General features: G+C 25.9%; 3 protein-coding genes and 1 long non-coding RNA gene across 7 annotated transcripts in view; 1 reads left to right on the forward strand and 3 right to left on the reverse strand.

Annotated features, from left to right (window-relative positions):
* The window catches only part of LOC126897952 (testis-specific serine/threonine-protein kinase 1-like), a 17287-nt gene extending 15262 nt beyond the window's left edge, over nucleotides 1-2025 (forward strand). Inside the window, exon 5 of the mRNA XM_050671901.1 lies at nucleotides 1799-2025. Coding sequence (XP_050527858.1) covers nucleotides 1799-1942 — 144 coding nt within the window. The 3' untranslated portion in view covers nucleotides 1943-2025. The remainder of the gene's footprint in view (nucleotides 1-1798) is intronic.
* A 7506-nt stretch (nucleotides 2026-9531) lies between these two features.
* LOC126899103 (uncharacterized) lies at nucleotides 9532-12689 on the reverse strand. Its single transcript, XM_050673655.1, has 2 exons — nucleotides 11727-12689; nucleotides 9532-10689 (listed from the first exon to the last, which is right to left on the reverse strand). Exons 1-2 carry the CDS (start codon nucleotides 12617-12619, stop codon nucleotides 9822-9824), a joined length of 1761 nt encoding a protein of 586 aa, XP_050529612.1. The 5' UTR covers nucleotides 12620-12689; the 3' UTR covers nucleotides 9532-9821.
* Nucleotides 12690-19524: 6835 nt separating this feature from the next.
* LOC126899101 (uncharacterized) lies at nucleotides 19525-33542 on the reverse strand. 4 transcript variants are annotated; one of them, XM_050673648.1, is made up of 16 exons: nucleotides 33279-33542; nucleotides 33030-33219; nucleotides 32751-32964; nucleotides 32378-32477; nucleotides 29564-29714; nucleotides 29332-29480; nucleotides 28847-29252; nucleotides 27029-27184; nucleotides 26516-26722; nucleotides 23131-23283; nucleotides 22897-23061; nucleotides 21263-21383; nucleotides 21096-21208; nucleotides 20878-21036; nucleotides 19926-20122; nucleotides 19525-19696 (listed from the first exon to the last, which is right to left on the reverse strand). In XM_050673648.1, the coding sequence occupies exons 2-16, from the start codon at nucleotides 33141-33143 to the stop codon at nucleotides 19564-19566; spliced, it is 2538 nt and encodes an 845-aa protein (XP_050529605.1). In that variant the 5' UTR covers nucleotides 33144-33219; nucleotides 33279-33542; the 3' UTR covers nucleotides 19525-19563. The 4 variants fall into 4 exon arrangements, with proteins under 4 accessions (XP_050529605.1, XP_050529604.1, XP_050529607.1 ...); XM_050673647.1 differs by having other exon boundaries at nucleotides 19528-19696; nucleotides 33030-33194; nucleotides 33279-33541; XM_050673649.1 differs by lacking the exon at nucleotides 19525-19696 and adding an exon at nucleotides 20482-20564 and having other exon boundaries at nucleotides 19990-20122; nucleotides 33030-33194.
* A 6555-nt stretch (nucleotides 33543-40097) lies between these two features.
* Nucleotides 40098-42590, reverse strand: LOC126899116 (uncharacterized). The gene is made up of 4 exons (XR_007702484.1): nucleotides 42396-42590; nucleotides 42220-42327; nucleotides 41298-41483; nucleotides 40098-40526 (listed from the first exon to the last, which is right to left on the reverse strand). It is a non-coding gene; the product is annotated as an uncharacterized LOC126899116 (long non-coding RNA).
* Between the last annotated feature and the right edge of the window lie 21402 nt (nucleotides 42591-63992).

The following is a 63992-nucleotide window of genomic DNA, read 5'->3' on the forward strand; positions in this document are numbered from 1 at the left end:
CTCTTCCTCAAAAAGTGCTTGTTGAGCTGAAGAAGCTCTTCTTCGAGATGATCGACCCTCTTTTGAACAAGCCCGTTGGCGATGATCAGCGATTCGTAGTCTCGTCTCATCCTTAAGAGCCGTATAATCTCTTGCTGCAGGTCCAACTTTAACTCCCATTGCATTAAATATCTTTAAAATTGAGGAGTAACCGTCATTGAATATTGAAGTTGCAAAAAAATTTGCTAATTCAATAGTTTTCAATCCATTATGAAGGTGCTTTGGTGAAAAGTGCCAAAGTAAACCGTTGTAACTTTCATTATTGTTTTGAGTATTACTACCTTTGCATCTATCAAGCAATTTATGCCGAGATAAATCTTCATAAATAGGCTTTAGACCTTTTTCAACTTCTGGATCCAGTGGGAGGTAATCGTGCTTAAACTTACTTCAGGTATATCCCGTAGCCAATGCAACTATCTAACTGCCGAGCGGCTACTCTTTTAAATGGCTGTAACTCAAAAACTACTTAAGATATCGATTTAAAATTTTAGTATGTTATTTTTAAAGGTATAACCTATCAAAATATGGAAAAAAAAAAATCGATTTTTTGAAAATTTCACACTAGGTGTGCCCCTTAAGAATGTATTGATCAAAGCAATTTTTTTTATATACATACATTAGGTATTTACCTATCATTTGGTAAATATTTTTTAAAAATCAGACCCTTTACGTTCCCCCAGGNAATGTATTGATCAAAGCATTTTTTTTTATATACATACATTAGGTATTTACCTATCATTTGGTAAATATTTTTTAAAAATCAGACCCTTTACGTTCCCCCAGGAGGGAATTCAAAATGGCAACTTTTGAAAATGATCCGAAAATAATGACACATTTATACATATCTTAAATTAAAGCTTATGTAATATACTTAAATATGAAAAAAAAAAATTTCGAACATTAGACTGTCTTCCAAAATTGCCACCCAAAAATAGCAATTGGTAGCCATTTTCACCGTGAAGACAAATAAAGTCCGAATTTTTTTTTTCCCATAATAAAGTATNATCGTGAAAATGGCTACCGTATTCAAAAATATGATATTTTTATGTTAAAATTCTCCATTTCATATTTTTGATTTTATATTTCTATCTTCTTTTTTCTCGCCTTAATCACAATTACTTGGGGTCGGCCACCCAAAAATAGCAATTGGTAGCCATTTTCACCGTGAAGACAAATAAAGTCCGAATTTTTTTTTTCCCATAATAAAGTATACTACATTAGTTTTAATTTAAGATATATATAAAAGTGTCAGACTTTCTGGAACATTTTCAAAAGTCAAGTTGAAAGAAATCGGTTCGATGAGAGCTGAGAAAAAGTGGTAAAAAACACAAAAAAAACATATCATAGTAAAACCAATACCTTCTCAGCTTCGCATCGAAACTAAGAAAACTACTTTGAATTTCCAAAATAGTTTAAATTGTTCTTTTATCGAAATATACTTGTGATGTACGGTTGCCGAGTCGGCCACAACTTACGTGTTTCACACTCGTAGTACAACGTTCAAATTTTGAAATTTTAAAATTAATCACTATCTACAGATTTGCATTGAAGTGTTTTTTATGATAGTGATTTTAATCATTATTAGATATTCTAGTTTATTCTCTATGTATGTGGCCCTTTGATCTAGTAAATTACGTGCTTACATTATAATAAAATAAACAACTACTACATACAGTATTTTCCAAAAAAATTTCCCAAAGTTTAAAAGGTACATAATTTTTTAATGTTTTCTTTACCGTATTTTTTCTTTTAAACATAGCAAGTACAGAACAAAGTAACATTTCCCAAAGACGCCATTGCATCCAAAGAAGTGAAGCAATTAATCTCAAAAATATTGGCACCACTGAAAGTGAGATTAAAAATACCGCAAATCAAAAAGGATCAATGGTTCCAAATATCTTAAACTGAAGTTTCAAAGAAAAAAAGAGATTACTGCATCCAAAAAACAATAATAAATAATTCATCAGAATATCGATGAAAACTCATTAAAAATCTTCAATTACTTCATATTTTCTACTTGGGTAATAATTTAAAAAACATTTTTACCATTCAATACAAGCAACATTACATAACACAATTTTACGTCAATAATTTACTTATTATTGAGCTTAGGTTATTAATATTAATCAAGTACAAATTTGACATATATGTTAAAAAAATGTCCATGAGTTCTTATAAAATTTAAGTAAAAAAAAGTTAAAAACAAACAATTAGGTGCAACTATACATTGCAGGAGAGTATTGGAAAAATTATGCTATTACAAATATTACATAAAATACACAATACTAATAATTTCATTATGTTAGAGAAGGCGCATTTTATAGTGCCAGCTTTAAATGACATAAATAAGTGTTATTAAGAAGGTTGCAACACCTGGGAAAACACAATTAACTATATTTTTATATCTGTATATCTTATCTAATAGTAATAAATATATTACTATAAAATGAGTACAGAAAAAATTGTAATACGATTGCGTACACGTAGTTAACTTTTACCATACAATTTTTATCCATGCATAGTATTTTTTTATCAGGGTATGTCAATATTTAGATAAAATACTATAAATAAACCATCGAGTATTGCAAAGGTCTAATCTACTGTTGTATTTATGTGATTGCAAAACTCAACTAAAACCACTAAGAATTTTTTTAGGCTAAATTTAAAAATAAATATATTTTAAAAAAACTGAAAAACACGCTTTTAAAGCATATCGAACTAAAAAGTTAAAAATAATTTTTAAAATAACCTTGAAACAATAATGAACGAAAAATACTAGTATTATTGTGAAAAAAAGCGTCGGGCACTCAATATACGAAAAATATGGCACAAAGCCCCCACTCTTTTTTTCACAATAAAACTAATATTTTTTGTTCATTATTGTTTTAAGGTTATTTTAAAAATTATTTTTAACTTTTTAGTTCGATATGCTTTAAAAGCGTGTTTTTCAGTTTTTTTAAACTATATTTATTTTTTACTTTTTAGTTTTTTATGACATCGCTGTCACAGTCACGAAGTGTTTATTGTCAATTATCACTAGCAATGGATATAATTTCTGTATTGCCAGTCGTGTGTTTATAAACCCAAAAACAATGTGTCTTGTTACCATTGATAATAAAGACTATATGCTTGCTAATATCGTCCTAAAAAACCAATTAGCTACCTGTATTTGTAATCCCTTATGTATTATACATGTATATTAACTCAAAAAAATTTGAATTTTTAAATGTTTATATCTAATAATAAAAATTTGTTTATATATATATATATATATATATATATATATATATATAATATTGATAATACGCCCGCATATGTACGGGTATGAAAACCAAATATAAAATTATACAGAATTAGTTTTGCCGCCGTGTGGTGAATGCGTTACGACAGCTAGTCTCAAGGTCATAGACGACGGGACACGTGGCGCATGGAAAGTTACACACAACCCACAACCCACATGCATATGAAACTAATATAAGCGTGTTAAAAACAGAACAATTTTTCTAATTCTGTTTAATTATCATAAAAAAATTAAGATCTATATCAACATTCTGTAATTTATTTAATAAAAATTATTGATTAGGTGTGATTGAAAAGTAACAAAACCAGAATAACTATGAAAAAAATTATAACAAAAGAAAATTCAATCCCGTAAAAAGACACATTTTGACATAAAAAAAACATTGTAAATATCAAAGTAATAATGATTTTATCCTACTTGAATTTATATAATTCCTTTGACAACTGTAAATACTATTTAAGTTATGTCAAATGACAAAATAATGTTATATATGTTTTTTCAAAGTAATTAGGATAATTACTTTATTTAACTAATTAAATTAAAGTTAGGAACACGTGACTTTTAATTCCAATGTATGAAACATGATAGATTTGATATTAGTTAATATGAATCATGTATTTTTATAATAAATTAAATAGAACTACAGAGTTTTGACACCTAGAGGAAATCTAATAGTTATAACAAAAATTATACAGAGTGTTCAGTAAGTCAGGAAACGGGTTTCTATTGTTCTCATTGTTACAAACAATGAGAACAATAGAAACCCGTTTCCTGACTTACTGAACACCCTGTATAATTATCTAATTAGTTAAACAATATTTTATTCTATAAAAAATTTAAATAAACTGTTTTTTAATATAAAATAAATGATAATAATTTAAATAAAAAAATTTTTTATAATAAATAGAAGAATGAATTTTTAATAAAAAATTTGCCTAAACATCAAAATAAATTATAATTTGTTAACCAAACAAATTTCATATAAGAGATGTAAAAAAACTCACATTTGCTTATAAAAATCAAAAAAATTGAAAAGTTCAAAGAATCATATAAAACATTATTTAAATTCCTAAAATTAATAAAAATACATTATTTTCCAAAAAAAAAAAAAGGTAAACAGTTGAGATACACATTACACAACAAAAAATCAAACATTTTCTGTGCCAAATAATATAATAGTATATTTTTAATGCAATTTTGTCACTGATTTCAAATCTGGTTTTAAAGTATCAGATTAATTCTAATTTTGAATATAATTGTTTAATAATCAAATTCAGATAGTTACGTAATTAATTTCTCAGTAAAAAAAAAATCAGCCTCAGTACTCAGTTGTTACTGTCTGGCCTCCAACCAAACATCAAGAGTTTGTTTATTCTTAACTCCTTTGCTTATCTCTCCTATCTAACTATTGTAATTATGTTTCGCACTTCGTCCGCACATTATACCTTGTTTCTCTCTAATCATTTCAAACGGATCTTCAACACCCTCAATAATACCGGAATTTCAGCTAAGTATATTGTGTCTACTAGCAATCATATGCATATAACACCTGGTGCCGTTCTCCTTATTATGTTACGATAGTACTTAATTCAATACCAATTAACAATATCAAAAACTAACTATGCATATCTAAAAATCTATACATGTGAAAATCACTAAAACGAAACTAAGTATATTAAGTATAATTTTTATGCACTATTAAATTAAAACGATAGTACAGTGTATAAATATAGTGTACATTAAAGTATATACAGTGTATATATAAAGAGAAAAAAATTCTACTTTTTGTACGTATGTTTCAAGTTTTGAACGCCCCCTATATATGGGAAAATTGTCAGATTTACAAAATAGTATATCAGATGAAAAGGGTATATATAATATATTTAGAAACAAAAATTTGTGTTGATCCATACATTTTTCAAAAAGTTATAGTAATTTAAAGTTGAAAACATAAAATCAGAAATTTTAATACAAATTAGAATGATTTAAAACTACGATAGTCAAAAGAAAATGTTTGGTACTTGATATCGAGGATAGCGAAATAATTTTTTCTAGGCTTAAACCCCCCAAATCTCGAACACTTTTACGCCTATGATTAATAAGCGGCACCATTGATGGCCCCGATCCGCCATTTCTATACTAATACATTACACGATTGTATGTTGTATTATATTATATTCTATCGTATTACATTAATAATTAAAATATTAAAAAATATTGCCTTACACATAACTTGAATTTGAATTCATTTTTAACGCTTTAGACATGTTAATGTATAATTTTTTAATTTAAAATAAAATACAAAATAATACATGTATCAATTTTTTATTATAATATTATTAAATATGACAACCAATAATGATTATTATTAATAACATTATTAAATATACAACGTTATATAATTATATTGTTAACAGTATGTTGTTGCAAGTGTATTAGATAGTGATCAATAATGTTAAAAATTACAAAATAATATTTTTATCAATTTTTAGCTTCGATGCGAAGCTGAGAAGGTATTAATTTTACTATGATGTGTTTTTTTTTTTCTTATGAATGTTGCCACTTTTTCTCAGCTCTCACTGGACCGATTTCTTTCAACAATACGTCAAAAGATCACAAATCGTATCTAGTTGAATACATTATCCTCAAACATTGAAATAATTTCCCTCGTTCCCCGCAAATGGGGGAAATATCCAAAAAAATTACAAATTTAAAAATCGGTAAATTTTGTCATTTTTTTCACTTTTTTTTCTTAAAACTTCCATAACTTTTTCAAAAATCAACATATTAACAAAATTTTTTTTTATACTAAAACCTTAGATATTTTCCTTTCATTGGATATCATTTTGTTGAAAATCTAACTCTTACCCTGCTCAATAGGAGGGATTTATAATAGCAATTTTTTTACAAAAACTAAATTTTTCAACTTAATTTTTGAAAATGTTCCGGAAATACTGCGTCCTTTAAACATATATCAAATTAAAGCTTATTTTATGCAATATAAAATAAAAAAAAAAAATTTGTCCCGACACTTTATCTTCTGCATGTAAACGGCTGCCGTAGTTAAAAAAACGCTAATTTTGTGTTTAAATTTTCAGCTTAAAAGTGCTATAACTTTTCGAAAAATGTAATTATCATCACAAATTTTTTTTTCTAAATATATTATAAGTACATCTTTCATTTGACATACTTTTTATTAAAATTGGATAATTTCCCCATATATAGGGGGCGTTCAAAACTTGAAATATTGTATAAAAAATAGAACTTTTTCAACTTAACTTTTGAAAATGTTCTGGAAATACTGCGTCCTTTAAACATATATCAAATTAAAGCTTATTTTATGTACTATAAAATGAAAAAAAAAAATTTTGTCCCGACGACCTATCTTCTATGCGCAAATGGCTACCGTATTCAAAAATATGCTATTTTTCTATTAAAATTCTAGGTTTTGTATTTTATTTTATTTTAAAATATCTTATTAGGAGAATATATTGACTTTCATGAATATTATATAATTTAATTGACATAGAATAAAGGTCATAAGACATAAGAAATTAAACTTATTAAATTTTTTTTACTTTTTTATTTTCATACTAAATTTAATAATTATAATTAGTATTTATTCATATATTATATTTTAAAATCAAAGAACTACTAATTAGGATATAATCAAAGAAATAAGAGTTGATGTTGCTTTTGGAATAATCCACCAATTTCTCTAATTGAAAAACTATCTACAAATTTGACACATTTTCCTGACTCTGCAATTAACAACAGAGAACAGGAACATGATGCACAGGACAAACGTGTGACCTGTGCTGATTGGAGACTAACCAGGAAAGTGATAACACCAGGTGGAATAAGATGGGCAATAAAAGCCTTTGGCAGTTTTAAAGCTGCAGGCTGTGACGAAATTTTCCCTGCACTTCTGCAAGAAGGGTTAGAGATAATCGTCCCCCATCTCTGCAAAATATTTAGGGCATGCCTTGACTATGGTTATCAACCAGAAAGCTGGCGTAAGGTTAGGGTAGTGTTTATACCCAAACCTAACCGCACTAACTATTATAAAGCAAAATCCTACAGACCAATAAGTCTTACTTCTTTTCTTCTTAAGACTATGGAGAAACTTATTGATAGGTACATCAAGGAGGGGCCTCTTAAGGAGAACCCTTTACATGAAAACCAACATGCGTATCAAACGGGGAAATCTACTGATACAGCTCTACACTGCTTAACTACTAAGATAGAGAAAGCTGTATAGAATAAAATGTATGCAGTAGGTATATTCCTGGACATCGAAGGGGCTTTTGACAATACTCCCTTCGATGCTATGTGTGAATCTGCACAACAGCATGGAATAGAACCACTTATTATTAAGTGGATAGNGTAGAACCACTTATTATTAAATGGATAGAATCCATGCTTAAGGAACGCACCATTTTGGGACAGCTCAATGAGACCAAAGTAATCAAGAGTATTAAACAGGGATGCCCACAAGGCGGGGTTCTATCCCCCTTGCTATGGTGTCTAGTATTGGACTCGCTTATTAGAGAGTTAAACAAATATTGTTATACACAAGCCTATGCGGATGACTTGGTTATAGCAGTGGTGGGTAAATTCCCAGACACTATTATTGACTTAGCACAACAGAGACTTAACACTATACAGATATGGTGTAGTAAGTACGGTCTATCTGTTTATCCAAATAAAGCAGAGGTTGTTATGTTCACTAGAAGGAGAATAGGACTAGACAGTCTTGACACTCTTACTCTAAATGGACAAGAAATTAGCTTAAAATCGGAAGTAAAATACATAGGTATTATCTTGGATAGTAAGCTAAAATGGAAATCACATGTTGAGTCAAGAATCAAAAAAAGCAATGACCACATTGTGGACTTGCAGTAGAGCCTTGGGAAAGACATGGGGTCTTAAATCAAGAGTTATGTATTGGTTGTACACATCAGTGATTAAACCTATGATATTGTACGGTGCCCTTGTCTGATGGAACAGAACAGCACTCGTTACAGCTAGAAAAGAACTTAGTTGCATACAGAGAATGGCTGCTATGGCCATCACTGGAGCATTAAGAACTACACCAACGGTCGCATTAGAGGCACTAATTGGATTGCCTCCTCTGAGAGTGATACAACAGAACATGGTAAAATACTAAAAGAGATAGACCAGGGCTTTCTGGAATACCCCTTGGACTATATCAACCGGTTCTTAAGAATAACATTCCCTACAAAGTGGAGATCACTACACGTAGAGAATGGAATATCAACCACCTGACTGAAAAAGTTGGATTTGTGATATATACAGATGGATCCAAAAAATCAGGAAAGGTAGGTGCTGGAATTTGGGGTTTAAAACCACAAATAAATGTCAGTATGTCATTGGGCACAACCCCCTCCGTCTTCCAAGCAGAGGTGATGGCGATACTGGTAAGGGCTGGTAAGATACTGGTAAGCGTTACCCAAGAATTGGTGCAGAGAACAACACAGGAAAATCTGGAAGTACTTGGTAGTACCTAGACAATCTAAAATGTTTATCAAGACCCCTGGTTTATTGCTGGGTGATCTTAATAGCATGACTAGACATCAAATAAGCACCCTGACTGGTCTACTGACAGGACATGGTCACCTGCTTAAGCATCTTAACGCAATGGGGGTATCGGAATCACCATTGTGCAGGAAGTGTGGAGTAGAAGAGGAAGACTCATTTCACATCATGTGCGAATGTGAAGCCTTGTCCACACTAAGATCAAACTACTTGAATAAACCATTTCCTGAAAAAGAAGATATTAAAAACCTAAAACCCAGAGAGATACTTAATTTCGCCAGAAAGACAGGACTCTTTGGTCATCTTTAGAGGTGACTTTATGGTTGGTAATGTATTAACACTTTGGTGATAACACTTAAGTGGGTAAACCGAATCAAGACAATTCGGTATGAGGTGCGCACAATGGACCAACAGGTCTGAGTGCATGGGCATTATGTCCACCTCAATAATAACTAAAACTAAAAAACTAAATCTACAGATTTGCATCGAAGCGTTTCTTATGATAATGATTTTAATCACTGTCAAATATCATCTATACTTGTCCCATCTATGCCTTGTCTACACTGTGCCTTGACCCCACTGTGCTACCATTTTTTTATCTTAATATTATTAAAATAAAAAAAAAATAATAATAAATATAATTATTGTACTTATAATATATATTTATAACTTAATGAAATACTTTTTATAATTATATTGTAGCAAATATGTAACAAATACACTGAATTAACAAAGAAAACACTTGTGTGATAAGTAAAACAAAATAGAATTTCGGAAATATTTTAAATTATACGTGTGAAATCTAAAAATTAATCTAATAATTAACAATAATAAAAATATAATTGTAATAAATTTACTTTTAAAATTTAACTTGTCGGTAAATAACTTTTACTTTTTACTGCAGTAATGATAAATAACCCATCTAATCCACAATAAATGGTTTAAGTTTTTCGTCTATGTCATTACCGTGACAATTAATTTTTTCGAAACCCAAATTTTTATAACAATTATTGTAAACATTTTCACAATAATTGTCAAAATAACGACATGCAATTCGATAAATTTGGATTTCCCGTGCAGTATTTGGATCATTCAATGTATTAACTGAATTCTTGAAATAATTTATCATATTTTTTCTGTCATAAAATGGTTTTTTAGTACAATAACACCAGGTTTCAAAACTACTCGTGTTGCAATGAATGTCATAATGTAAGTTATCAATATAACCTTGAAAAATGAACAGAAGTTCTTGAATTCTTTCATTAATTTTTTTATTATCATCTTGATCGACAAAATCAATTTGAAAAAAGTTATTTTTTTTCAATAAATTGAGACTATTTGCTATCCATTCTAATATTCTATGTAAACTTGAATGAGAGTTGTAATTAACAATCCATATTGATGATTTATTTAATGTAATTAAAGCATTATATAACCCTTTAAGCAGCTTTTTAGATTTATTGAATGATTTAAATAATTCAATTAAACAAGTGTTTTGGTACTCAATTGAATGTTTTTTGCATATAAACAATATAGCAGATAATAATATTTGGTAGTTTTTTAATACTTCGGTATATTTACATCTTAATAATTGACTAATGTGTTCTTTTTTTATTCGAAAATTTATGTCATTAATTGTATCTTTTATTATAAAATCCACATTGTAGTATTTATCATAATAAATAATATTGATGTAATTCATAAATTTCCACCCAGTTTCCAAGCGAAGAATATTGAGAGCATTAATTCCATCATCTTGTTTAATTTCTGGATCTTTTGGTGGTATGAAACTATTTCAAACAAAAAAATTATGTTTATTACGTAAATACATAAATAATAAATATTATTAAAGAGACATATGATTTAGATTAATTTTGTAAAAATGGTAAAAAAAATAATAATTTAGTATAATGTTGAATTATTAAAAAATACAAATAAATAAAATTCGGAACAGAATTATTTTAATTTGATAAACTAAAAAAATAACAATTTTTTAGAAAATTATTTTTATAAATTTTAACACATTTGAATGTGAAACATAGATAAGTTTGTGTCAAAATTTTATAATGCACAAAAGTAGTTATTTATTTATACGAAATAATAAAATATAATTTAATAAATATAAGACCGCTAAAAACTAATCAAAACTACAATACAAAACAAAAATCGTAGCGAAATCATATTGAAATTATTTTTTAAAAATTATGCAAAACCATATTTCATATAGATTTTTTATTTACTGACACAGTAGTTGCGTAAATGTTTTACATGTGTAAAGACAGGTAAACACAATTTCAATAGCACTCACCGGGTTAATGTAAATTTAAACAAAAATTAACCACATCATAAAATAAAAGTTTATTCCAAGTACAACAATTGTAAAATATCTCGTGTATCAAACAAAAAAAGAAAAATAATAGAAGGATAGGCATCGCGTGAAACGTCATAAACCATATAGATCGTTCTCCGTCAGACTTTATGGTCCAGTAAATAAACTTAGCACCTTAACTAAATTAGCTGAGATATTCTCATAAAGATGAATTCGCGATTTAAAAAGGTGAATGATGGAAAAACCTTAAATTTTGCATTAAATCGCTGAATATAATTCAATTATAATATACTTAAATATTTCGTAACAAAATATTTGTTTTTAAATTTATAAACGAGCCTTTGAATATTTATATATTTATGAATACGTTATAAATATGAACTTACCATAAATAAACATAAGCTTTATATAAAAATTTCTTCTATTTTCAATAAAAATACAAAGTGTTTAAATTTAAATACAATATTAGAAAATAAAATAAAATGTAAGAGTTCTTACTCAGGTATACTTGGGTTAAGAAAATGTTCAAAACCCATATTTTTGTACCAAATTTCTATGGTTTCGTTGTAAAAGGAATTAAGTTTACTACATGTAGAATAAACTATGTCAAAGTTATTTTCATTAGAACAGTCCTCAATTTTAACTTTTGAATCTTTAGAGCATTCTTTAATTTGATTTTTTTTCAAATCAGTTTTTGTAGAAATGTCGATGATCTTACTATTTTCAAAAAGATAGTTTACTATTTTTAATGCGTCACCATAAAATCTTTCCAAATTCTCAAATTTCTTTTTTGAGTCGTCGAATATGATATGATTTGGTAAGATTTTAATATCAACAAAATATATGGTCTCTATATTTTTTACAAATTGTTGAAAAAAGTCAATTTCATTAATCAACGGATGCGGCGCTATGCCTCCAAGAAACAAAAACTTAACATCTATGTAGCTCATAAACTTCATAGCATTGTAAAGATTTTCAAACATAGACTTGGAATTTTTTACAACTGTTTCAAATGATGATACACAATTAATAAAATTGTCCGATAAATTTCTTTCTTGAAATTGCTTACATTTATTGATGATAATACCCACGTAATCGAGAAATTTGTTTAGTATTTCAATGTACTTGAAATTGAGTACACCTATTGTATAACGATAGTTACATGACAATTCATCTTTTTTGCTATTTTCTTCTAATTCGGGATACTTTAAAAATTGTTTTAGTTTTAGGTTTACCATTTGATGTGGTCCAATTTGTGAATGAATGTGTGCCACGACTTTTTTTATGTAATTTTTATAATGCTCATTATATTTTCTTTTTGATTGTACTCCCTCAGCTGGTTTCAACACAAAAACCATAATAGTTAATAAAAAAAAAGAATAAAATTCCATTGAAATAAAATTTAATATTACAATTACCTCGTTTGAAACTTAGGAAGATTAAAAATGAACATATGCAATGTGTTCTTTATTATTATATATGATTTATTTATTAAAAAAACATCTGTAATGAAAATAATTTTCGTTTATTAAGATAAAAATATAAATTACAATCCAATATAGGGTGTATTTTTAATTTTTCAAATAATTTTGTATACAATTTGTAAATCATTTTATGACTAATACTATGTTGAAAATTTTCCTATTGAAATCCTGTGTGTAAAAACAATGGTAGAAAAAAATTAGCTTATATATTTATTGATATAGTAATATTTTAATAATAATGTTATTTTCAATATTTTATTTGGATTAAACTGATATGCTGTTCTTCAAAATCAAAAAAAATTGAACATCCTGTAATTATTATTTGCTTTGTGTATTAATACATGAATTTCAACTTATAATATATGGTTAAAATGTTTTTTTGTATATACTTCAATTTAAAATACGTCATTTTGAAAATTATGTATCTAATTTGTCTAATTTTAGAGATTATAGAAAAATAAAATATTCTAACATTATTAGACTTTATTATTCATATTAAAATATATTACTATTTTTTTTTTTTTTTTTTGTCTGTAATTCACTTTTCTCAGCTCTCACTTGACCAATTTTTTTAGCAATACGTCAAATCATCACAACTATTATCAATTTAAAGATATACCCTCAAAAATTGAAAAAAATCCCCTTTATCAATTATAATCTAGCTTAGCCGATTTTTTCCATATAAACAATTGAAATCATTAATTTCTAATATTTTAAAGTATATATTGTCCAATTATATTTGATATAATAATATGTTTCAAATACAAAATTAAATCATTTTTCTTTGTAGTTCATTAATTTTTTAACTCTAATTGTGTGTGTTATTACCAGTCTATATAATTTCAAATTTTTTGGTAACATGTTACTGTATAAATCATTTCTAAAAAAAAAATGAGTTTTAGTTTCATCTAAATTTAACAATGAATTTTTACAATTATAATCAAATTTTATAATACGCTTGTTGATTATATTTATTAACTTTTTGATTGATTTTTTTTTAGTCTCTATGCAAAACTAAAATGGTATTGGTTTTGCGAGACTGTGCGTAATTTTTATAAGTATTTACTCGTTTTATATAAATTAATAATAATCTCAAAAATGAGATAATAGAAAAATCTGATTGCAGATTTGAAATCGGTTCGGTGAGAGCTGAAAAAAAGTGGTAACAGACACAAAAAAAAAACACATAGTAAAATTAATACCTTCTCATCTTCGCATCGAAGCAAAAAGTTTTACTTAGAAATATTTATAATATTTATATTTCAACTATTTAAATTTTTATTTTTATCAAATTTCACTTTTTAATTAATCTATGTATAAATCCTTAAACAATATTAACAATGACGTCTGTTGGCTAAAATAATTTTTCGGTTGTCATAAAGAAACGCCGTTCAAAAAATATAGGTTTCAAATCAATTTTTTTTTAATAAAGACTTAAGAATATAAAAACTGGTATTATACCACAATTATTTGTTAGATAAATCTATAATATTTTTACCAGCAAAAATGAATATTTCAAAAAATGAAATAAGACTAAATGAACAGAAACAATTAGAAATACAGGAATTGAGCATTATTACTGACAAAATGACCACAACTCATACTTTAAATAAGAAACCAATAAAATTTCATGGTAATAAAATAATGAATTTTTATCACGAGGTGTGAATTCATATTATCAACAGAATATGTGATCAATTTAGGGTTCAAATTTTAATTATTGTAAACTAATTTAAATAAAATTTTTCTGGTTTAGTATGTTATTAATATAACAGAAATTCAATATTTGCAAATAAAAAATTTAGTTAATAAATCTAAATAACGATAACATTCAAGATAATTTATGGGTTTGGTTTATTACTTTTAAAAATATTACCGGGATACTAATTAACTCTTTTTTTTTTCAATTAAATATATATATATATATATATAGAGAGAGAGAGAGAGAGAGAGAGAGAATTTATTTGAATTTTTAGATTATCAAAATTTAAGTTGTAATATACATTATTGATAGCGTTTATTTTGTGTCTGGAGATGCTCAAATTATCTTATATCCCCCTGATTGCTTCTTGATTAGGGTTGTAAATGGGAAATAGGGCAACATTAAACAAATTTAATTAGCTTCAATGCGAAGCTAAGAAGGTGTTAATTTTACTATGATGTGTTTTATTTATTTTTTTGTGTCTGCTACCACTTTTTTCAGCTCTCACCGAACCGATTTCTTTCAACGATACATAAAAAGATCACAAATCGTATCAATTCGAAGAAATTACCCTCAAAAATTGAAAACATTTCCCTAGTTCAACATAAATGGGGGAAATCTCCAAAAAAATTACAAACTTTATAATCGCTAATTTTCGACATTTTTTCAATTATTTTACTTAAATCCACCATAACTTTTTGAAAAATGAATGGAGCAATACAATTTTTTGTTTATAGATACATGAGGTACCTATCATTTTGTTTATTTTTTTTTATAAATCTGACCCTTTACACCTGCCCACAGGGAGGTATTCAAAATGACAACTTTTTAAAGTGTTCCGGAAATACTAACACTTTTATATATATATTAAATTAAAGCTTATGCAATATACTTTATTATATTTTGGTCTAGGCTGAACATTTTTTGTAGACCAGAAAATTTATTTATAAATTATAAACAATTTTTTTTTTAAGTATTGCATTAAGACATTCAACTTTTATATACGTTTTGTCATAAAAGTAATATCTACTTAATAATTTTTTATAAATTTTCCGAAAAACTTACAATACTAAATTACTAAATATCAATTTGATACTGTATTTAATTGCTATAATAGATATTTATTCATATATTACATTTATAAATCATAAAAATTGAAATCAGGATATACATAAGGAAATAGGAGATAATGTAGCTTTTGGAATAATCCACCATTTTTTTTAAAATTAAACACTATCTATAGATTTGCATCGAAGCGTTTTTTATGATAGTGATATTTTAATTACTGTCAGATTAAATTTATACTGGACCCAACTATGTCACGTCCCCACAGTGCCGCGTCCCACTGTGCTGGGTTTTTTAATCATAACCCACTCAATTACTAAAAATAATTTAAACATATTTTATGTTATTATAACATAAAATAATAATTAATAGTTATGAATTAGATGCATTACTTAATGGTATTCTATAAAATATATTAGATTTCAATAAACTATCTCATCGTTTCAATAAATCAAAAATACCCGTGTACAACAAGACATATGCTAACGTCATGTCCTCAGAACAATATCATAAAAAATCTCGAGAAACAACTAATTTCGACAAAACCAATAAACCTAAATCTTTTAAGTCATTTATACCTGTAAGAATACTTAATTCATTAGATGCATTGAAATTACATGAAAAAATGTTTGAACAAAAATCAAAAACTGCTGAAGAAATCCAAAAAACTATTTTAAAATCAAAACACTATTCTTCTATACCTGTAATCAAAAGTATGTTATTGTTAACAAACAACTTTTAAAATTTGAAACATTATTATTTTATATCTTACATATAGTCATTTATTAGTAATTGTAAGATTTTTTGACTAATACTTTGCCTGAAGTTTATGTTCTTGCTAACGTGGCTACAATTTCTCCTTCTCTCCTATACTTTATAAGGGTTAAAAATTTTTTAACGGCAGTATACATATTTAACTAATTTATACAATAAAAAATGATTAATTAAGCAAATGATTAGTCGTCAACAACTTTTAGACCAATACTTTGAAAATTATTAACATTTTTATGGCTAAACAGGAGGAATGGTGCACCGAAAAATACCTATGCTTCAACGATAGTCAATACGTTTACATTTTAATAACTTCCAAAATAATTGGTCAAATTTTGTTATTAAACAGTTATTTTGTTAATTATATAATTGTTTCCTTTATAGGATAGTTAAATATGTACGTTGCCATTAACAAAAGTTGACACCCTTATAAGGTATAAGGTCTAAATCAAAAAAGTAACCAATGACTAATAAATTAAGAAATATATATGAAACCAAAAATAGTTCTTTTAATATAATTATTATTTTAAAAGTAGTCGAATGGCTAGTGCTAAAAGAATCATCTTGTAGATAAAATGTTTTTATCTATTTCATTTTATACTTAGATTTGTAAATTAATTGAATATTTTGACAATTTTAATTAATTGCTAAAAATAATTTATTTTTATTTTTATACCCGATTAATTTTTAATTATTGAGTATCTTTTACGGCTTAATAATCAATTACTAGATACAATAATAATTGGAGTGACGTTGTGGCCCAGTCGCTTACGCGTCAGTGCCTGATGCACGATGTCTCGGGTTCGAGACTCGACCACAGGCTACTCCGTTTGCTGAACGAGTTATCAGTTCATCAATTTATCAGGGATGGTAACTCCGATCAGTGATCGGAGTTGCCATACTTTTCTCTGGCAATGATCTAACAATTAATGCCGGAGTATACAGGGTTAAGAAACTTCCTCTTAGAAGAGGTCGCGATCGTCCTCAATGAGACATATAAAGCGATTAAAAAAAAAAGGGTACAATAATAATATTTTAACATAATAGTTCTCCTAATTTAGATCATCTGAAAATTCCAATAACATATAACAATTGGAAAGTACAGCCCGTCAACCGTGGTGATACTTATATTTTGTCTACTAATACTTGTCCACTAATACGACCAATTAGCCCAACGCATAATCAAATAATATTGAATGAAAATAGTAATTCCTTGATTCGAGGAAGTCAAGATTTAAATAATTATTTGCAAAACGTAAATATTGATCAAAACGATTTTGAACCAAAAATCACTGAAAAACAACTTGGTGAATATAACCAACAAAACATTCAAACTATTTCCTGCAAAACTCGTAATGCAACCGACGTTACAATAGACGGTACTGATGAAGTAGAATACAATGAAAATAATTTTACAGCAGAAATTAATTCTTCACCATCAGAAAGGTACGATTTAATTGATGCTGATGATAATGAAATTTCTTCAGTTAATAGACAAAAGGTAAAAATGTTAAAAATAGATCAATATAAAACAGCGAACCTAACTAATTAGCAATTAGTCATTTTCATTATAAATCTATATCCACGCCTCTTTATCTTCATTTATTTAATTTTCATTATTAACAAGTATCTAAAATCATTATTTAATTAATTTATATTCATTAAGATTTTTAGTTTTACTTTATCATGACTAAATTTTAGTGTATTTAATTGTTAAATTATACGTAATGCATATTTTCATTAAAAAATATAAAATATGGTAGAATTATGATATGGTATCTTATTTTTAATTTTGTTATCATTCGTCAAAAATACTAAGAGTATACCAAAAAAATGAATGCCTAGGAGTGTCAGATCTGCCACTGACTAGGTATGATTAGTGAGAGGGTACAATGTGAATTTAAAATAAAAGTTGATTATTTCAGTGGCTAGATTCCAACTCTTATGTAGCTAATCATAGTGTTAATAACATGGAAAACTTTGAAGCAATATATCCAAAAACTATATCGGTCGAAAACACGAACAACAATAATACAGAAAAACGAGAAAAAAACTTTGTTAAAAAGCGGTGGCGACTAACTTGGAAAATATTGTACACAATTTCAATTTCATCATTACTAGGACATATTTTATTCTATTCGGATGATTACTTTATTAGTTTTCCAATGTATTTTCCGTATGGTTGGAAGTATTCATGTAACTTATAATAATCAATTTATAAAAGTTAAGATATGTTTTTACTCTATTATAATAACTTTTATGTATTGCACATTAATTACATTCAAATATTAGAATTTACGAAACAATGAAACAGATAGAATTGGTCTATGTAAAATTAAACTTAAAATTATATTATTCATGATAGACCCGTATGGATATAGAAATCGCTACAAAAAATATAATTTCAATTCAATCAATTTGAATTTATATTTGAAAGAAATTTTACCAAAATAACTGCCGATAACGAAATTATACTGATATTCGATAATCGATCCCTATGAAATAATTTATTTACTAACATCCCTGTTCATTTAAATATATTGTACAAATTTTAATTATATTATCTTTATTATAAATAGTTCTTGAATAAAAAAAATTAACAAATAATTGATTTTTGTATTTTTACACCCTCATTATCAATGTTCTTAATTAATAAGCTTTGAAATCAAACATTTATTTATTGGTTAAATTTTGGAGTCCTTAGTTTACCTATTTACTCTGAACAAATTAATTCTCACGTATTAAGATATTAGTGTAATTGATGTATGAGAATATCTTATTTATAATTTATTTTATTAATAATTTATCTTTAAGAATCAAAACAAATTTAAAAAAAAACAGAAAATTATGCTTAAGCTTAATTTAAGTAAAAATGAAATAATTAAACCTTTTTTTTTCTAAATTTGTGAAGCGCTGATATAAATATATATTCTATTAATAATTTATCAAACTTAGTATAGTCAAAATGTTTGATAATAAATTGTATATTATAAGAAAAATTATAAATAGCAATTATTTTTTTCTATTACAACTCTATAGTTTTAATTTATAACTTAGTTATTAATTTTTCTATTAGGAAATAGTGGTATTTGAAATAAAATAAATAAATAAATAAAAAGAGTTGGTTAAGTTTATACATTTATATATATTATATTTTTACAAAGATATTCACATATTCATTTATGATTCCTGTTTACTACAGCCTTAAGGCTGTATATTCATAGAATGATTGGAATAAGTAAATTAAAGATTAATAATTATAATCATTTGAAAGAATAATTTTATTTGAAATTAAAATGTTTACAAATATTTTTTAACAAGTTTTATCGGATGATGAATCATCTTCAGAGAATTTTTCACGTAATTTATATAAAAAAGTTAAAACATGCTTCTCACCAATATCAATCATTTCTTTTATATATGGATTTTCAATAAAATAATCAGCTCTGAAAAATTATGCATAATAATATTACAACTATTTATACTCAATGATAATATTATGTTCAGTGAAATTATGAGACATATAATATTATTTTACACTATCGTGTTGAAGAAAATAACATTTAATTATTTTAATTGAACAATTAATCAAATCTTATCATTATCAATTATTAATTCTCACATTATCATTATCAAATCTTCTCATTATTTTAATATTATACACCTTCTACTTACAATTTTTCTGCATCATATGAAGTTAACGAATTACATAAAGAAGCCAGAACCCAAAAAAATTGTTTAAATGGATATTCTAATGTATCATTTAATGCGTATTGAATACCATGCCGAAGAACATTAGTGGATACCAATCGTTTTCCTGTAGTATCAGTACACTGGTTAATAAGCTGTGATATTTTTGAAGCCATTATCACCTATTATTAAAATGTAAGCATATAATTTAATCTAAGAGATGAAAAATATTATTCTCAAAGCATAAGTCATTGATATTTGTTTAATATTTGGTAGTTAAACCTTGAATTAATCTTATCAGTATTAACATTAAATAACCTAGTACCTTATTTAGAAGGTGGTTTGGGTTCAACCCTCCCTCAAAATGTTTTTGAAGTTAAAAATTAAATTAACAAAACGTTTTCATACACTAATTCCAAACACATAAACAGCTAGTACTAATGTTTATTAATTAGCTTGAAAACATAATAATGTGTTGTAACTGGGGATATAAATTTGGGAGGATTAAAAGGTTTATTCCCAACTTCATCTTTTTCCTCACCTTTATCCCAACTACTAGGGGTCGGCCTCCCTTATCCTAAACTTCCACTTGACACCACAATCTCCCACATCAGCCATCCATAACTAAAATAAAATATACTTTATTACTACTATATATTTCTATGACTAACTTGCACAATCTTGGGTTTCTTCAAAGTATATAAAACAAAATTTATAATTGCATATAAATCCAATCATTAATTATATTATTAATTCTAGAAAAGTATATGAAAATGTATAGTATGAAAAATAACTTTATTTTAATTATTTAAAAAAAAATAATTGTCATATAATGTGCATCAATAGGCATAACTTTAATAATATTAGAGTTGTTAATGGAAAGGCATTATAAATTTATTACTCTAAAAATCTACTAATATATGATTAATTAACTTACTAAATCTTTAAACGTTATATTTTCATAATTTTCACTCTGACATATAATATTTTCAAACATATAAATTAAAAATATTTCAATAACTTGACATAACTCATTTCCAGTTTCAGCGTTACAGAAAAAATTAAAAACTGGCCCCAATGCTTTTTCAAATATATCCTAAAATAAATTTTATTATTAACCAAATAACATTTTTAATTTATTTTATAAAAACCTACCTTTTGAATAAATTGCATTACAGTTACCATGTGTCTAATTTTTATTAAACGTTCTTGAATTAAACGGAAAAATAATTCAATCAATTTGACAGTATTAATATCACCATTTAATTCTAAAACAAAAATTATTAGAAAATTAAAAAAAATTCAAGTAGTAAAATAATTACCATGATTTTCGCATACATAGTAAATAAACATTGATAATGCGAGATCTTGATTAGTATTAATATCAAATGGTTTATTAATTGATTTTCTGACTTGTAAACAATTTCCAATAATTAAAAAAGACTAAAAAATATTTTAAAACATTATGTATAATGAAACATTAACAAAGTGGTTTCTCGAAATTGCATAAATAATTATTTTGAAAAGTTATTTCCTATAAAAATCAGAGTGTTTATATGAAGAACTCAGAACACAAAATATATTAATAACACATTATTTGATGAAAATTGAGTTTAAGGTTTTCTTTTATCTATATCTTATATAATAGAACAAGGAAAAAAACACTTCTTTTAAAAAATTACTTAGCGTGCTCAGATTTTCAAAATTTTTTTTTTCTCGGTTACCAGACTTCGGGAACATTATTGGCAAATGTCGGAAAATTTATACCACTGGCCCGCAAGCATTTTAAAATTTAGACCATTTTCAAGAAAAAACGCTCCCTGATGCCAGCGTTTTAAGACTTAAGGTTTGAAATTTTCACCGCCCAATGACATTTCTGAGATATGATAAAAAAATCAATTAAATGCGTTCATTATTCACCGTTTTACGAGATTTATTTTTTAAGTTCACGCTCACGGTTTTAATATGAGCATTGACTCATTTTTGCACATGAGTTTATTCTGAACCTTAATTTGTGTAATACGTAATTTTATTAGGACACTATTTTTCATTTACTCATAGCACTATATTTTATATATATATATATTATCAAGGAATGTTATATGTTATATAGAAATATGATATATTATATAAATATATATATTATATTATATATAACATATTATTATATTATAACATATATAAATTTCAAGACAGTTATAATTATATAAGTTTGTACATTCATTATCAGAACAGTACATTATTAATAATCTTATTTTTCTCATATATGATAAACGAGTCTATGAGTTTATCGTTTAAATTGGAATCCATTTATGATAATTATGATGTCCAACGTGAAATAACAGTTGTCAATATTTTTATTAAAATTAAATATTTTACATAGTCCCTTGTTGTATAATAACCTGCTGAATATTTTTGTTATTATTCTACAATATAAACACAATTATTATAATTAAAATATTAATAATTTTTGTATATACCGGTGGTGTATACCTCATTAACAAACGTCAACCTTATACTCAATACGTTTTACTATATTCTCTTTTTGAAATTTCCCGATTTTAATAATTAAATTTTTAATATATTTTTGTTACACTGATTCTGATGTAATATTTTTTTTGCAAAACACTTATCCAAGGACAGTGTAGCTGGGTACTCCTACAGGAATCAGTGGCCTACTTATGATGACGGCCAGAAGAGGCTTACGCGCCAAAGGTGCATAGGGCTCATAGAGCCCCAGCTAGCCAAAGCCTAGTATAGTAAAAGAAAATGAAAAATAAAGATTTATTAAAAAACAAATACATAATTATGCCTTTTCTTTTTTATAATTTTTGACTATAAAGTAGATTTATAAATTTTCTGTCTGTCTATAATTTTATTTAAAAATGTCACTTAAACCCCTTGCATTATAAACACTACATATAATATTTGATTATTAAATTTTTGAAAATCAAACCGTTTCATTTAATTCAAAGAGTTGTTTATCAAAAGATTTTAAAACACTGAACATTGATTCCATAAATTGTAAACATTGATGGTCTATGCAATTTTCTAATGAAAAATCAATTTCATTTATCATATTTCTCTTAAGTATTTCAAAATAAGCATAAAATCCAAACATCTAAAACAAATATGTCATTAATAAATTATAATGTTTAAAATTAAAATAATGAATTTTGACTGTTCTGACCGAAAAAACTAAGTTATTTTGAGAATCCTTCATTTCTGGTATATAATAAGATAAATACTCTAATAAATTAATTTCTTCTGGTAACTTATTGTACTTTGCTAGACTCCATAATCGTATAAGAGATATTTCTTGACATGAAATGCTAGTTAACATCTAAAACATTTTTAATGCTAATGTTCTTTAATGAGTATTATACCAGCTAATTTTATTAAGCGCAAGAAAAAAATTAATTATGAACTGAAAAACTATCTCATTAATAAATCCAAATGTAAAAATTCATTTTGGCTTTAATGTGACACCGAGAAGGTTTTAATTTTAATATGAAGTGTTTTTTGTCTAACGACATTTTTTCAGCTCTACCCTGACCAATTTATTTCAACAATACGTCAAAAGATCACAAATCGTATATCTATTTGAAAATATTGCCATTAAATAATAAAAAAATTTCCCTCGTTCCCTGTAAATAGAGAAAATCTCGAAAAAAAATTACAATTTTTAAAATCGCTAATTTTTGACATTTTTTTCTTAAAACTGCTATAACTTTTTCAAAAACGAACAAATTAAAATAATTTTTTTATATAAGAGCCTAAATTTTTCATTCCATATAAATTGTTTTAAAATTTGACTATTTAACTGCCCACGAGGGGTAATTTAAGATAACAACTTTTGGAAATATTCCGGAAATACTGAAACTTTTATATATATATAAATCTTAAATTAAAGATTATGTAAAATACTTTAGTTTGAATAAAAAAATTGACCTCTGAACTTGTCTTCACAGTGAAGATGGCTACCATATTCATAAATATGCTAATTTTGTGATAAAATTCTCAATTTCTATGACTTTTTAAAAAATGTATGGATCAATACAATTTTTTTATGATAAATACTATATATATATATACCTCTTTCATTTGACATACTTTATATTTAAATTGGACCATTTTTCTACATACAGGGAAGTTCAAAAATTTCATATAGAAAGTAGAACTTTACTTTATATATACTTTATTGTACACTATATTTATATACTATACTACCGTTTTAATTTAAAAGTGCACAAAAATTATACTTTTATATAGTTTCATTTTAGTAATTTTTTTTATATAAATACCTTACGCATTTCCCTTTCATTTGGTATAAATTTATTGAAAACCTATTTACCTACCTCCCGTAAGGGGTGTTCAAAATAGCAAATTTTTCATAAAAGTCAATTTTTTCTACTAAAGTTTTGAAAATTTTCCGAAAATACTGCATCTTTTAAACATAAATTAAATATTATATTAAAGCTTGTTACAAACTATAAGTTAAAAAAAAAAATTTGTCCCAACGACCTATCTTTTATGCGCAAATGGCCATCGAAGTTGAAGAAATTTATTAAATATTTATTTATATATTATACTTGTATATCATAAAACTCGTAATCCGGATATAAATAAGGTAATAGGAATTCATTTTGCTTTTGGAATAATCCACAAATTTCTTAAAATTAAACACTATCTACAGATTTGCATTGAAACGTTTTCTATGATAGTGATTTTAGTCACTGTCAGATATCATCTATACTTGTCCCCCAACTATGGCATGTCTACACTGTGCTACCGGTTATTATTATAACTGTTATTCAATTCAACTTTAATCTTCTTTCTGAATAGCTATACTAGTGTTAATGAAGATGGAAAAATATTAAGAACTATTAAATTAATAATATTTTGGTCATATAAATTTTAATTTATGTTACAATATAGCTTTAAATTAATTTTCAAAAAAAAATTTTAACGGAATTTAATAAATTAATGGTTTTTAACGAGTTAATATACAATGAAATAGAGACTGTATACAGTGAAAACGAGTAGATTTTAATCTGGCAGTGAGTAAAATTATTATCATAAAATACTTTAAGGCTAATTTGCATAGATAGTATTTTGAAATTTTTTTTAGTTTGAGCCTTTTCACTATACTATAAGTAACATTTTTTGAAAAAATATATATCGATTAATACCATTGATGTCTAGACGATACCACTTCGGGCATTTGTAGATAGACAGTGATGTCATCCAGTATTAACACGGGGGAAACTTGAATTAAATAATGTCATGTATGTTGTGAGTCGAATAAGACATGATGCTTTTGCTGTCGTGTTCATTTAATTCATATGTTTTTGTTTGTAAGTGTTTTATCATAACTTTCGTTTATATGAATAATACAATATATATATATATATTGTAAATAATATTATACTTTGTTTGACACACATATTTTTCAAAAAATTATTAAATTTTTTAATTAAAATTTGAATATGAAAAGAAGTCGAGTAGAAATTTTTGGAATAATTTTATTAAAACGAAAATATGGGATTAATTGTAACAATTTTTTCAAAGTTTTATCATCAATTAAATAATTAAATTAAATTTGTGTTTTTTTTTTTTTTTTTATGACATGTTGATCCATCATTAATTCAGTAGAAATTGAATATATGAGATAAATACATAACTATATAGATAAATAACATAAATACATTAAAAAAACGTATTATGGTAAAATATTTTTTTAAATTTGCTTCAAGTTAAAAATAAATAAAAGAAAATGATAACTTATAAAAATTGAATTCATCAAATCTATCTATAGTATCAAACCGTTTTAAGAAAGTTCTCGTACAGAAAAACAAATTACAGATGACACATGATATTTTTAGGATTAAATGTGGAGGAATTTTTAATAAAATTAATATATAAACGAAAAAAGTCTTAAATTCTTTTATTCCCCTTTGCTTGAACTTTATCAATTTTACACTTAATTTTGTATTATTTCTCAACTAACAGGTTAAAAAAGCCTGTTTTCTCTGAAGTGTTTAATATAATGTTATTATATAAATATGAATATAGCGGTCTTTTAACATTATAATATACACAGTAATTCACTTAAATAACTTAATGAATCAAAAAATAAAAATAATATTAATTATTTTTTTGTTTCTTTTAGTTTAATTTTTCAATCAACAAAATTCCTTATACATTACAACAATGTCAACTTCTTAAATAGCAACACCCGTAATTAACTTGCTTAGTCAATAGATATTGATCTAATTAAGATAATATGACTGTTCAGTAATAACTTTTGGATTTGAATTTCAATAGTTATTAGCGTGTTTGAATACGACAGCCAGGAAGTGTTTAATTATAAATTTGCAGCACCTACTCCTCACCTTCAGTTTTTACTTTAGATAATTATTCTGATATTTATATTTTAAAAAAGCCGAGTTTGTTTGCATTATTTTTTTATAGCGTGATTATTTTATTTTGCCGTAGAATTACAATTAAAATGACTTTTCTTATCACATAGCCTGTAATAGACTATTTTTAATTGAATTGAAAAAGTCTCTTACGTCATCTTGTGAGTTTTCAATTCCAGATTTTAAAACATCAATGATTCTATAAGTTGAGTTTTTTAGGTTATTTATGACGAGATTATATTCTTGACCTTTTAAGGATAAAGTCATTAAATAAATACTTCTCGATATCAATTCTAGTAAACCAGGAATAGTCCATTTGAAAAATGATGAACCCACTTGCAATAATACATCATGCAAAATCTGTAATTAAAAATACACAAATAATTCAGGACAAAACGAGAAAGAAAATAAAATAGTTTTAAACATTTTACAGCCTAAAATTGAAATTATCCTATGTGTTAAATTTTATTTTTTGGTTATTTATCATAAGAAAATAAATGGAACATTAATAATATATATTACGTATCCAGCATCAAATATTAAATTGAACGGGGTTGTGCAAAAAACAACCATCCACAATTGAGATTCTACTTCATAACATATTTTTTCAAGTAATAATACAATTTTAATTAAAACTCAATTTATTTGTTCAGATAAATATCTTACCGATAGATTACAAGTATAATCAATATACTGCATTAGGGCCCATAAGGAAAATTCGTAAGTAGGTTTTTTACAGTTCTTTAATTGATTTAATATGCACGGTAACATGACAGTAGTAAATTCTTTCTTTTTTTCGTTATCGGGTTTACTTTCTTTGACCTAAAATAATATTAGTACATCAAAATCTGCACACTATATAAAAATTTATAAAAACTATTAAAAGAACTGTATTTTACAATTTAGCTTATTTTTTAATATACAATGGTACAATTGCAAAATAATATTTTAATAAAATAAAATCATAAAATAAAATCTTGGGATTTTTTTGCTTTTTAACCCCATTATGGGCTATAGCTACTTCCTTTAAAGAGGAGGTTTTTTTATACATTAATATTCCAGAACGGGTGTTTAGTATATCGCCTAAAAGAAAGATGGCGACTCTAATCACCAAACTGATTTTTTACTCGTCAAATAAACCAAGTTATCCAAGTTTTGAACTCGAGGCATTGCACGTCAAAAATGTCTGCATTACCACTGTCACCCTAATATATGTCTAACATATTTATCTAATAATTTTGAAATGCTAAATATAATTTCTTCCGACTTTAAAAATATTTTTATATAACCATAAATGTAACTTGCACAATTTATGGAGGTAGTAAGCACGACCAAAATTGTGTTGATTTTTTTATCATAACTCACTTTAATTACTCACAGAATAAAAATAATTTTGAATATTTTTTTTTTTTTGTTACCTTTAATCAGATTTGATTCATCAAAGTGATGTTTTCAAATGTATATCTTAAATGCCTACTCAATTTAAATTGTCCACTTTCAGTAGAGCTCAGTATTACCGATATACAAAAATTTTACATCATTATTTTCCTATTAACATCTTAAGTTTTTATACATGAAAATACACAATTTACAGGTTGATTTTTTTATCATAATCCAATTTATTACTCACAGAATGAAAATAATTCCGAACATTTTTTTATTTTTGGTTACCTTAAATTACATATTTATAATTATTTATTATTCTTGAATTATTAACTATGTAATACTTTATAAGTTCATCCCATATTATGCCTTGTAAGAGTGTCAACTTTGTTGTCCAAATAGGAATACAATTTATGGAACACGATTGAGGTTTAATTTTAATAGCAATTGGCATTAGAATTTTTACATAATTTTATTTATTTATTAGATATAAAACATTTAAATTTCAAATTTCTAAATTAATATACATGTATATTACATAAGGAATTACAAATATAGGTAGCTAATTGTTTTTTAAAAATGTTGATATGCATCATTTATGACTTTATCAATATGTTTCTTAAAGAATGGTAGTAAGGCACATTGTTGTGTGTTTATAAATACATTAACTGGCAATACAGAAAGTATATCTAATAAAGTTACACTTAAATTTCAAATTTTTGAGTTAATTTCAATCGATAAAAAAACACAATCCACAATTACTATATGAATTCTTTCTATCATTATAATGAATTAATGATGGAGTACGTTATCTAATATTCATTTTTCAAGTTGATTTCACCGAAAAATACTTGAAAACCAAGAAAGTTTTCACATAAAAAAAAAAAAAAGAAATCAACAAGTTATATTTTGTGAAATTTGAAAATTAAGAATTGACTTAATATTTTCTATTTTTTGTACTACATTAACATATACAACAACATCATATGCCTATACTTAACTTTATGATACGTTATTTAAATCCATAATATTAGATAAATTTTTCAAATCGATATTACAGTAAAATTTAATTTGATTTAAAGAATAAAGATAATTACTCACGTCTTTCGTGTAACCAATGTAGCAAGAGTTTTGTTCAGGATCATTACCGGTTATTAACTTTCTGACAATATACACAAAGAGAGTTGTCATTATACATTTTTCATTTTCATTTAGATGATTTTCATTATCTAATATTTCAGCAAATAGTTGAAAATTCTGAAGTTCAGCGCAGAACTCAAAAATCGCATTAGCAAAATAAGCTATTACAATAGGAGGTACATTTTCTGGAATACCGCTCAAAAATACTGAAATAAATTTCAATCGATCAATTGAATTTGTTTGTTTATTTACATAATTGATCACAAAATGTTGTGCAGCGTGACGAGCAATGTTTACGTTTTCAGAAAATATTAATTCTAACGCTATTGATTCTAGTTTCGATAAATGTTCATCATTTGTATCACAACTAAGATTACACACACACGTTATTAAATTTTTAAATTAATATTAAATGTAAAAATAAAAAAAAAAAATATAATACATACTTTTGTAAAATTTCATACATGTTATAAGCGAGTAAAGCTATTTCTTCGTTTTTAGAAAGTAATAGATTGATGAGAACTTGCAGTAATTTATCAGCTAGGAGATGGATATTTGGATTACTAGAATGAAAAGCCAAGATGCTTTTACAAATCTGCAAGTCAAATAGAACTGTTAATACCATTTTAAAACTAAATTACATTAAATACTTTGATAATTATATGACAATCGTATTACCTGCAGTGCAACTTTTTGTACGCATAAACTTTTGTCACCTGTTGTAATATATATACTCGTCCAATATTTATTAATAAAATATGTGGGATTGATTTTAATCCATTTTTCTAGTTCTATCAATAAAGCTTCTCTGATTATATAAGAAACATCGCTAACATTAAACATTTCGAAAATATTTATAAATAACATTTAACAAAATATCAAAAAAAAATATTATATGTTTCAATGTGTGGTATTTAAGAAACTGTGATTATTCGTTATACGATATAAATTTTTAAACAATCGTATGTGATTGTTTAAATGGAAAATTATATAAATTTTCATTGAACTCTCTAAATGGCAAGAAATCAGTTTAAATATATTATTTAATTTATAATTTTACTACATAATAGAATATACAGAGTAACTTATTTAAAAGAATTTAATCAGTTAGATAGTGATTTTTCACAAATTTACTGAAAAAAGGTAAATGATATTTTAAAATCAAAATAAGCATCTATTAATAATCATAATGATTATGCAAATTATAAATGATAAACTATTAGCTACTAAATGTAGCCGAGATTTAAGCAGGGAAATTTTATTATTTTTAAAAGGTTAAATGAAAATATGTTAGTTCTAAAAATGTCAACATTAAGTTAATATCTATTCTTACAATAAAAATAGTGTAGAATTAAATAATAGTTTTCGTAAGATGTTAAATGTGATTACTTTTTTAGTTAAGCTCTCCTGTAAAATTAATAAAAATGGAAATATACATATTTTATAAGTTATCCTACAATTGATAAGTAGTCTAATAATACAACTACTACTGTAAAATTAACATGTTGTAGATTTATAGAAGCAAAATATAACAATACATAACTGATATTATTACTGTTTTAAGTATTACAACACAAAACCATTAATTTCAGCAACACTATTTTAATTTCTCTACAAAAAACATTCTTTTTTTGAGCTTAAATTATATTACGTTAAAGTCTATTTGTTCCTTTGGCCAACCTCGAGTAGTCGAGATTAAAGCAAGGAAAAAGAAGAAGAGAGTCTATTCGTTTCTCAATAGAAATTATTTATAAAGAAAACAAAATAAAAATTTTAATAATGTCACTTAAATTTCTTTTTTCACAAATCTGTAATTTCATACAAATATAAATGAATGGACCCACAATGAGTGTTATAGAATATGCGATAATATAAATATATTAATATTTTTGTTTTTACAAATTTTATAAAAACATTAATTATACCATAATACAATTTTATCTGTAGCGTGCTTATTAACTTTTTATTAGTTTTAAAAATTCCTTGAATTCTTTCTGTTATAAAAGGAAACTCGATTAGATGCAACACATGTTAGTTTCAATATGTACAAGGTGATTCTTTAACTATGCCCAATGAAATATCTTCAAAAATATTACAGTTAATCATTAATTATTTCTTCTTTGTCGAGTTGTTTGAGTTTCCTCGCAAAAAATTTATGTTCTGTTTGTATCCCTTATACTCTAAACGCATATAAACTTTCTATTTACAACGCGATTATTTATATTTGTTCAATTGAATTCAATTTTTTGTTTTACACTATTTGATTTTCAACAAGTTACAGCAGCTGTTTAAAGATTAGGGGTAATCAGAAAAAAAGAGTACTTACTTTTAAAAGACTATAAATACACTAATAAATAAATAATAACTAATAAATAATAACTAATAAATAAACTAATAAATACTTCTAATTTCTAATATGATAGGATATACAATTTATTGCTCAACTATAAACCAGTAGGGATTATCGGTACATGACATTATACTGATGCAGTCTTTTAAAAATAGGCATATTTATTTTTTGATCATCCATAAAATTTAGATGACTTTTTTATTTTCAACAAGTTACAAAAGTAAAAAATTTAAAACAAAATTTTTTTCAACTTAACAAATCTAATGATATAAAAATAATTGTGTTGCCAATTGAAACGAGTTTATAGTATAAGAAATATCAGAAAATTTTTTTTAATTTTTTATATAAAGCATCTCAACGATCCATTATTGTTGTTAAAATATTAATTGATGATGAACCCAAATATTTTTCAAGATATTTCATGACACATAGTTTAGGAATATATTATAAATGATTATTATTCTTAATTTATTAGTTTGCATCAATGATAATTTGAATTATTATCATTTAAAATTTTAGAAATACAATATCAGTATTATTATTAAGACTAGAAAATGATGCACTAAAAACATAAACTGAAAAAAGTTAAAAATACTTTTATTACTTGAAAAGAAACTGAAAAAACAATTTAATATATAAATATTATACAAGTATATTTTATAGATACTGACGTATACAAAATACACATATTCAAAAGTTTTTAATACTAGTCCATCGGATACCCAAGTGAAACTTTATATCTATATGAAACAATATATTAACAATATAATGTAATTACATTAATATATACCATTATAATATGGAATATCCAATCAAGTATATCCAATCAAAATAAATTGGGTCGGTAGATACTTAATGATAAATATTTTTTTAGCTAATTTGTCCAAAAATTTTAATTAAAAAATCATTAAATATAATTAGGATATACATTAAAATTCCAAATATACAGTTATTTACCAACAAATGCAAATGAATACTACTAAGATAACTAAGAGCTACAAAAATATTTGACCATTTGTTTTTACCTTAAGATTGTATAATACAATGATATATATATTAATGTAATATATAGGTGAAATAATATATTAAGTATACATGTAAAATAAAAATAAAAATAAATAGTATGTAAATAACATACTAACTTGAATTTCTTTGTTACAAATTCATCCAAAAACTTAGAAATTTGATTATTTAACATAACTCCACATTCAAATTGCAGCATTCCAGTAATAATTTTTAGACCTAAAAAGATACTATTGAAATTTGATAAATTTTATTTATTTTATTAAATTAAATAAATTAAATTAAAAAGAAAAAAAAAAAGTCGACATAGCTCAGTTTGTAATGCGTTATGCCATAGCGCATAGGTACTATTAGATAGTACCTATGCACTATAACATAATAGGTAACTATTATGTTGCGCTGAGCTATATAGTTTTTCACACTTCCCCTAATGAAAACTTATTGAAGAAAAAGTTAAATATAAGCAGAATAATTATAATAAAAATGCATTACTAAAGTTTATTGCTAAAAATCTTAAACTCGTAATATCCGACAGTGACATTTTTAAAAAAATCTCTTCAAGGAATATGAAATATTTTACATTTTCACTGGATAAAAAAAATAAATTTGAATAATTTTTAAAAACCAAGATTAAAAATTCAGAAGATTTTTTTGTAAATATTGACTTTTTGATTGATTCAGTCGAATGTAATGTCTTTTCATAACTCTAGAGAAAAAGTTTTATTCATTAATAATATAATTTACAAGGTGTTAATTGGATAAAATAAACACCATTATTTTTAAACAATCTATAACTTGATGATATATTTCATCAACATTAAGGTCAGTAGCTGAAATTTTAATATTTAAACAATCTTCTATTAAAACCGTAAACAATTTCAACATTCCAATTTTCGGATCGTCTTTGAATATATTCACCCATTTATTTACAATCACCTTAAGAGAACATAATATCTGTATACTATATCACAATGTTATTATTATATAATATATCATATTATTAAATAAGACGGTTTTTACTTTCAATTCGTCGTCAACAGAATTGAACGTAGTAGATAGTTCCGAACTTGGAGAGTCAGACTGCGACATTTTACACAAAAAATTCAAAATTCAAGTCCGGGCATTGTGTTTGTGCGATTCCTCGTTATGTTTGTGTTTATGTTTGTGCGAAATAAAGGTATTTTATAAAATATTAAATTTAATACGTCAGTGTCGCCAAATGTAACTCTTACATATCTATTTTGGGTATTAAAGAACCCTTATTTGATGATATCACAGAGAATAAACCATAGAGTAATAAACTCCGTGGAATAGACATGTTGATGAAGCTACCAATTCATGGTCCACCAACTTCTTATCACTAACAAATTTCGGTTACCAATATATTATACGGTATAACGCTTTTTATACTGATGTATAGATGATACTGATGTACACTTTTTATAGATGTAGACATATAATACCAAAAAGCATACATTAAACCCATTCGCCGCCAGTCATACAACAAAGATCTGACGGCCGGTGGGAGCATAAATACACTTACTAATGTATACACCGACGTACCAACTCGGGGATAATTGTGGGCGACCACGGCGTTTATCGACTTAGCATTTGATATTATATTAAAGAGAATTTTATAAGGCCTCAACACTCAGCCCTGACCGAGAAGGATTACTGTGCCTTTTATAGTATATTTTTATCCTCGAACAATCACCATTGTGTCATTATTGTAATGTTATCGTTTATTGTTAAATAAGCATAAAATATGAAACATATAAATTAATACACGCGGATAATATACAAATCGTTTTTATACAACGTTAATATAAACGTTAAAATATAGTTTGTTTTTACATTCTAAAATAGGGTTAACATATTGTGTTTTTTTATTAAGTTAAGAGTAAAAAGAGCTGACAAGTATAATTTATATATGTCCTAAAAAGTGATTTTTAAAGGTGACTAATAATTGACTCGTGACCGAATCGTGTGCATTATAATATAACTAAACGACAGTATGCGTTTGTTAAATACTTCCCTAAGTTATTTATCACGTTATCGACAATCATGTTATTTAAAGCATATAAATATAAATTATAAATAAAAGTGTTAATAGTCTTAAATGAAAAGATTAAATGAGAAACCATTATTGTGGACACAAACAGAGTAGCCCACACTGTTATTTCATATTGTGATAGTGACAAGTGTATTACGACAATTTTTTTTTATTTATATTTATTAATTCACAATATATTTGTATAGTTCTGTTCTGTTCTTCTCTCGAGAATCATATTTCGGTTCGTCTTTTTATAATTTTACTAATAAATGTTATCCCCTATATCACATATTTTTTCTGAAAAAATAAATTTGATGATGTATTTAATTAAGACGATTAAAATTAAGATTTTCTATTATTATTATTCAATTTACCAAATAAGGATGGTATTAAAAAATAAATATACATGTTTATATAAATAAATAAATATTTATATTAACAACACTCCTTTAAGTCTTGTATAAGTGTTTATAAAAACAATTAAAAATTAAATTAAACCTTTTTTTTTTGTTGTGCAATATTTATGTACGTTATATATATACAATAAACATTAGTAACAAAAAAAGTTAAACGAACTTGTCGAATTAAAATTAAAACAATGTCCAATAACAAAATATTGTTGAAATAAATAATTATAAATGAATTATCATTGCGATATTGTGCTTTCGCATAGGAATAATTATTTTTTGTATACCGTGAATTAATATGGGAAATTGGAGACGTTAAAAATTGATTATTTGGACCAATTTTACCTCTTAGGGTGTTGGATAAATCTACCGAGTACGTAGGAGATTGCAGCATAGTGAGAGGGCTGGCAAAATACTGAAGAGGTGCTGAGACGGGGGTCTAGGACATTTCGCCGCCAGACTCTTGATATATAAATTTATTATTAACGCCTTTTCGAAAAATTATAATTATTTTAGCCTAATCCTTCATTGCACAATGCCAGTATAATGGTAAAAAAATTAATTATTTATATAATGTCGCAAACTATTTAAATTTAATTTACACTTAATTTAATTATTATAATTAAATGTTATCATAATTATAATATTCGTTGTTATTCTTTCATTTTAACAATTAATACTATTGAAACAACTATATTTCAAGCATACTAACGCTCTTATTAAAAAACTTGTATATGATCATACATAGATAATATTATCTATGCATTGTATATTACATCATAATATATTGTTGACTTGGCGTGTAATTTCACTTATGATTTTGAATACTCGGTTTATAGCGTCATATCGTGTAGAAATATATATTTTTCTCCATTCTCAGTAGGTGTTAAGTGGGGGGGATACCTTACACTAAATATTCTACGTCTTATCGAGACGACATCAAGAAATTCTTTATTTGTAATTGGTATTTTTAATAATAAAAATTGATCACTCGTGGCAAATATTATTTAAAATTAAAAGTATATTAAAATATTTAACTCCAAAAGCCACAAAAAAATGATTAAAAAATTGCGAATATGTATTCGGAAAATGTTACCATTATCAACGCTTAACAAATACTTATTTTGTTTAATTCTGAATGGTGGTGGTGTCAAAGCCAAAATTATCACACATCTATAAACTAAATTTCACATAGAAATACTTGGTGTATTTCTATGTAACATTATATATAGAATCTATAGAAACATTCATTTAGTTAAAATAGAAAAGGAAACTTTATTAGATAATAATAATAATAATAATAGGTTGGATTGGGGTAGTAAAGATATTTTAAAATATATAGATTATTACATGACATATAATAGAATCATTTACTTAGTTAAAATTGTAAGTACAAAATACATTCACAAATTAATTGCAATAAAATATACATTTTTAAATATACAACCGTATAACAGTTATAAAATATATTTAAGGGTCTCGTAGATTTTACCGGTACCCAAAACTCTTTTAATGGTTGGATTTGAGTCAGGTAAATTATTTTGAATTCTGAATCGTTTAAATTCCGAAAATGAATATTTATATAAATAATTTCAATACGACATGTGAATGTGACACAAGTTTAAGGTCATATAAAACTAAAATACTTGGTGAATTATGAACTTGAAGGTGTGCGCATCTATTCATATAATAATATTTATAATATTTATATATGTATTTATAATAATAATGTTTTTTTAGGGGCTTTAATAGCCAAACAAATATCTATTATAAAGTTACTCAAACAGTTTCTTCCATTAAGAGACAAATAAAATCTTCTATATCTAATGTTTGTAAGGTACACAAGGTATTAGGTATAATATGGTAATAAGTTCCAACCAAATAGTTCAGATGTTTCACTCTACCTCCAAACAAATGACACTTACTCTGTTTTTGTGTTCAACATTTCTATAGTAATTCAAATTTTTTGGTAATTTGTTACCGTACAAATTATTTCTAATAATACTATTATCTGGAGTTTTATTACAACCCGGAGTTGGTATTGATTTGTTGGAACATTTTTCAACTTCCATATCACATTCTTTAAATGATATCTTACTGATATCATTTTGAATTGAATTAATTTGACTCTGATTTTTTTTAATATTTTCAATATCAACACGTTCATTTATTATAATGCTATTGTCTTTTAAATAAGTTTCAGGGGAAACAATCGTTTCAATTTTCAAAATACTTTACACCTACTCGCACGCATCCAATTGATAAGATTTATATATAAAAAAAAAAAAAACTTGTATAAATTCTGCAACATTACAACTTTCATGTGGTAAAACTACGCCGGGCTAAACGGGTGTCTTTTTATAATAGGCGCTCTTAATAGGAGTTGCTGTACGTTTGTACGTTTTAACGGGGCCATATTATATAGGAGTGACTTACTCGTTTAAACTACAGACTCGTTTTATTAGAGTACTTTGCTGATTCGTTTCTTTATTGTTTGGAGTAAAATCGCTCAACTTGGGAGTTGGAATTGTAATATAGGTCATTATTTTATAAAACTGAAAACAAAGCATTTTTCTAATGTTTGGTTTAACTATGAATCTCTTGATCTATTATTGCTAAAATATAATATAGTCTATTATTTGTAATTATATTATAATTTTATTATATTATTTGTAAACCTAGAGGTAGAACACTTTTGCAATGTTTGGATTAATTGTAATTCCCCGAATTATTGTTACTAGATCATGAAGTAAATATTTATAAACATATTTGAAAATTATTGCATTATGAATCTCTTGATCTATTATTGCTAAAATATAATATAGTCTATTATTTGTAAACCTAGAGGTAGAACACTTTTGCAATGTTTGGATTAATTGTAATTCCCCGAATTATTGTTACTGGATCATGAAGTAAATATTTATAAACATATTTGAAAATTATTGCATTATGAATCTCTCGATCTATTATTGCTAAAATATAATATAGTCTATTATTTGTAAACCTAGAGGTAGAACACTTTTGCAATGTTTGGATTAATTGTAATTCCCCGAATTATTGTTACTGGATCATGAAGTAAATATTTATAAACATATTTGAAAATTATTGCATTATGAATCTCTCGATCTATTATTGCTAAAATATAATATAGTCTATTATTTGTAAACCTAGAGGTAGAACACTTTTGTAATGTTTGGATTAATTGTAATTCCCCGAATTATTGTTACTAGATCATGAAGTAAATATTTATAAACCTTTTTGAAAACGATTACTATATGAATTTTATAAAAAGACAAACAAAATATTTTAGTATACAAGATGAAACGGAATGAATTGAAGAAAGGAAGAAAGAGAAGACCTCGGGAGTACCGAAGGTAATCCTCTTTCCGCGTGGTACACGTTTGCGACTTTAAGTTTTTTTATTTTGTGTATTATTTATTTATCCGTTTTTTAAGCGTATCAATATTTCATATGTTTTTATTTTGATTGATTATATCTTTATTAACTACTACATTTTGCGTTATTATTGAACTACTAAAAATATAAGTCAGAACAAAAAGATTGTTCCATATAAATACAACAGAATATTACTATCATTAACTATAATTACTTTATTACACACAACCTACAGAACCTACAGTTTTTGAGCAGAATACATCATAATTATTAACTAAAGCCAAGTTCTTGTATTCTAGATTCTTATCTAATTTTTAGTATTAGACGAATTAGTTTTGAAAATGTCCGACACGTTTTTCAAAGAACTAATATGAACGGTCTATATTCAATATATTTCTGAATTTATCTAGGACCCCGAAAAGGTTTTTGTTGTCAGTGGCAATTTTTAAATACTCGCACACATTTTTAATGGGTCGATTTACTACAATGTTCAAAATCTTTGCTAGTATAGTTATATTTTCTTAAACATGCCATCACCACACATTAGACGTATCTAATAAACCACTCGAGTCATTCCTTTTAGATCAAATATTTATTTCTCTACCACATCTAATTAATTCAATTTTTTTGTACAAAGCTTAATTTTTATTTTTCAATACATTTAACAGCTTTATTACAATCGTTACTTCTATTGTTATTGTTACGCGTATACTATTCCGTGATACATTATTTAGATAAAAATCAGGAAATTCAATGCATACATAGCGAGCAATTTCATTTATTTAATATTTTAGAGACATATTTAAGTGTTAATAAATTTTTAAGTTAAATTGAAACTCGAACCAATAAAAGCGACTAAATGCTCAAAGACACGAAATCGTCAATGCAACGTTAATGATGCTAATTGATAAAAGAATAAAAAATTTATATAATTTTTATACAAAATTAAATAAAAAACTATAACTTAATAAAAAAATTTATGAAAAATTATAATAAAAATAAAATAATAATAATAATAATAATAAAATTAATAATAAAATATAGTGTTGGTAGAGTAATATTATTACTAATAACACGCGGTATTTAAAGGTTGTTTTTAGTGATAATTAAGATTTCTTTTGTCCATCTGTTGCTTGGAATAATAATAAGTAGATTATTATTTATTATTTAATTTACAAGTGGGAATAATGTTCTGGTAATCTGCCTTTGTAGTAGTTATACTTCCTATACACAACACAAATCGTACAATGTTCGTAACCGAACTCTACTAGAATTAGTGACTTGTTTAAAAAGATAGCCCGAAGGGACTAACGCCCCGAGTTGTAAGATACTGGTCTGGCACGAAGTCCCCCCAGCTAGGTGAAATCTAGTTTGTAATAAAAAAATTAGTTTTATTATTCAAAATAAATAATAATAATAATAAAAAAAAAAAAACGGTAGCACAGCGTGGTCGCGGCACAATGGAGACGTTGCATAGTTGGGTCCGGTATAGATTTAATCCGACAGCGATTAAAATCGGTATCGCGAGAAACGCTTCCATGCAAATCCGTAGACGGCGTTTAATTTTTAGAAAAAATTTACGGATAATTGCAAAATCAACATCATCGACTCGTCGTATCGAAATAAAAATACAAAACCCATAATTTTAATACGAAAATAGCGCATATTTTTCAATACGGCAGCCGTTTGCGTGTAGGAGATGGGTCGTCGGGACAAATTTTTTTTTCTTCATTTTGTAGTACATAAAATAAGCTTTAATTTTATACGTGTTTAAAGGACACGCTGTATTTCCGGGACATTTTCAAAAATTAAGTTGAAAAAGTTATTTTTTTGTAAAAAAGTTACTATTTTAAATCCCCCCCGACGAGCAGGTTAAGCGTTAGATTTTCAAAAAAATGATATCGAACGAAAGGGAAATATCTAAGGTGGTTTCAATACAAGCAAATATTTTTATTTGTTAATTTTTGAAAAAGTTATGGCAGTTTTAATATTATTAATAAACAATAAGATATACATTTTTAAATATACAACCGTATAACAGTTATAAAATATATTTAAGGGTCTCGTAGTTTTTACCGGTACCCAAAACTCTTTTAATGGTCGGATTTGAGTCGGGTAAATTATTTTGAATTCTGAATCGTTTAAATTCCGAAAATGAATATTTATATAAATAATTTCAATACGACATGTATTGAATGTGACACAAGTTCATATAAAATTAAAACACTTAATGCGTTATGAACTTAAAGGTGTGCATCTTTTCGTTTATTTATACTGAAACATTTATAACAAAAGACGAAACGCATTCAACTAGCGATGATTTCCCAGACTTTTTGTTTGTTTTCATTTGAGTTTTAGTTAATACTAGATATGGAATTAGTACAAGTTTCAATGCGTTGCTTGTTCTAGTATCTAAATAAAAATCAATTAAAATATGATATGTATCAAAAATTAAAATAGTAATAACAACTAATACAACAAATATATATATATATATATATATATATATATATATACAACAAATAATTTAAAACAGATTTTGGAGATTCATACGTTTTAATTTTACATGTTAAAATAGACGAACCACAGTGACTCGCTTATCACGCACTACTCAATTAAACAAAAAATAAAAATATTGATTTTAAAAATTTAAAATATCGATTTCTTTTAGTTCAAAATCTATAAGTTATTATTAATCATTAACCACCACGATTTAATTAAGAAAATTACTTTCTTAATTAAATCGTACCCCGTAAAATAACATATTTTATGATTTCATTTTCGTAAGGAAATATACTAATGAACATATAGATTAAACAAAATATAAATGAAAACACAATTGAAATTAACGGATTAATACATAGCAGAGCTGTGAACTATATTAATATATGAGTATTATATAATAACTATATTAATATAGTATATTAATATATACTATATTAATATAACTATATTATATATGAGTATTTCAAATACAGCAAGCCTGAGGATTATTCATAATAAGTCGATGAAATGACATAAAATTTTTTTTTATAAAGACTAGTTTAAATCCCAGGACTTATAATTATGTCTCTGGTTAAATTACACAATATCAACATAATATTTTTTGATATTTTTAACTTTTTAAATAATGGTGCATACAAGTCACAGGATAGACAATTAATAATCATACAATAATCTTACTAAATAGTCGTATAGTATCGACGAGTTGTTTTAATAAGTCGTTAGCATTTTCACTATCTTTCACTAAATTTCTATGCGAGCTCAATAAGTCGTTTGAAAACAAAGTCCACTTTTTTAATAAAGTACAGCCAATTATGTCGATAGTTTTTTGTTTCTGGATATTTCATAAAAAAATCTTCAAAAAACCTAAAACAAAAATATAAAGTAATATAAATAAATAAATAAATAAATAAATAAATAATAAGTAGACACAACATATTGCTTTTTTTTTTTTTTTTATAGTTTCAACCAGTATCATATTTGAAAATAAAAAGTAAAAAAAGTTGCTGACGAGTTGATAGAAATATTACGTAAATTTTAATTTTAATATTAAAACATACATTGATTACTATCGCATTGTAAAAAAAATACACACGGACAACAATATTAATTACTAATATTTATCATTTTTTTTTTCTTACCGGACTATATCCTTTAGGACTACATTAAATAGGCCACGATTTAAAATTTTTTAGACAAATGACGACCAGTTATAATGCTATTATAAACCGCAAGTTTCAGCCATTCTTATTTCCAGTGTTTTTTAATCTCATCCAAGTCAGAAAAAACCCAATTGCGCTTCACCAAACTTAAATCGGCAAAAGTTTGGTGAAGCGCAATTGGGTTTTATCTATTTCAATATTTATATTAAATAAATAAATAAACGAATTGGACGTATTAGCATAAAATCAAAGGTCTATGATTATTTTATATAACAACTATAAGTTTTCATGCACGTTAACTATTTTAACTTGCACCCATACATATTTAAAATTTATAATAAATATTTAAAATAACACAGTGTATATTACCGAGCTTTGTCTTTAAATAAATAATTTATTAAGTCTCGTAAGCGTATTTCGAGCATCGTTAGATAGATTACCTTGTGTCGTCTAAGTTCTTTAATAACAACCTCTATCAGTTTACTTTTGCATCAGTCAAAAATAAAACGACCACCACCATTAGTTGAATACATCAAGCTCATAGTAGACTAAAAGTAATACGTATTATTTTTATAATTTGTCATACTCGAAGAATAAAATTTTATTAGTATACTACCTGCTATTCTATAGCTATATGCTATGCTATTCTATAGTCCATTCTATTGGTTTATACGTTCCATACTTGAAATTCGATTCAGTTAGAGATGAATGCGAAGAAAACTTATTACAATTAGTTTGCACGTTTACACCATCATCACTTGATGATTTATTACTATTTAAAACGCTTCCTGAATCGATAATGCCATCCAAATTTTTATACTCTGTTATACGACAGCCGTAATTATTTAAAAAAATCACCTATTTGTATTCAGAATACAAAAGCGTAACGGCCAAAAAAACTAAAAGCAATAGTCGAATACTATAATTTAAAAAACGTACGAGTTACAGATATATAAGAACCTTAATAAAATTAGTATCGATTTCCGCGACTAAAGTAAAACTGCCGTATTAACACATTTTAAAAATTATAATACTTAAACTTAAACGATTACGACGCCCCCCAAATTAACGAGGCAAACAAAATAGGAAATCACGATTTTAAGTTTAAATTAATTTACAAATTCTAGGTCGGGGGGAACGTGTAATATTATGTTTGCGGTGACGTTTTGTCAGGTAGATATTTATTATCAGTGATTATATGTAATATTATGTTTGCGGTGACGTTTTGTCAGGTAGATTTGTAATATTAGTGATTATATGGCTTATTCGCCCTTCTAAAAATTGTGGCGGACCTGTGTGGTGGAGCCACAACAAAATAACCTTTTGTAATATTTTAAATGGAACATCAACGAGCGTTTTGATATGACAATGATTGTATTGGAACTAAATATTTCTAATGCTCGACTAATATTTATTTGAAATGTTCGACATAACTTATAACAACGGCAAAGTGTGTTAACTTTAATTTATTAAATATTAATTATTTTTAATTATTTTAACTCCTCGATTACTAAAAGTAATCTTTAAAAAGTAATCTTTTAGTAATCTTAAAAAGTAAATTTTATAATAACGCTCGGTCTGATAAAATCGAAACGTTTTGTTTTTACACCCGTCCGGTTTGTATCTCGATTAATAATAGCGTTTAAATCAAAACAGTCGTAATATTATAGATTGGCAAATAGTGTTTATATTATAATAAGAATTCATAACAAATAATAAATTCTATATTACAATAACAAATAAAAAATTTCTTCGTGTCGTCTCGATAAGACGTAGAATATTTAGTGTAAGGTATCCCCCCCCCGCTTAACACGTACCGAGAACGGAGAAAATTATATATATTTCTACACGATATGACGCTATAAACCGAGTATTGAAAATCGTAAGTGAAATTACACGCCGTGTACAAATATTACACCAGATTTCTGATTTAACTCGGGGGACACTGGTCAACACTGGTCAACACTGGTCCACCTATAATATAATAATAACATGAGATAATGATAACATGAGATAATGATAACACGAGATAATGATAACATGAGATAATGATGACATGAGATAATGATAACACGAGATAATGATAACATGAGATAATGATAACATGAGCCACGAGGGTGTATTGATAATAATTTTTCTTTAGTTTACCGTGTTCGGGTTAAGGTAAAAGGCTAGTTCCCCAACGACACTGCAACGTTTTAGAGACGTCGCGAGTAGCAGTGTTCGCGAGACATCCGACGACCGTCTTAGACTCGTCGTTCTATAAACGGTCTTTTGACCAAATCGAGACAAACTCGGGACGTCGTAGAAACTTGCTAATGTCACGCCCTAGGACACAGTCCGCGCACGACCTATTTAGGATGATTTATAATATATATATATATATATAGATAGATAAATAAATAAATAATAGCACAATTATACGTAACTAAAATGCTACGCTTTTTGTGTAACTAAAAAAATTCAAAAATAAAATTGTGCAAAATTATTATTATTTTGAGAAATATTAAGTGGACAGTGTGATATAAGAATCACCCTGTGTATATATATACAGGAACCTCTAGGAAACGTATATTTGACCGTTAATAATGGATTATTAATAATAATTAAATATATCAACTTGTAATTATAAGGCTATGGTTTATTAAAATATCAATACATCAAAAACGTCTAATATCGATCGATGGCGTGTGAAAAATAAAGATAAAACGATTGTAATTTCACAATGCATAATATGGTATATATTATGCATTATATATATATATATATATACCATATATGTATATATATATATATGTATATATATTATATATACACCATATATGTATATATATATATATATGTATATATATTATATATATACCATATAACTAATACGTAAAATATACTTTCAAAATTAAGATTATACATGACAACAAAGATGATGGTTTAAATAGATTTAACTTGTACCTTTTTTATAATTGTATAACAGTAATAGAAATAATTATAAAATTAAATAAAGTAAATTAATTAAAAAAAAGTTTCACGATGAAATAAAGTCAATAGTTAAAAAATACAAAGTCAAATAAAAAATGCCAAAATAAAATTAATGCGTCAAGTTTAGTTATTATTGAGGTGGACATATAATGCCCATGCACTCAGACCTGTTGGTCCATTGTGCGCAAATGCATAAAGTTAATCGTAATAGTAATAGTAATAGTAATATTAAACGTAATAGTAATTTACTATTTGCAAGATTCTTTTGCTCGAGCACAAAAAGTTACAATATTTAATATATTAATATTAATATATTAATATTTAATATATATTCCTGTGAAATATAACTACTAGAAATATCTAAAATATTTAATAAACAAATATAATATAAATAAAAAAAGTAGGTTTACCTCTTACATCTATCATTTCCGCGTTTCAACCAACTCTACCAACAGAGGCTCTTTTACTTGAAATTCCGTGACATTTTTTACTCGAGTCTAAAAATAATTTTTTTTTTATAAAATTCACTTTATTATTATACCATCAAATACAAATATATGTATTTGATGGTATAATAATTATAATACATTTTTTTCTAACCACAAAGTAAGCCGAAAAATTGTGATTTTTTGAAATTTTCTTTCTTTCCATTTGATGATGCACATAAAGATATTCGTCGACATGACAATTGATCATTGGATAATTTTTTTAATATATTAATTTTTAATATTTAATATTTTTAATAGCATCGGAAAAATCATTTCCTCCGAATGAACTTAATTTTTTTTTTAACTGTAACGTTTATTTCTTTTATTATATTTTAAAACATAACAATAGTAGTAGTAGTCGCGTAAACAATAGTAGTATTCGATTTATAAATCGAATTGTTACCATAAGTCAAAAAAAATGTCGGGTTTACAAGTAAGTCGTTTATTTTTTGAAACATTTTTACACCGGTAGTAATAGGAAAACGTTTTAAACAATACGTATTAAATTCTTTTTCTCGAACATGTGTGGTCTGATTTTCAGAAGTGGAACGACTTATCATTTGCATTATTATTTCTCGGTTTTCAATTATTCTATTATCTATTTTTATTTTCATTTCAGCCATTTGAGCGATTACAACATTTATACAATCTATAAATATATTATATATATATTTATATATAAATATATTATATATATTTATATATAAATATTATATTTANATACATTTGTGTTATATAAAAAGCATATGTTATTAAATATACGCATACGTACACAGAGCGATTTTCTACCATAACCCGCTCGATTACTTAAAAACGAGACTGGTCGATAACAACTCGTACACAAATTATAATTATACGCGCAAATTCATTATATACACAATTTTGGGAAAATAGCCGCCATAGATATAATTTTGTAAAGGAAGAAATTTAAAAAAATCTATAACATAATCTCGCTTTCTACTGAAGAATTTGGTATAGACGGTACAGATTCATCGAGGAAAGACGCGTTAATAGATATATTGTCTTTTTGTGCTTAACGAATAAAAAAACAACGACTTGATAAATAAATTTAAATTTAAGTAATCTTAAATCATTTAAATCGACAACTTAATTACATGTTAATTAAAACTTAATTACTATTAATTAAATCATTTAAATCAACAACTTAAATCATAACCGTAATTATTATTGTTATTACTACTTAAGGTAGAATCTTCATTAACAGGAAATAATTGGCCAAAATCGTCTATTCGAGAATCTAAATTGATTCTGAAAAATGTGACAATTAATATTTTCGATATCTCCCTTACTCGAAGACGATCAACTAAATGTAATATTTAATACTTTCTTCGGTATTGTGTAATATTCCCTGTAAAAATGGTTATGTCTATTAACAATCTGTGCACGAGTAAAAAGCAAGTAGTCGCTTTGCGCGATAAATAAGGCGGTTATTTACTTTTTCAGATGTAAAATAAAATTTACTCTCCCGTTAATCTTTATCGTATTTATCGATTTTCTAAGTAGTTTTATCCCGGTTAAAGTGAATTTTTCGTTATTTCGATGAAAGTAATAAAGTGATATTTAATAATATTTAATAAGAAATTAAGCAAGTATAAATTATAATAATGTTAAAATGGAATTTTTTTTAGTTACTGCCCAAGTTACTGCCCAAGTTACTGCCGCCTTATTAGTTACGAACGGCGTGTTGTGTTTACCGTTTATTTTTTTAAAATTATGCAAAACATTAGTGCCTATATCTATAACTCAAAAATTCTATAAAATCAAAAAATCTATTACTCGCCGTCAGTTGCATACGTTTTTTTTATTTTGTATTTTTTCCATATTATTTTACACGTATCGACAGGTTCTACTATATCTATTAGCGATTTTTGGAAATGTTTCCATGTCGAAGGCTTCAAATTACCAGTAGGGTACAAAAATATGTACTGTTGTAGACTTTCAAATTTTTTGCGACTACTTCTGATCCTTATATTATTCTTATATTATACAATATCCTTATATTCTAATCTTCATATTCAATAATTATTATTATTATTATTATTATTATATTATAATAATATAATTATATTATTATAATTATTATAATTATATTATTATAATTATTATAATTATATTATTATAATTATATTATTATAATAATTATATTATAATTACAACTATATAAAATTATCAAGTTTATAACAAAAAAAATTACACACAATTCCAATCTATGTACAACATACTCGTGACTAAAATGATTTTCTATTGTGAACTAAAACTAAAATAAAATTTACAATAAAACACATAGGTTACGGTTACAATTTACAAATAAAGTTACTCTAAGCGTACTGTTGAAGTGTAATGAAGTGTACTGTGTTCTGGAATACTCGGCGGTTTTATCCGACTGCAATAATGGCATAATAACGAAACTAGATTTAGCGTTAGGTTTTTTCTATAGCGACAATTTTTTGATATAATTTCATCGGCGGGCCAAAATCGCAAACATGACGAGTTTCCGGTAACAAAAACAAGTTACAAAAAACAAGTAACAAAAATTCCGAGTAAACAGCAACGACGACGGGGTATTTCATAGAAATCGGTTTTCTTCGAAAATGTTTCTCCAATAATTACTAATTTATCACGAGCAATATAAAACGATTAAAACGATTAAAACGATTATCATATTAAAACGAGCGATATTATCTAGTAAAACGATTATCGTATTAAAACGAGCGATGTTATCTAGTAAAACGATTATCGTATTAAAACGAGCGATATTATCATTAAAACGAGCGATATTATCATTAAAACGAGCGATATTATCATTAAAACGAGCGATATTATCATTAAAACGATTATCATATTAAAACGAGCGATATTATCATTAAAACGATTATCATATTAAAACGAGCGATATTATCTAGTAAAACACAACATCTCCAAAACGAGCGATATTATCTAGTAAAACACAACATCTCCATTNATTAAAACGATTATCGTATTAAAACGAGCGATATTATCATTAAAACGATTATCGTATTAAAACGAGCGATATTATCATTAAAACGAGCGATATTATCATTAAAACGATTATCGTATTAAAACGAGCGATATTATCATTAAAACGATTATCATATTAAAACGAGCGATATTATCTAGTAAAACACAACATCTCCAAAACGAGCGATATTATCTAGTAAAACACAACATCTCCATTCATTTTTAAGGTCACGCGGTCGTTTTTTTGATAATTTGAAATTATTAAAAATTATGATAGTCGTAATGACGAGTAGTAATGATAAGTGGACCACAGTCCGCTAGTACCTAAAAGTAGGACCCCTACGTTATTGTGACTTTTCCCACACACACACACACACACACACTAGGTTATGTCGTGATTTACAATTGCATTGCACGGTTTGATTTAGATTTGATTTTTTTTTCGTCGTCAATCCTCAAATCGGTTTCGTCAAATCCGTTGTAGAGGTTTTTCATCTTTTCTCACCACCGTTTCTATGCAATAGCTCGCACGCAATTTTCATATTTAAAGGTACTACACTATATAGTACCTTTATGTACTGAAATATAGATAACTAAAATATAGATGAAAATATAGATAACTGTTGAGGGGCTACTACGATTTTAGTATATAGCGAGAGATTATCTAACGGTCCGAAATACTCGATATCGCCGGCTACGCGGATAAGTCTATGCATATTATGGTAGATGATATTAAATGATGTGCATATTATGGTAGATTATATTAAATGATGTGCATATTATGGTAGATGATATTAAATGATGTGCATATTATGGTAGATGATATTAAATGATGTGCATATTATGGTAGATGATATTAAATGATGTGCATAAATTTTCTATCATAAATGTGCATAAATTTTTTTAAATGTGGAAAAAAAGTGAAGCAACAGATTATTATTGGCGTGTTCGATATTTAAAATTTTTTTCACACATTTTTCATCAACAATAAAGATATTTAAAGACGATATAGATTATTGGCGTGTTCGATATTTAAAATTTTTTTCACACGTTTTTCATCAACAATAAAGATATTTAAAGACGATATAGATTATTGGCGTGTTCGATATTTAAAATTTTTTTCACACGTTTTTCATCAACAATAAATATTGTTATAGCCGCGTGCGTGTAAATATCGAGTTTAACAATACTTTTTAAAACAATACCACGACCAGTATATAGCAATAATTGCCACGTTATAATAATGATATAATTATAATCGTTATTAGATTATAATAATTTCCACGTTCTACGATTTATAAAATTGTACTCGGTACAATTATACACAATTCTAAGTGTACCATATACACTTAGAAATTGCCAAGTGTATATGGCGAAATAAAATTTTTTATTAATTAAACGCATTAATATTTCAACATTTCTTCGAGTCGTCGGCGGCATTCGACGATATACTCGTCGATTTTAACCATGAGCTAATTAATTCTTTTGTAACTCCGAGTAATATTGAATGTTGATAATCAATATTTAAATATTATTTAATATTATAAATATTAGTATTACTATTTTTAGTATTATTATTATTATTAGTATAAATACTGATATTAGTTACTAATCCTCTATGTGGGGCACGGTGGTGGTAACATCAGAGATGTCGTCGTTATGATATTCTTCTTTGGCGATCGTGATTATGAATTATGATTAATTTCGGTGTAAAAAATCATTGTCTGTGCGCAATGGAGCCGCGCGCTCGGGAAAACGAGTGCGGCGGCGGTCCTGTAAATATTTTCCTCGGATAGCGCGCGTTTGGAACAACCGTAGTATCTCCGATACTGTACTGTATCTCTAATAGTATACGGTGTATACTATACACGATAAAAATGATTTAGCCGGTGCGTNTAGAGATATAGTATAGTATACTATACACGATAAAAATGATTTAGCCGGTGCGTCTAACGTGAATCCTTTAATAATAAAATTTAAAACAGAGTTGCATTATATCGATATTATTATCTTATATTACGTTATATCGTGATATTATTATCTTATATTACATTATATCGTGATATTATTATCTTATATTACGTTATATCGTGATATTATTATCTTATATTACGTTATATCGTGATATTATTATCTTATATTACGTTATATCGTGATATTATTATCTTATATTACGTTATATCGTGATATTATTATCTTATATTACATTATATCGTGATATTATTATCTTATATTACATTATATCGTGATATTATTATCTTATATTACGTTATATCGTGATATTATTATCTTATATTACGTTATATCGTGATATTATTATCTTATATTACATTATATCGTGATATTATTATCTTATATTACGTTATATCGTGATATTATTATCTTATATTACGTTATATCGTGATATTATTATCTTATATTACGTTATATCGTGATATTATTATCTTATATTACGTTATATCGTGATATTATTATCTTATATTACGTTATATCGTGATATTATTATCTTATATTACGTTATATCGTGATATTATTATCTTATATTACGTTATATCGTGATATTATTATCTTATATTACGTTATATCGTGATATTATTATCTTATATTACGTTATATCGTGATATTATTATCTTATATTACGTTATATCGTGATATTATTATCTTATATTACATTATATCGTATTATATATCAATATAATACATTTTACGATACATCCCATTTTCAGACATTTCTTTAGCTTCCGTTATAATAAAACGATTGGCAAAAATTCATCGGCATCATCGGGCTTACGTATACAATTACTATAGTACAGTCATACCACAAAGCGCTACAACAAAAACATATACGATAAAGCGCTACGACAAAAACATGACCGAAACACCCCATAAATAGAGCGTAAAATAAAGAACTGATAATAAAACTGATAATAAAACTGATAAAACTGATCGTTTTGATAATGGCGGCCCGTCAGTATTAACCGTAATTTCAATTAGATATATTAGATATATTTCAATCAGATATATTGGATATATTAGATTATCGGATAAAGCATATCGTTTGTGGTTATCTAAAAATATACCATCATTTTTACCGTTACACTACCGTTTTGTTGTTGCTGTTGTTGTCAATACCATCGAGAAGACCAAAACGACGGTAGTAATGGCCACAATTTATTACTCTTACACGGGTGGGTTTTCCTCCGAGTTTTAAGTAATGTTCTAGCAGCATCGTATACGTTCATATTTAATACGTTCATTAAACGTTTTAACGCGACCCGATTATTTCGATTAGTAATCGAGAAACGGCACGTCGTAGTTGTAATATCGTCGTTATATAGTTTGTTAGTAGCAATATAGTTTGTTAGTAGCAATATAGTTTGTTAGTAGCAATATAGTTTGTTAGTAGCAATATAGTTTGCCTCGATGCTCAATTCGTTTTCTAAATTAACAATAATTTCATTGGAGTTTTCATTCATTAGGATATCGTTTCAGATTTTATAGTCAATTATAAGGATATCGTTTGAGACGTCGTTTTTATAGTCAATTATAAGGATATCGTTTGAGACGTCGTTTTTATANGCCCCATAAATAGAGCGTAAAATAAAGAACTGATAATAAAACTGATAAAACTGATCGTTTTGATAATGGCGGCCCGTCAGTATTAACCGTAATTTCAATCAGATATATTGGATTATCGGATAAAGCATATCGTTTGTGGTTATCTAAAAATATACCATCATTTTTACCGTTACACTACCGTTTTGTTGGTGTTGTTGTTGTCAATACCATCGAGAAGACCAAAACGACGGTAGTAATGGCCACAATTTATTACTCTTACACGGGTGGGTTTTCCTCCGAGTTTTAAGTAATGTTCTAGCAGCATCGTATACGTTCATATTTAATACGTTCATTAAACGTTTTAACGCGACCCGATTATTTCGATTAGTAATCGAGAAACGGCACGTCGTAGTTGTAATATCGTCGTTATATAGTTTGTTAGTAGCAATATAGTTTGTTAGTAGCAATATAGTTTGCCTCGATGCTCAATTCGTTTTCTAAATTAACAATAATTTCATTGGAGTTTTCATTCATTAGGATATCGTTTCAGATTTTATAGTCAATTATAAGGATATCGTTTGAGACGTCGTTTTTATAGTCAATTATAAGGATATCGTTTGAGACGTCGTTTTTATAGTCAATTATAAGGATATCGTTTGAGACGTCGTTTTTATAGTCAATTATAAGGATATCGTTTGAGACGTCGTTTTTATAGTCAATTATAAGGATATCGTTTGAGACGTCGTTTTTATAGTCAATTATAAGGATGTTTGTCATATACAGTTACTCTCTGAAATTACTTGTTCATTTATGCTACACAAATTATTAGAAGAAATATTTTCAACGCTTTCAGAATCAGTTTCAACGTTTAATATATATTATTAGAAACGTTAACATTTAAATTTCGTGTCGGTGAATTTTCTGCATTAATAAGTTGTTCAATATTACTTAATATTCTACTATATAATATTATATTATACATTTATATTACTATATAATATTATATTATACATTTATATTACTATATAATATTATATTATACATTTATATTACTATATAATATTATATTATACATTTATATTACTATATAATATTATATTATACATTTATATTACTATATAATATTATATTATACATTTATATTACTATATAATATTATATTATACATTTATATTACTATATAATATTAATATAATACTACCAAGTTCCATGTTACTTTTCTCGTCTTCTTGTATTCTTCGTTTTAGTTGTCTAGACGACGACACTCTATTTACCGGTTTTCTGTATCTTTTAAGAAAACGGATAAAACTTTTATTTGTCAAACTTTTTACTTTTATTTAAAAGTATAAAAATCTTTTTATACTTTTCACGTGTTGTTATTCAAGTTGGTAGTTTGTAGTTGAAGTAGTTTCTTGAAAATTTTAATTGAAAATCTTACAGTCTAGTTTTTGCTAATTGAGCGTATAATTTAACAATAATTATAAATATTAATATATAACAACAATAAATATTCAGAAATATATAACAACAATAAATATTCAGAAATATCAGCCTACACCTCATTTTTGTTGTAAAACGACATATAGGAACGAGTAAAATAATACAATTCTACCGTGTTCCATTTTGTCGGTATTAAAATACAAACTTGTCCATTAAATGTATAAAACCGTATTATAAATGTATTAACCGTATTAATGTATAAAACTGTATTATAAATGTATTAACTGTATTAATGTATAAAACTGTATTATAAATGTATTAACTGTATTAATGTATAAATGTATAACAAAATGTATTAAACGTATTAATGTATAAATGTATAACAAAATGTATTAAACGTATTAATGTATAACAAAATGTATTAAACGTACGAGGACTCGTATAAAATATTTGCTAAAAATCTAAACACCTGAAGAATACCACGTTATAATAAAGCGTACAAAAGTGTTTAATTCCGTTTACTTTTTAAAATTACTTTTTACTGGAAAACGATTACTTTTATTTTATAATTTGCAGCGTCCGCAGCAAAACGTCTCTCGATACGACAACAATTTTTTTCTACGCTCGGCAACTACCGCCGATACAACGTTAATTTTCGCTCGGCGCCGACAATCGTCAACGCCTTACCGTCGCGGTATGTCAATAGGAATTCACCCGATTATACCTATTAAGGGTATAATAAATATGTATTATTATACATATTGATTATACCTATTAAGCGTATAATAAATATGTATTATTATACATATTGATTATACCTATTAAGCGTATAATAAATATGTATTATTATACATATTAATTATACCTATTAAGCGTATAATAAATATGTATTATTATACATATCAAGTATAATTAATATGTATTATTATACATATCAAGTGCCATTCGGCAGACCCACAATTTCACCACCGGCCATATATTAATAGGAGCGGATGTATTAATAGGAGCGGATATATTAATAGGAGCGGATATATTAATAGGAGCGGATATATTAATAGGAGCGGATATATTAATAGGAGCGGATGTATTAATAGGAGCGGATGTATTAATAGGAGCGGATGTATTAATAGGAGCGGATATGTTAATAGGAGCGGATGTATTAATAGGAGCGGATGTATTAATAGGAGCGGATGTATTAATAGGAGCGGATGTATTAATAGGAGCGGATATGTTAATAGGAGCGCATGTATTTTTTGACGTCTGGCTCGCTCGGTGAAAAATATTCACTCGCTCGCAGTACTATACTCGATAAAACCGTCGTATTTGATCGGGGGGTCGTATTTGGTCGGGGGCTAGTATTTGGTCGGGGGGTCGTATTTGGTCGGGGGGTCGTATTTGGTCGGGGGGTCGTATTTGGTCGGGGGCTAGTATTTGGTCGGGGGGTCGTATTTGGTCGGGGGCTAGTTGCAGTTGCAGTTGCAGTTGGGCAGTGGCCCGGTACGGTCACCACCACGACTCGATTACAATCTAATTCGCGTACGCCTAATGAACGTGTTTCCTCAGAACACCGACTGATCCGTCCGAGTCTATTTTCTCCTCTCGTCTTGTTCGCGATTAACACTACGCCTATACTCCCCCTCTGGTCGTACGCTCGTTGCTCGTCCTAAGCTAGTCCGTCTTGCTCGGACGGACTAGAAAAGATAGCGGGGGATTGCTTATCCCGTCTCTGCTGTACTATCTCGTGTCGAACGCCCGTCTCTGCTGTACTATCTCTCTCGTCCAACGCCCGTCTCTGCTGTACTATCTCTCTCGTCCAACGCCCGTCTCTGCTGTACTATCTCTCGTCCAACGCCCGTCTCTGCTGTACTATCTCTCGTCCAACGCCCGACTCTCTGAATCGTACGCAGCAATAGCAGCCGGTCTCGCTACAACGATTCTACTACGGCAGCCGGTCTCGCTACAACGATTCTACTACGGCAGCCGGTCTCGCTACAACGATTCTACTACGGCGGTCGGTCTCGCTACAACGATTCTACTACGGCAGCCGGTCTCGCTACAACGATTCTACTACGGCGGTCGGTCTCGCTACAACGATTCTACTACGGCAGCCGGTCTCGCTACAACGATTCTACTACGGCGGTCGGTCTCGCTACAACGATTCTACTACGGCAGCCGGTCTCGCTACAACGATTCTACTACGGCGGTCGGTCTCGCTACAACGATTCTACTACGGCAGCCGGTCTCGCTACAACGATTCTACTACGGCGGTCGGTCTCGCTACAACGATTCTACTACGGCAGCCGGTCTCGCTACAACGATTCTACTACGGCGGTCGGTCTCGCTACAACGATTCTACTACGGCAGCCGGTCTCGCTACAACGATTCTACTACGGCGGTCGGTCTCGCTACAACGATTCTACTACGGCAGCCGGTCTCGCTACAACGATTCTACTACGGCGGTCGGTCTCGCTACAACGATTCTACTACGGCAGCCGGTCTCGCTACAACGATTCTACTACGGCGGTCGGTCTCGCTACAACGATTCTACTACGGCAGCCGGTCTCGCTACAACGATTCTACTACGGCGGTCGGTCTCGCTACAACGATTCTACTACGGCAGCCGGTCTCGCTACAACGATTCTACTACGGCGGTCGGTCTCGCTACAACGATTCTACTACGGCAGCCGGTCTCGCTACAACGATTCTACTACGGCGGTCGGTCTCGCTACAACGATTCTACTACGGCAGCCGGTCGGTCTCGCTACAAATTCTCGTACGACTTTTCTTTCGGCCTTGTCGGTATTGTTTTTTATCGCATAACAAACCAACAGACGCTTCGTTCCACTCGACACCGCCCGCGCTTAATCGTAACACGTAGGATTAGATACGGGCTCGTCGATACCACCGTTGTTTTGCACTATTGACGGTCCGATTAAATGTACCAGTCTGTCATTGCACGACGATGACGCTCAAATTAAATCTACCAGTCTGTCATTGCACGACGATGACGCTCAAATTAAATCTACCAGTCTGTCATTGCACGACGATGACGCTCAAATTAAATCTACCAGTCTGTCATTGCACGACGATGACGCTCAAATTAAATCTACCAGTCTGTCATTGCACGACGATGACGCTCAAATTAAATCTACCAGTCTGTCATTGCACGACGATGACGCTCAAATTAAATCTACCAGTCTGTCATTGCACGACGATGACGCTCAAATTAAATCTACCAGTCTGTCATTGCACGACGATGACGCTCAAATTAAATCTACCAGTCTGTCATTGCACGACGATGACGCTCAAATTAAATCTACCAGTCTGTCATTGCACGACGATGACGCTCAAATTAAATCTACCAGTCTGTCATTGCACGACGATGACGCTCAAATTAAATCTACCAGTCTGTCATTGCACGACGATGACGCTCAAATTAAATGTACCAGTCTGTCATTCCACGATATATATATACGCTCTTTTAATGTCTCTTTTAGTATCCAAGTAGTATCCATACAAGTATCCGAGTATCCGAGAATAACAAGTTTATTCGGTAATTTTTCAAAATACTCTTTACGCGGGACGCAAAGAGTATTTATAATAATATATATAATTAAATTATATTATAATATTATAATTAAATCTGCACGTGTTTATTACATTGAGCGTTCGGTAAATTAGCAAACCGGTTTCTATTTTTGTCATTGTTTGTAACAATCACCCGTTTCCTTACTCGCTGAATACTCTGTATACACGTGGTAATTATATACAATACATATATACATGTGTATTAATATATGCTACATATATACATATATAGCATATATACATATATACTATATACATATATACATATATAGCATATAATACATACCTAATCTAATGAGTAATTCGTAATTATATGAATTACTACATTAAAGTATTCATAATATAATTACAAAAAAAAAATTTAACCTACTGTTTACGTATTGATTTATATTTTCTCGGATATAAATCATCATCGGTATTAATCAGAAAAGGATCACAACTCACGGATTTTTTCCCGGGTACATGAAAAATTTTACCGCCGCCGCCTAGGTCGTACTCGAAATGATACGTCACTGATAAAAAAAAAAAAAAGTCGGAGCGACTTACTTTTACATATAAGAGCTATAAAACACGATTGAACCAACTTATTATTATTATACAGTTTTACAATACAGCGCGTATTCCATTTTTTAACCTATACCGCGCGACTCGACATGGTTTCTACGGCGACAGTATCGGAAACGATAAACAATAAACGCCCCGAAAATAATTATAAATAAATAATATTAATTTATTTTTGAAAATTAACTAGATGTATCGTTTACGGGCTGACTATATTAATTTAGTGAAATTTATACCGGAAATAATGTAAATTTAGTGAAATAGACGAAAGCTCTAGAGACAAACGTTTGATGCGCCGTTTGCGGTTTACGAGGATATTTCGTTTTCCGATTCCTAATTATTATTAATCGCTACAACGTTTGAACACATACCGCGGTGTAATCAACACGCACGCNCCTAATTATTATTAATCGCTACAACGTTTGAACACATACCGCGGTGTAATCAACACGCACGCTTACTATGTCTAAAAAGTCTTTCAATCTTTGTATAGTGATGCATATCGTTGAAGTAAGTTTCATAATGTATAATAATATCATAATGTATAATAATGTAATAAATAATATTAATATATAATATAATAAATAATGTAATAAATAATATTAATATATAATATAATAAATAATGTAATAAATAATATTAATATATAATATAATAAATAATGTAATAAATAATATTAATATATAATATAATAAATAATGTAATAAATAATATTAATATATAATATAATAAATAATGTAATAAATAATATTAATATATAATATAATAAATAATGTAATAAATAATATTAATATATAATATAATAAATAATGTAATAAATAATATTAATATATAATATAATAAATAATGTAATAAATAATATTAATATATAATATAATAAATAATGTAATAAATAATATTAATATATAATATAATAAATAATGTAATAAATAATATTAATATATAATATAATAAATAATGTAATAAATAATATTAATATATAATATAATAAATAATGTAATAAATAATATTAATATATAATATAATAAATAATGTAATAAATAATATTAATATATAATATAATAAATAATGTAATAAATAATATTAATATATAATATAATAAATAATGTAATAAATAATATTAATATATAATATAATAAATAATGTAATAAATAATATTAATATATAATATAATAAATAATGTAATAAATAATATTAATATATAATATAATAAATAATGTAATAAATAATATTAATATATAATATAATAAATAATGTAATAAATAATATTAATATATAATATAATAAATAATGTAATAAATAATATTAATATATAATATAATAAATAATGTAATAAATAATATTAATATATAATATAATAAATAATGTAATAAATAATATTAATATATAATATAATAAATAATGTAATAAATAATATTAATATATAATATAATAAATAATGTAATAAATAATATTAATATATAATATAATAAATAATGTAATAAATAATATTAATATATAATATAATAAATAATGTAATAAATAATATTAATATATAATATAATAAATAATGTAATAAATAATATTAATATATAATATAATAAATAATGTAATAAATAATATTAATATATAATATAATAAATAATGTAATAAATAATATTAATATATAATATAATAAATAATGTAATAAATAATATTAATATATAATATAATAAATAATGTAATAAATAATATTAATATATAATATAATAAATAATGTAATAAATAATATTAATATATAATATAATAAATAATGTAATAAATAATATTAATATATAATATAATAAATAATGTAATAAATAATATTAATATATAATATAATAAATAATGTAATAAATAATATTAATATATAATATAATAAATAATGTAATAAATAATATTAATATATAATATAATAAATAATGTAATAAATAATATTAATATATAATATAATAAATAATGTAATAAATAATATTAATATATAATATAATAAATAATGTAATAAATAATATTAATATATAATATAATAAATAATGTAATAAATAATATTAATATATAATATAATAAATAATGTAATAAATAATATTAATATATAATATAATAAATAATGTAATAAATAATATTAATATATAATATAATAAATAATGTAATAAATAATATTAATATATAATATAATAAATAATGTAATAAATAATATTAATATATAATATAATAAATAATGTAATAAATAATATTAATATATAATATAATAAATAATGTAATAAATAATATTAATATATAATATAATAAATAATGTAATAAATAATATTAATATATAATATAATAAATAATGTAATAAATAATATTAATATATAATATAATAAATAATGTAATAAATAATATTAATATATAATATAATAAATAATGTAATAAATAATATTAATATATAATATAATAAATAATGTAATAAATAATATTAATATATAATATAATAAATAATGTAATAAATAATATTAATATATAATATAATAAATAATGTAATAAATAATATTAATATATAATATAATAAATAATGTAATAAATAATATTAATATATAATATAATAAATAATGTAATAAATAATATTAATATATAATATAATAAATAATGTAATAAATAATATTAATATATAATATAATAAATAATGTAATAAATAATATTAATATATAATATAATAAATAATGTAATAAATAATATTAATATATAATATAATAAATAATGTAATAAATAATATTAATATATAATATAATAAATAATGTAATAAATAATATTAATATATAATATAATAAATAATGTAATAAATAATATTAATATATAATATAATAAATAATGTAATAAATAATATTAATATATAATATAATAAATAATGTAATAAATAATATTAATATATAATATAATAAATAATGTAATAAATAATATTAATATATAATATAATAAATAATGTAATAAATAATATTAATATATAATATAATAAATAATGTAATAAATAATATTAATATATAATATAATAAATAATGTAATAAATAATATTAATATATAATATAATAAATAATGTAATAAATAATATTAATATATAATATAATAAATAATGTAATAAATAATATTAATATATAATATAATAAATAATGTAATAAATAATATTAATATATAATATAATAAATAATGTAATAAATAATATTAATATATAATATAATAAATAATGTAATAAATAATATTAATATATAATATAATAAATAATGTAATAAATAATATTAATATATAATATAATAAATAATGTAATAAATAATATTAATATATAATATAATAAATAATGTAATAAATAATATTAATATATAATATAATAAATAATGTAATAAATAATATTAATATATAATATAATAAATAATGTAATAAATAATATTAATATATAATATAATAAATAATGTAATAAATAATATTAATATATAATATAATAAATAATGTAATAAATAATATTAATATATAATATAATAAATAATGTAATAAATAATATTAATATATAATATAATAAATAATGTAATAAATAATATTAATATATAATATAATAAATAATGTAATAAATAATATTAATATATAATATAATAAATAATGTAATAAATAATATTAATATATAATATAATAAATAATGTAATAAATAATATTAATATATAATATAATAAATAATGTAATAAATAATATTAATATATAATATAATAAATAATGTAATAAATAATATTAATATATAATATAATAAATAATGTAATAAATAATATTAATATATAATATAATAAATAATGTAATAAATAATATTAATATATAATATAATAAATAATGTAATAAATAATATTAATATATAATATAATAAATAATGTAATAAATAATATTAATATATAATATAATAAATAATGTAATAAATAATATTAATATATAATATAATAAATAATGTAATAAATAATATTAATATATAATATAATAAATAATGTAATAAATAATATTAATATATAATATAATAAATAATGTAATAAATAATATTAATATATAATATAATAAATAATGTAATAAATAATATTAATATATAATATAATAAATAATGTAATAAATAATATTAATATATAATATAATAAATAATGTAATAAATAATATTAATATATAATATAATAAATAATGTAATAAATAATATTAATATATAATATAATAAATAATGTAATAAATAATATTAATATATAATATAATAAATAATGTAATAAATAATATTAATATATAATATAATAAATAATGTAATAAATAATATTAATATATAATATAATAAATAATGTAATAAATAATATTAATATATAATATAATAAATAATGTAATAAATAATATTAATATATAATATAATAAATAATGTAATAAATAATATTAATATATAATATAATAAATAATGTAATAAATAATATTAATATATAATATAATAAATAATGTAATAAATAATATTAATATATAATATAATAAATAATGTAATAAATAATATTAATATATAATATAATAAATAATGTAATAAATAATATTAATATATAATATAATAAATAATGTAANTTTTCTCTCTCCGCCAGCATGTCGTGGACCGCCCTGCAACTACCGCGAGGTATTGCTTCGGGGCGGCAATCAATCATGCTTTATACGCGTACTCTTCAGAGGAACCCGACAAAGGCGTTTTTTCATAAATTTTCCACTTGAAACGTTCAAAAAATTGTGCGTATACGCGGTTGGGTTGGGTACATACCCGCATGTACCCGCATATACGTATGTTAAACCCAACCCGCATATACGTACGTATATGTAGGGTAGAGCTCGTACAGCTCTACCCGCATATACGTACGTATATGTAGGGTAGAGCTCGTACAGCTCTACCCGCATATACGTATATGTAGGGTAGAGCTCGTACAGCTCTACCCGCATATACGTACGTATATGTAGGGTAGAGCTCGTACAGCTCTACCCGCATATACGTACGTATATGCAGGGTAGAGCTCGTACAGCTCTACCCGCGCGCGCGCCGCTTCTTACCCGTTCCACGCGTTTAAACGCTGCGACGGATTGTGGACGGACGGACGGACGATAGCTTGGACGCGGAGCAAACAAAGTATTAATTTTACCCATATATATATATTTATTGATTATTTTTTGGGTCGCGAGAAAAAGTCGTGACCCAAAATCGGCGGCGGCACTCGTCGGACCGATTTATATCAACGATATGTCAAAAATCTTTAGATGGTGTTTAATTTTCATAAAATCGGTGCATTATTCAAAAAGCTCGATAAACCGCTAGTTGCCGCCGATTAATATAGATGCTTATTAATATAGTTGCCGCCGATTAATATAGTTGCTTATTAATATAGTTGCCGCCGATTAATATAGTCGCTTATTAATATAGTTGCCGCCGATTAATATAGTCGCTTATTAATATAGTTGCCGCCGATTAATATAGTCGCTTATTAATATAGTTGCCGCCGATTAATATAGTCGCTTATTAATATAGTTGCCGCCGATTAATATAGTCGCTTATTAATATAGTTGCCGCCGATTAATATAGTCGCTTATTAATATAGTTGCCGCCGATTAATATAGTCGCTTATTAATATAGTTGCCGCCGATTAATATAGTCGCTTATTAATATAGTTGCCGCCGATTAATATAGTCGCTTATTAATATAGTTGCCGCCGATTAATATAGTCGCTTATTAATATAGTTGCCGCCGATTAATATAGTCGCTTATTAATATAGTTGCCGCCGATTAATATAGTCGCTTATTAATATAGTTGCCGCCGATTAATATAGTCGCTTATTAATATAGTTGCCGCCGATTAATATAGTCGCTTATTAATATAGTTGCCGCCGATTAATATAGTCGCTTATTAATATAGTTGCCGCCGATTAATATAGTCGCTTATTAATATAGTTGCCGCCGATTAATATAGTCGCTTATTAATATAGTTGCCGCCGATTAATATAGTCGCTTATTAATATAGTTGCCGCCGATTAATATAGTCGCTTATTAATATAGTTGCCGCCGATTAATATAGTCGCTTATTAATATAGTTGCCGCCGATTAATATAGTCGCTTATTAATATAGTTGCCGCCGATTAATATAGTCGCTTATTAATATAGTTGCCGCCGATTAATATAGTCGCTTATTAATATAGTTGCCGCCGATTAATATAGTCGCTTATTAATATAGTTGCCGCCGATTAATATAGTCGCTTATTAATATAGTTGCCGCCGATTAATATAGTCGCTTATTAATATAGTTGCCGCCGATTAATATAGTCGCTTATTAATATAGTTGCCGCCGATTAATATAGTCGCTTATTAATATAGTTGCCGCCGATTAATATAGTCGCTTATTAATATAGTTGCCGCCGATTAATATAGTCGCTTATTAATATAGTTGCCGCCGATTAATATAGTCGCTTATTAATATAGTTGCCGCCGATTAATATAGTCGCTTATTAATATAGTTGCCGCCGATTAATATAGTCGCTTATTAATATAGTTGCCGCCGATTAATATAGTCGCTTATTAATATAGTTGCCGCCGATTAATATAG

Source organism: Daktulosphaira vitifoliae, unplaced genomic scaffold (assembly GCF_025091365.1).
Source record: "Daktulosphaira vitifoliae isolate Bord-2020 unplaced genomic scaffold, ASM2509136v1 Scaffold_2, whole genome shotgun sequence".
NCBI lineage: Eukaryota > Metazoa > Arthropoda > Insecta > Hemiptera > Phylloxeridae > Daktulosphaira > Daktulosphaira vitifoliae.

Bases quoted from the DNA above. Each gene is read 5' to 3' on its own strand.
- LOC126899103 (XM_050673655.1), bottom strand. From the start codon at position 12,619: ATGGAATTTTATTCTTTTTTTTTATTAACTATTATGGTTTTTGTGTTG. The intron at 10,690-11,726 runs GTAAGAACTCTT...TGTTTGAAATAG, and splicing joins CTTAACCCAAGTATACCTGA to TTTCATACCACCAAAAGATC.
- LOC126899101 (XM_050673647.1), bottom strand. From the start codon at position 33,347: ATGTCGCAGTCTGACTCTCCAAGTTCGGAACTATCTACTACGTTCAAT. The intron at 32,478-32,750 runs GTAATGCATTTT...GTATCTTTTTAG, and splicing joins ATTTTTAGCAATAAACTTTA to GTCTAAAAATTATTACTGGA. The intron at 26,723-27,028 runs GTAAGATATTTA...TTTTAATTACAG, and splicing joins ATTATACTTGTAATCTATCG to ATTTTGCATGATGTATTATT.